This window comes from Agelaius tricolor, unplaced genomic scaffold (genome assembly GCF_023055355.1).
Source record: "Agelaius tricolor isolate 1412-34295 unplaced genomic scaffold, bAgeTri1.0.p SCAF_55, whole genome shotgun sequence".
NCBI classification, from domain to species: Eukaryota; Metazoa; Chordata; class Aves; order Passeriformes; family Icteridae; genus Agelaius; species Agelaius tricolor.
The window spans coordinates 440,259-501,206 of NW_027269315.1; the positions used below are offsets into that span (position 1 = coordinate 440,259).

At 50.6% G+C, this 60,948-nt stretch overlaps 2 long non-coding RNA genes across 2 annotated transcripts; one reads left to right on the plus strand and one right to left on the minus strand.

The window, feature by feature from the left end:
• Nucleotides 1–30,529: 30,529 nt before the first annotated feature.
• On the minus strand, nucleotides 30,530–34,036 carry LOC139604708 (uncharacterized). Its single transcript, XR_011684071.1, has 3 exons — nucleotides 33,921–34,036; nucleotides 31,994–32,128; nucleotides 30,530–30,560 (listed from the first exon to the last, which is right to left on the minus strand). It is a non-coding gene; the product is annotated as an uncharacterized lncRNA (long non-coding RNA).
• A 6,511-nt stretch (nucleotides 34,037–40,547) lies between these two features.
• Nucleotides 40,548–45,600, plus strand: LOC139604740 (uncharacterized). Its single transcript, XR_011684083.1, has 2 exons — nucleotides 40,548–41,474; nucleotides 43,458–45,600. It is a non-coding gene; the product is annotated as an uncharacterized lncRNA (long non-coding RNA).
• Nucleotides 45,601–60,948: the final 15,348 nt, after the last annotated feature.

Below are 60,948 nucleotides of genomic sequence, written 5' to 3' on the forward strand. Positions count from 1 at the left end.
AATGTGTTGTTCCATGTATGTCTTCTAGCATTTTCTTGGCAAGGGGTTTATTCAACATTTGCCTCCCATCTGCTAATCTCCACTTCCATTCATTATCTTTCTTGGCTCCTATTTTGAGAAGTTCTTCCTCTTCTGTTCCACTGAATACAGGGACTTTTTGCATTTCTCTCATGGATGTTAATACTATTATTAGTTTTTCTGTCTCTGATTCAGTTGCTGTTTTAGCTTCTAAATCAGCTAAATTGTTCCCTTTTACCTCCTGAGTCACCCCTTTTTGATGTCCTTTAACATACACCACTGCTACTTCCTCTGGTAATTGTAATGTTTCTAACACCTCTAAAATGAGTTTTTCATTAATCAGTCCCTTTCCCTTTGAATTGAATACCCCCCTCTCTTCCCAAATTTTTCCAAAGGTATGCGCTACTCCGAAAGCGTATTTATAGTCTATATATATTGTTCCCCTTTTCTGTGCCAAAATTTCCAGAGCTCGTTTTAGGGCATACAACTCACACCTTGGGCTGACCAGCTGGAAGGTAACTTTCTTTTTTCTATGGCCACCAACCCTTCATGCACTGTAGCGTCCCCTGATACCCTGTGCCCCTTTATTACCCATGAAGATCCATCGATGTACAATCATTTTCCACCTTGGAGTGCTTGATCTGTTAGGTCCTTCATTACTTTAGTTTGATAGTTTATAACTTCTAGGCAATTATGTATAAATTCCTCATCTGGTTCTCCATACAAGAACTGGGCAGGGTTGAGTTCATTACTCACAATCAGCTCTAAATCATTAGCTATCAAGATGGCTTCAACATTCAACATACAGGAATCAGTGAGACATTTCTCAGTCTTTTGGCTTAGGATACTTCTAAAATGAGTGTGGGGTATATATTTTCAATTTTCCTCTAAGGGTTAATGTCTTGGTTTGAAAAGACAGGTGTCCACTAAGGAAGGCAGGAGGCTCCCTTGAAATGGAAAATGTAAATCCCCTCCCTCTGAATTATTATAATTTTGAAATTAAGAGGCTCTCAGGAAAAGATATTGGAATACGAATAACAGTTCTTTACTAGGAAAACTAAAAATACAAATGAAATAGTACAAACAACAAAAAAAACCTACTGAGTCAGAATACTTGTTGGTCTTGGTAGCGGTCCGATTGAATGGTGGCTGCAGTGCCCCTGCAGTGACAGGTGGGGTTCTCTTGGAGTAGGGATCCTGTAGAAAGGTGTAGTTTTCCTCTGAAGGTCCAGTGGTGGTGTAGATGGGCCTGGTCTTCCTCTGGGAATCCAGTGGAGAAGAAAGCTGCTCCTCTGGGCATCCAGTGGGGCTGAAAGCTGCTCCTCTGAGAATCCAGTGGAAAAGCTGTACTGATGTCCCAAAATCTCACATTATATCTCAGTAGGAATGCTTGGCTCCTCACTCTGGGCAGAGCATCTCACAATGAGATTATGTAATTTTTATCAGTCATACAGTGAGACTCAATGGCCAATTAACAGAAGATACCTCCCCAGAGGGGGATTGATTGAGGCAAAGATAAAGAAAACTGCCCAATTAGCAGAAGATAACTGCCCCATCTCTAACAGATAGGAATTGAAAACACACCCAGCTACATCTTTCAATTTAAGGCATTTACAAAAGTTGCCATTTGAAATTCTGAGTTTGGCTGCCCTAGTTTTTTTTTTCTACATGCTCTCGCAGCCCCCTTAAAAACTACCTGAGAGACCTGACCCTCCTTCCAAAGATGATACATCCTCTTTTTATTCTTAAGTTCCTCCAAAACCTCCTTGCCCATCCAGGCTGGGCATTTGCCTCATTGACTTGTCTTTTGGCACAAAGAGACAGTCTGTTCTTGTGCCCTCAAGATCATTGTTTTGAAGCATGCCCATCCTTCCTGAACTCCTTTGTTTTTAAGGGCTGCTTCCCAAGGAACTCTCTGAATAAGTCTCCTAAACAGGCCAAAGTCTGTCCTCTGGAAGTCCAATGTAAAAGTCTTATTCATGTTCCTCCTGACTTCACCAAATACGGAGAACTCTATGATTTCATGATCACAAGTGGCCTCCAACCATCACATCTCCCCCCAGCCCATCTCTACTTGCAAACAACAAGATCTAACACAGTCCCTCCCCTGATGGGCTTACCCATCTACTGCCACAAAAAGTTGTCCTCCACAAACTCTAAAAATTTCCTGGACTGCCTTTTTTCAGCTGTTTTAACTTCCCAGCAAATGTCTGGCATGTTGAAGTCACCAACAAGAACAAGAGCTGATGATCCAGAAACATTCTCTAGCTGTTTATAGAATGAGTTGTCCACCACTTCTTCCTGGTTGGGTGGACAATAACAGACTCCCAGTAGGATGTCAGCCTTGTTGGTCTTCCCTCTAATTCTCACCCACAGGCATTCAGCATTCATCATCATTAGTTTCAATACCTATGGTGTCCAAAGCCTCCCTAATATAAAGGGCCACCCCTCCACCTCTTCTCCCTTTTCTGTCTCCCCTGAAGAGCTTGTAGCCATCCAGTGCAGTGCTCCAGCCATGTGAGTCATCCCACCATGTTTCCCTGATGCCAATTACATCATAGATCTGCTGTTGGACCATAGCCTCCAGCTCTTCTTGTTTGTTACCCATGCTGCATGCACTGGTATACATGCACCCCGACTGGGCTACTGATTTCACCCCTAACTCAGGCTTACCACCCTTGGGCCTGATTCCAGACAGCCCAGCTGATTCCCTACCCCCTTCAGACCTAGTTTAAAGCTCTCTCAACGAGTTCTGCCAGTTCATGATCTAAAAACCTGCTGCCCTTATGTCCTGGTTTGAAAAGGAAGAGAGTTTTTTGGGATGCTGTGGTCAAACCAATAGGTGCTCAGATTTGAATATTGGCACCTGGTGTGGCCACTGAGGACATGGATACGCCTCTGACAACACAGGGGGTTAAAAGCAGAGAATTCCCAGGGGGAAGCTCTTTTGGGTTCCTTCTGTGAAAGAGGTCAGAGCTGCCCTGCCTGGCTGCGGGCTGGCAGGGGAGGGGAAGCCATGCAGCCGGGTGAGGTAGGCCGGGCCTTGGACAGAGAGGGGAGGTGAAGGCCCCTGCAGGATGGAAGGGTGGAGGAACATTGGAGAGTCATCAGGCAGCCAGCCCCCCACAGAGAAAGAGAGAAAGAGAGTGAGCCTGTGCCTGTGCTTGTGCCAGCTTGAAATTCGGTATCACATGCGGGCAGCACGGCCAGCCATAAAGGAGAAGGGGGGTGCAGCGAGAAGGTGCCCGGCAGGGCAGCGTGGGAGTTCTGGGCAGGCAGAGACTGAGATTTTTAACCCTTTTCTTGGATAATGGAAACCTTACAAATGCTGATCCTCCTGGAGTTGAATGAGAAGAGAGATAGAGATGAGATAAGAGGAAATGGGCCATGAGCGAAGTTGAGAAGAATCTTAGGAGGGAGGAGGTGATGGAGTGGCCTTTGGCTGGACTTTTCTTGTATAGCTATGGACAGAACCCTCTTGTGACACAGAGACTGCATCTAGGGGGAGGCAATGGCTTGGAGCCAAGAGAGTGCAGTGATGTTATGTGAAGGAGTGTGTGAACAGAGACAAAAGGTGAGGAGGGTGGTGGCTGTGCTCTCCGTCTTCAGGGAAGAAGAAGATCTCTGTTCTTGAGACCCCTCGGCCCCACAGGGTGAATGTGGGGGGGACAGGTGTCCCAAAAGTGAGAGTCTGTGCTTTTTTTGGAACTGGGCAAAGCATCCTTAAAAGGGGAACCCTAGAAGCAGCTCTGGTCCATGTGCAGTGATGAGAGCACTGGGCATGGAAGGAAGAGGTCATGATGGCAAACGTCCTCCAGGCAGTGCCACGTGTGACATGGAAACACACAAGGTCTCAACTGTGTTTCCAGGGGAAGCCTGTGGCACAAGAGGGACTCCTCACTCCTTGATGAACTGAGAATTGATTATCTAAAGGGTTGTGATAGACTGAGAGTTGGTGATCTAAGGGGTGGTAACTGAATTGAGAGTCCAAGGTTTTGTCTTACTGTGATGTATTGGGAATTTGGTGGGGGGAGGAGGAATGTTTGGAAGCTTTTTATCCTGAGTTCTGTGGGTTTCTTTTAGATATTGTAAGTTAATAAAATTGTTTTTTCCCTTTTATTCCTAAGCTGGAGCCTGCTTTGCTCTATTCCTGGTCACATCTCACAGCAGACACCAGGGAGAATGTATTTTCATGGGGGCACTGGCATTGCACCAGCGTCAAACCGTGACACCTTTGTAGCAGATGATTGGCCCGTCTATAACTCAGAGCTCCTCTGTGCCACAGGTAAGAGACCCAACCTGGCAGATACTTGGGACAGGTGGACAAAAATGCTGCCCAATGCTCTAGAGGAACCCCAAGAATTGGACCTGTTGGGGTCCTCCAAGGCCACATACTGTGTCAAATTTTACTTTAGATGCCTGAAAAACGATTGGCCAGAAATTGACTGGACCAAAAACACATACCAAAAAGACATATCAGCAATTAACAAAGCCTATAACTATCCCTATGGATAACTATCAACTATAGTGAAAAGCAATAAATGCAACGCCTTATTACCTATGAAATTTTAACATGGTCTGATTTCTTTAACAAGAAGGCTGACAAATGTGCCATATAAAATGATGCCAGATAGAGTCACAAAAAGCTGTTGGGTTGTTCAGCAATATGCTAAATTGAACCTTATTATATTTATTTTCCAGTAACCCGGCACTTTAAAAAGTCTTACTGAATTTCTGTTTCCATGGAATTTGCAGTTACCATGGGTTTTTCTCATAACTTATTTACTTATAATTCTAATATGCTTGTTACAACTTGAATCCCTCCAGTGCACCATCATGCTGTTATTTCATTTATGACTTATTCACCTTTAAGTAGTCTTTTTGTGTTAATAACCTTGGACAAAATTACATCATGCCATTATCTATAACTTTTAAGGATGTTCATTTTAATTCTTTTAAATTGAAGCCCAATATTGTAATGCTCAGTTACCTTCTGTTAAATTAAATAAGGCAAAGGTTTTTTTGTTAAATTTTGGTAGATTTAATTTCTGTTAAGTTTCAATATTACTAAGTTTGCACAATGATCTATTCCAGTTTTTATGGATTCAGTTATGTTTGGTATTAATAGTAATTAACTTTGAGTTCTCTCAAGTGCACTTTTTGTTCTACTAAGGTGATAATGACATTAATTTGAAATCCTTTTAAGGCTGAGTTTAAGTTCCTCTTGTTAAGCTCTAGCACTGTCCAAATAAATTTCTGTCAGGTTTGAGTGTTATTTAATCTGAGGTACCATAAATTTTACTAGTGAGCTGCTCAGTGTTTTCCTTTGATGCATTTATTCTGTCATAAATACATCAATCTTTGTATTACTGTTTTTATAGCCAGCTTTTCATATGCTTTACCATCTTTTGGTGTAATTATCTACAAGACACGTGTCATTTCAGGATCCTCCTTTTGTTCTCTAGCTGCTTATGTATCTCTCAGACCAGACTACCCCTCTAGCTGGGCTCTGCACTGTGGCTCTATGGTTTGACCCAGTGCCGTCGTCTCATCATTTTTAAGAATTTTTCAGAGTTCCAAGAAATGATATCTCAGCTTTGTGGGAAGCCTCCTCTAAACTGATGGTATTGTGACATCTACTCTAAGTAATCAGATGCAGCCCCAATTATTATTACAGAACCACTCCAACAGTTTGCTGGGTTTAAAGCATCTCTATGCTGAGGGAATTTTGGAGGAGACAGCTATTGCATGGTTCATTAGTCTGTCACCCCTAGACCTTTACTCCTAAGTGCTATTCTCAAGAGCCTTGTTTTAAATGACGTTTAGGGAATCTTCTCCCACTCAGAGTTTGGGTGGTGGCCAGGCCTTAGCTCTACCTGGACGGGAATTTGCCAACAGATCCAGATGTTTTCTGCATCAAAACAAGATTTGAGTTGCTTTGACTTGGCAATTTGACCCTCTAGACATGACAGTTGAACTCTTTTTAAAGGGAGCTTGGGAATTATTATCTGGAAATAATTCTCCAAGTCCCCACTGAATCGAGGCTTGTCAGCTGTTTGCAGACTCTGGGATGATGGTACATTATTGCAGAGATTGCTATTTACCTAATTCCACCAATGTTGTTAGCTTTGTCTGCTATTTGAAATATTCCTGATTGTTGTATCCAAATTATTCCTAATTGCTCTAAGTTTCTTGCCCACTGCATGTATTATTTTGCTATGATGTTTCTTCATACTCATAACAAAATACATGCATCTCATTCTTAAAAAACAATAAAGAAAAGGAAGGAATGCCTTAAGAACGTTCAAATAATACAATATGTACATGAGAAATTTGGACGACTAATCATTTTGAATAATGCAATATTTACATGAGAAATTTGGAAAAAAGATCATCACATCTAAATCCCAATTGAGTGTACCACAGTGAAGCCTAATTGATTCATTAACTTCAGGAGAAGATGTGCCTGTGTTTCATCATCAGCAGTTCAAAGCAGTCACCTGTTCATTCCATCAGATACTGATCAGCTCTGAAAACATGAGGCCCAGTGCAAAGAGAAATAACCTCATCACCTTGCAACTTTTGCTTAAAAGGTTTCCTTGCAGCCTTTGTGGCCAGAGCAGGAACAGGAGGAGGACTGCCAAGACATGGCTGTGTCTGGAAACTGACAGAGGCAATTTTTTGTGGACAGTTGGCTAGCTGAGAAAGGTCACGTCGACATCATACCGTTGGTTAAGTTAGAAGGAGACAAGTTTAGGATTTAGCAGTCAGTGTCCAATCACTGACAAGGGCATTGTGTCCTTGCTGCAACAACAGGATAGAGGAGAGGATCTTTTGCCAAAAATATGAGGATAGTTTCAGCAGAATAACCACAAGAATGTAGAAGTAGTAACAAAATAACCATAAGAGTATAGAAGTAGGCGTGGTTGACCGATAAGTAATTAACCAATAATGAGCTCAGCTTTGCAATATGTATAAGCTTTATTAACACCAATATAAATATGTGTGAACTATCAATAAGCTTCCTGAGACTTGCTGATCACGCATATTGTGTGCCGCATTTCTTCCGCCGATTCCGACAGGTTTCCTTGCAGCCTTTGTGGCCAGGGCAGGAACAGGAGGAGGACTGCCCAGACATGGCTGTGTCTGGAAACTGACAGAGGCAATTTGCCAACAAAAGCCTCCTGGCATCCTCATGGTACAGTGCTCCTATGAACCTTCTTCAGTTATTCCCTGTTCCAGCTCCCAGGAGGACATTCAGTGATGTCAAAGATCAACGTTTCCAGCTCATAGACTTTCTCATACTTCTCAACTCATTGGAAACAATGGTCATTTCTTTCCATTTCCCTAAGAGACATTGGACATTATTCTTTTGTTTTCTCATGCTGCAAAACCCTGTGTCAATGACTTGATAGAATTTGGTAAGTTTTGTTGATTGTAATTGGTCTTTTATCTATCTTATCCCATATCTAACAGATAACCAGTGATAACCTTGATGAGATAATGCCCTCACAAGAGTGAGCTGTTTCAACATCAGAACATAGGAGCCTTTTTTAAATTAACGAAAAGGGGGGAGAAGTCATGGACAGGTAGAAAAATGATAAAAGAAAGGCCCTATGAAATCAGGCCTTGTTCTGCCATGTTAACAGCTGGCCTGCCATCTCTTCTGAGTGCAGCTAAGCAGTTACAAGTTCCCATGTGAAGCTCTTGTGAGAATGAGACTTTGTGAACAATCTATTCTGAGGGTGAAAAACAAGTACACCTGCAACAACAAGGGATTTGTCCCATGAGAATCAGTGAAGAGATAAACAATACAATAGAGAGATTTGATGCACAAGTAAAATCTATTTTATTAACCAATAATAGAATAACTGATAAGAAATCTATGAACTAACTAAAGTTGCACACAAGGTCTTTCAAACTGTGTAAAATGAGTTGTGTGAATAAAGAATAAAGAGTTCTCCAGCTCAGCTGGGTCCTCTGGGATTTCAGTTCCCCCCTTCTTTGAGGCTTTGGGTTCCTCCTTCTTTGGGGCTTTGGGTTCCCTCTTCTTTGGGGCTTTGGCTTCCTTCTTCTCTGAGATTTTGGCTTCATTCTTCTCTGGGACTTTGCTTTCCTTCCTCTCTGGGGCTTTCATGTCCTTCTTCTCTGATGCTTTGGTTTTCTTCCTTTCTGATGCTTTGCTTTCCTTCTTCTCTGAGATTATGGTTTCCTTCTTCTCTGAGATTTTGCTTTCCTTCCTCTCTGATGCTTTGGTTTCCTTCTTGTCTGGGGCCTTGGTTTCTTTCTTCTCTGGGATTTTGGTTTCCTTCTTCCCTGGGATTTTGGTTTTCCCCTTCTCTAGTTTTGGAGGTTGCTTCCCCACAGAGACACCCTTCTTTTCCTTCTTCTGCCTCTCTTCATCCTTCCGCCTCTCTTCCTCCTCTAAGGCTTTTGCCTCCTCCTCAAGCTTCTTACCTGACTGCTTCAGCTCCCTTCTGCAGACAAAATAGAACAAAACAGAAAACATGGCTGAGAGTCACCACCAGAAACTTGGGCTCCCTAGTCCTGGATGGCCCTGCACTTCATTCCTTGACCCTGATGCCATTTCCGTGAATTCTCCTCAACCCACAGAGGTTGGGAACATCCCAAGTGAGGCCATTGGTGGAAGGGGACCTCCAGGACCAGCCAAACCTAAGCTTTACCATCATAAGCTCTTGACTGTGCAAGCTCCCTCTTAAGGCACAGCCAGACCCCTCCAGCCCCTGCCAAAGGCTGATCCACCAGCTCTCTGTGCTGGTGCCCTTTGTCTCTTGGCTTCCCAGTTTAGAGCAGAGCACAGATTGCTGACATCTGCTCATCTCTCCTACAATTCTTACTCAGCTCATTCAGCCCCCTTCCTCCTGGGCATAGCTGAAGCATGATTTTAAAGAGTTCAGATTTCAGCTGAGGGTTAGAAGCAATTCCCATTGGTCAGGATGTAAGTTAGATAGGCAGACCATAGGTTAATGATTATGAGATGCTTAAGCTGGAGCTGATTGTTCTATTGTTTACCATTAGGAGCTTCTTTCTAGAAGGAAGTGGAGGAAGTGAACTGTTATAAGAACATCTTGAAATCAGGAGAACAATGCTTAGCACCTGGGCTTGATGTCAATCAGTCACTAAGCAGGGGACCTTGGATCGTGTCAGAGGGTCACAGAGACCTGATGAAGACATTCCTGACTTCATCCCTTAAGACCACGGACCCAATTCGAGACCATCGACCCAATTCAAGGGAAGAATTGCACAGGTGTGAAGGACCAATGACCTCATTTGAATACAGAGCAGGGATGGGAGGGGTTGTGTAGATGTATTGTATGTAAGATCTTGGGCAATAAAGAGAGGGCAAAGAACCTTGGGCAGCGCGGTCACGCCTTTTAGGGACGGCTCTGGTGCCTCCCGCCAGTGTTAATAAACACACCACTGTCTAACTTTAATTAGTTAGAGAGTCTCGGTCTGTGACCTTCGGTTTTAACAACTCCTAGCCTGCTCCTTCATGAGAACAATCCTATCAGTCAGAAAGCAAAGGCTGCAGGAACTCTTCTCCTGCAAGGCAGGCTCTTGTCAGGCAGATTTCCTGCTGGAACCCAGCTGTGACCAAGCAAACCAGTGCTGGCTGCCATGGAAACCATTGGAAGCAGCCTCGTCCCTCTCCTCCCCATGCAACCAACTTCAGCCTGGCCTGAAGAAGTCCTGATACACAGGCTGGCTTGAAGCACCTCCACTCCCAGCTCCACCCTTGGCCTGTGTGTCCTGAGCTGGGCTGCCTTGCTGGAGCTGAGCTTCTCCTGTGCTTGCCCACGGCTGCAGCTGCAGGGGAGCCTAAAGGACATGAGCTTTTCTGGCTGCTGTCCCACCATAAGGAGAACCCTGGCAGATCAGCATTGCAAGGACTTCATCTGGGGCAGGAGCAGGACCCAAAGCCAGGGTTTGCTCTGTGCCCCACACCTGCCCATACCACAATGCCACTGTTTTGGTGAAGAAGGGAGATGATGAAGAAGATGCCACTCCACACCATGGACTTCAAGACACCTCTAGAGGCAGTGCCAAGGCAAGCCCAGAGCCCAGCTCCCTGCAGGCAGCAGCTAAGCCAGGAGGGCTCAGCACTCAAATAGAGAAGATGTTCTTTCTCAACAGAAGAAGGTGCTTCCTCTCTTGGCAGGCAGAGAGCTCAGAGTGGCCATCCCTGTGTTGCTGCTGGCCTTTGCTATGCAGCACCTCTGAGCTCAGAGTCCTTGGAGCAGGGGAGCCCTGCAGGGACAATAACCCATGGCAGAGCAGGAACCCATGGAAGGCTGACTCACCTCTCCCTGAGAGGGGCCTGAGAGCCACAGTTGATCCACCGGGGGCTCAGGGAGGAGCTGACACGTGAGGCCTCCCCGGGCACCAGCCCCTCGTAGCTGGGGCCTCCCTCCACGTGGCACAGCTCCGGGACATTGCAGGTGCTGCTGAGGTGGCCAGAGAAGGTGGAGAAGACCTGCTGGCTCTCTCCTGGCTGCAGCACACCTGACAGTGGCAGGATACTGAAAGCCTGGGTGGAAGACAGGAGAGATTGAGGTGCTGAGCGTGGAAATGGATGCAGAAGAGCATCTTGGAGCAAAGGGCAGCTGTAGCCAGAGGGGCCTATTCCACAAACACTGCCAGAATCACCCTCACCGCATCCTGCATCCATGCCACTGACCAGTGCAGGGACCATGGGGAAAATCTTCTCCCATCCTCACGGGTCAATGCATTAATTAGTACATTACATGAAAGTGAACTGGGATGTCTCCTGGCAGTAGAAATTCTCTCTGATGCACAACTTGCCTTTAAAAAGTTTCAAAGCTTCCTGCTTTTAGAAAAGGAGGAGACTCAGAGTGAGAGCTCTTGGAGCTGAGGGAAGGAGCCCAGCCCAGCTCATCTGACTCCTGAGGCTCTTGCCCTCTCTCTCTGATTGAAATGCTGCCTTCTCAAGGTGCTACAGCAAAAACTCCTGCAAAAACTTCCTGTGGAGCACCTGAGGAGTTCCAGGGGGAGCAGTGCCCTCCACAGGTGCTGCACAGTGTCCTTGGGCAGCCCTACAACGTGTCCTGCACGGCCTCTCCAACAAGCAGCTGCTTCAGCAGCCCTTTGTGATGGGCCTGCAGGGATGGGAGGCCCCTCTGTGGCCAATGCTGAGGGCCCCCAGTGGCACTGGCAGCTCCAGCCCTGCTTGCCACGCTGACAATGGGCAAGTGAGACAGATTCCCTCTTGCCTTCTCCGCTCCCAGGGGAGTGTGTGCCACGTCCAGGGAGCACCTGAATCCCTCCAAGCCTCGTGGCAGGTGAGGGTTTGCAGGAGTTGGTGCTGGCACCTGAAAAACAAGCCATTTTCTGTGCTGGGAGGAAGAGACAGCCACTTTGCAAAGTCTCCCTTTGTAAGACAGCTCCAGGGCCAGCAGTGCAACAGCAGCTCTGGGTGAAAGCAGAGCCCTGCAAACAGGGAGTCTGGCTGCCTTGGGAAGAGGCTCCATGGAGATCAGGACCATCCCAGCTTGCTCTGGGAGGGAAGCTGGAGATCTGACCAGGATGATGCAGATAAAAGCCTCATCTTACATTGGGAAGGAAACAAGGCAAAAAAATCCCACACTCAACACAGGCCTGTAGGATCTGAGTCAGCTTCTCCAAGGAAAACTCTCCTGTTTCTCCCTCCCCCTCAGCCCATGTCCAGCCACTGGCCCTGCTGCCCAGCCCACTGTCAGGGCACAGCCCAGCAGGGCAGCAAAAAGGGAGCTCAGCATGAGCAGGACTTGGTGCTGGCAGGCTGGGGAGGCAACACAAGCACTGGATGTACAAGAAAATCTACCTCTGCTCCTGAAGAGTGGGTAAAAGCCTGCACTTCTTTCAGGGCTCTGGCTGTATCCTCCTGTCCAATCCTGAAGTGCCTCCATCGAGTTGCTGAGGAATCCAAACTGGTTTTCTTCTCCTTCGGTGGCTGGGGTTTGAATTTAGGTGGGTAGAGCTCATCTCTGGAAAATAAGATAACTATGAACAGGGACCTGCAGTGGGAGGGAGGACACCTGCACGAGCAGCTCCTGGCCAGGATGCAGCCCCTGGGTGGGTGCTGGCACGTTGAACTGAGAAATGGCTTGATCCAGCCCTTCCCAATCCAGGCTGGAGCAGGTCTGTTCTAAAGGCAGCCCAGCGATGACACTGAGCTGCTGCAGCAGCTGCAACTGCTTGCATTGAGCAACTACAGAGGACAGGCATGAACACCTGGTGGGGATGCAGAAAGCACAGTGGGAGAGGGAAAGACAGAGAAGGCAGCAAAAAGGTGAGATTTGAGGCACTGAGGGGCAGACCCAGCCAGTGCCCAGCCAGCACAGCCCCCCCAGTGCCCAAGGCCAGAAACTCTGCAGCTCCACCAGGGATTTATCAGGAATGTTCCCCTGACACTGCTGGGGGGTTGGTTGACATTTTCCAACACTCCCAGGCAACCCAGGTCGCATTCCCAATCCATCCATCCATCCATACATACACAGGCTGTGGTGCTGGGATCCTGCCAAGCTCTGCCAGCCTTGGGCTTGGGGAGATTTCTGCCAGCTGTCCTGAGCTCCGTAGTTGTGCTCTCTGTTCCAGGAAGCAAGCAAGAAAGATTTAAAAAAAACCCCACAACAAACCACAACAGGGAAACCTAAAAAACCTTCAACAGCTCAACCCTGCTCAAGTTATTTCTTGAGGGACAGCTACCACTCTCCAGCTGAAATGCTGGGGTTTTGGGGAAAAAGAAAATTACATGTTCACCTCCAAATCGAAAAGGATTAAGGTAAGAGAACCTTTCAAACTAAAAATTATTGGCCCAAAGCTGTTACCTTTGCAAGAAATCTCTAGTTAAGACTAGGCTGACAGTTAAACAACTGGTTCTTCTGGTGGGGAGAAACCCTCCTCTTTAAGGGAAGCAGAGCAGCCTGATAGTTGAAAGCAACTGTTTTGTCAAACTTCAGGCTCCCTGGCACAGCCTGCATTGCCTGTCCTTCCTGTTCACTGATTTACAGGCAGTGCCGCAATGGCCCAGGTTCCGATGTTTGGTGCCATCCAGGGAATTTGGCATTTCCATTTCCATATGTTTTAATATAAGTTTCAATCCTTGCAACCACCCTTCAAATGCCAGCTTTCCTTTCTTTTACAGAAAGCTCAAGGTTCCCAGAAGTCTTCTGACGTCCTCTTTTGTGCTCAGAGAGATGACATTTTGAAACAGATGTTTCCAAAGTTAACAGCATTTGAAAGAAGAATGAACTGAAATGCCCCTGGATTCCAGCTTAGCCGAACTCCATTCTGTGTCAGACACTGAGATTGCCACCTCTAAGGCAGGAGCTGTTTGTGCCACCCATCCCTCCTGTCCTTCTCCCCAGCAGCCTGGGCCTGTTTTCCCCGGCAGAATCCCTGTCCCTGTGCACCCTGCCAGGAGCAGTTGCACACAGGCACACATCTCCCCTTGCCCTCACCAGTGGGTTTCTCTCATCCCCGAACACGCCGATGACAACGTTGGTGCGATGAGTGCCCAGGGCCTGCACTTCCACCACAACTGGGATCTCTGCTGTGCTCTGGGGCTGCACAATCCCACAGGGCTTGGGGCTGGAGTAGAGCACAGCAGAGTCCTCCTTGCGTTTCTGGAAAGGACAGAATGAAATGCAGCTTCAGAGGCACCTCTGGAGAAACTTTAGACTCCTTAACATCCACCGCAACAGCAACTTACACACACATTTAAAACTCCCCAGCACAAAGGTAAAAGGCACAAACAAGATGCAAGAATTGTAGGCTTAGCACTCCCAGGGGATCCTGCAAGGAGGCTGCCAGCACAGGCACTGGTGTCTGTGGATGCAGCAGCTTTTCACAACCCTCTAAGATCTCCCACATGAAAACACCCTGAAGACCAGAACATCAGCTGTTTCCTCAGGAGCTTCAACTGCCTCCTAAAGTTTACAGTCAGGTAGGATCCTGCTCTCAGCAGATCTTTAAGACTGAATAGAAACCAGCAAGGTCTTGTCCAAACCCTTTTTCCCCTTAATAATCTCCTCAGTAATATTTGACAGAAGGAGGTGGATGTGATGCCAAACCTGGGGAATGAGCCCGTAGCAGCCAGGAAGGTGGCTGGGATTCCTAATGATGATCTTCCTCTCATATGGCACCTTCAGGTGGCACTCATCGTACAGCAGGACTGGGGAGGACACTTGGAGCTCAGGAACGAGACATCTGGGCAAAGAGATGACCCCAGGGCAATCAGAGATACTGAGAGAATGGAGAACGTTTCCCCCCAAAGATTGTGCAATGGAGCAGAACACATTGGTCACTGTCAAATGCACACTGAACAGCCCTACAGGGATAAATTGCCTTCTACCTCTTCCCACTCCAACATGTCTTGTCAAGGAGGGGCAAACCCTGAGAGGCAGCACCCAGAGGCTGCCAAGTGCCCCAGGCAGAGCACTTTGTGCCACAGCTGCCTCAGCCCCTCCTTTACCCAAGAAGGCTTGCAAGGACTCCTGGAACAGTCCCAGTGAGCCACGAGCTCTGGGGGAGCCTTCCCAACAAGGATCAGGGCTCCCTAAGGCTCAAGGAATACACAACTCTAGTGTCTCAGTAAAAATGACTCCCTTCTCCCATGGTGCTGTTGCCCTGCCTGAGAACTCAGCTCTTTGCCCCAGCCCTGGAGGGCACGAGACAGCAGCTGCCCCACAGAGGGGCTGATCAGCCCCTGCCAGGCCCTGCAGCTCCCTGGCTCCTTCACTGCACAGCTCCAGGCACTGCCTGGCCCCAGCTCCACCTGCTTTACAGAATGGCAGCCCAGGCACTGCCTGGATGGCTCTGCCTGGGACAGGGAACAGCACCAGGGAGCTGCATCCCTCTTGGCATCACACTGACACCCACAGCAGCACAGCAGCATGGAATTCTGCTGCAGCAACAACGACTTTTGGTCTCAACTCTGACAACATTAAAGCTCAAATTGGGAAGCAGAGGGAAGGAGAAAAACTGGAGCTGACCTGCCACATCAAGGGCTGCTTTCCCCTCATAAGACCTTGCCCTAACCACTCTTGCTGGGAGCCACTTCCCCCCTGCCATGTGCCCTCATGGACAGAGCCAGACCCTGACTCTCAGCAGGCTGCTTGGTGTGGCCCAAACCAGTGCACAGTGCTCACAACCAGCACAACTCCACCTCTTGCAGAAGAAGGAGAGGAGGCCCTCGGGAAATTTGTTCCACCTCAAGCACCAAAAACCAGGCCAAGAAATGATATCATTCCTGGTGCCCTTAGCAGAGGGCCCAGGACCGTGCTGGCTGTGAGCAGGGGTGCTTTTCACCACAGGCTGCTGCCCAAGCACTGCTGTTCTCATGTCCAGCTGGCACAACATGAGGGCATCCAGCAGCACTTCTCCTTGGCAGCTTCAGCCAGCAAAGCCTGGGCAAGGCAGTGCTTGGAGGGGCCAGGCAAGGGCTGGTACCTGGCTGTGATGATCAGGGTTGCCACTCCCTTGCCAATACCCTCCAGGTCCACCAGCATTCTCCTGTAGAACTCCATCACCGTGTTGGAGCACAGGGTCACCTGGTGGAAGAGAAGAACAGTCAATTCTTCCTTACAAAAGCTCATTACCCACATGTGATATCCTCCACTTCCTGAGGGAGGATTTGGCCTTAATTCTTCTGCTGCTCCGTGTGTAGAGCACAGTCTCAGAGTAACAAAAGCCTTCTGGCAATGCCAGATTTGTTAAACACCCCTTGCTATCAGGGCACAGGTCAGCTACATTAAAACATTAGACTAAAGCTCTATGCACCACTGCATTCAAATTAAGGGGCCAATTTTTCATCTGACTACAAAGACATCCATGCAGAGGAAATCTGCCTTGAACACAATGAGTTCAGCTTCACAGCAGGAAGCTGAGGGCAAAGTGTGGCCCAGCAGGTGCTGGGCAGTTCATGGCTGCAGAGTTTTTTGTCCCCACTGGAGATTCCTGCAGTGAACGCAAATCATTCTGCTCCCCCGGAGGAGGGAAATGAAACCAACAAGAAAAGCTAACTGCTTTATCCAATGACATCTCTCTAACAGCCACCTTCTGCCCTCATCCTTCCGCTGCCCACTTGCAATCAAATAACTCACTCTCAAAAACACAAGAATGGCCTCAGGCCTTGACCATAAGTAATGTGACCTCAGCATATGAATTTGGAAACCAAACAGTGCTCCTTGAGGAACATCCTGAGTAAGCCAGCTAGCAGAGGCCTCCCAGCAGTGCAGATCTCTCACTGCCAGGATGCTCAAAGCTGGCACCAGAGCTAAAGCCCTCCCACACTGCAGTGCAGCTTCAGCCCTGGTGCTGCAGCGTCTGTGGCTGGGCTCTGGCCGTACCTCGATATCCTGGTGTCCGTGGGGGAGGATGGTGCCTTGGCTGGGATTCATGGTGAACTCCCTGGGCTCCACATAGAAATGGATTCCCTTCCTCCAGGCCGGGTCAGTGTCCCTGCGGATCTGATCCACGCTGTCCACAGCCGGCTGCGTGCCATCGTCCGACATGCGGAGCTGGAACGTCAGGGGCACCGGGGAGCTGTTGGTGAGGCGGCAGCGCCGCGTGTAGGGAAAGCCTGGGGAAGGACACAAATATCCATTCAGGCACCCATTATGGCATGATCCTGGGGGGAATAGCCTGGCAGGATGAAAGTGAGATTGGAGTTGAGCTCTTTATTATCTGAACTACAGCTCACCGAGAAGCTGCGTGAGGAATGAATGGTCACTGAGTTACCTTTGACACAGATTCCAGACTGCAGCCTTGAAAATGCCCACTCCTAGCCCTGCTGAACACTGCAAGCTTCTCTCTTTGGGATGGGGAGGAGCTCCCTCACCTGCCCCAAACCAGCACCAGTTATCTCTCAGTGATGAGTGTGCACCCAGACCCAGCATTTACTCTGAGAATTCAAGCTGTCAAATTCCCTGGTCAGCCTGCCAACACTCCCACCATTTTCAAGATATATAAACAGTGAGTTGTCATTGAGAAGAAGCTACAGCAAAAGAAAGTGAGGATGGAATCAGGAACTAGAACGTGATGCAAAGCACCCTATGCAGCTTGTCTCTGCAGGATCCTTAAGGCATCTCTTGGTTTGGGCCAAACAGACTGAGCACGTGACAGCTCAGAGCCCACTCAACTGGGGGCACACCAAGCCTTGCTTTGAGATTAGCAATTAGGAACCAGGTCCCACCTCACCCAACAAACAGGGACATCACAGCCATGCTGCTCACTGTGATTGCTGCCTGCAAGGGTTTTCTCCACTTTAGCTCTGAGATTTGCTTTCCATCCTGCAAAGCCAGAGATACAGCCACTCATGGTGGGGATGTCCTGCAGAGCCCGCAGAGCAGCCACAGCCTGCTCTGCAGTGCACATCTGGCTGGGCTGGCAGCTCTGTGGGGAGGAGACTTCTCCCCAGGCCTGCTCACCAAGAGTCACTGGAACACAGATGGGGAGAAAAAACAACTGCAGCTGCAGCCCAGAGCTTCTTTGTGCCCATCCAAGTGACCACTGCCAGCTCCAGCAGGGACTCCAGCAGGGAGGCAAGAGAGGCACAAAAAGGACAAACCCAGATGTCAAAACCTCAAATGAAACTGAGGCTAGCACATGCAGACAACAGTCAACAGTTACAAAGAAGCAAAGATACAACAGCTGCCTTCAGCTGAAGAGACCTTAGGAATGAAATGGCATTCAGCAGGATCAATCTCCTGCTTCAGAACCATATTTCCATCTGTTGCTTTTCTTGTTTCATTTCTTCAAAAGGCAACTTGACAAGTGCCTCCGTGGTGATGCAGGCTGGGGCAGAAGCAGCTCAGGAAAGGCAATGAGTTTCCATCAGAAGTTCATGAACTTCATTGTTCTGGGTTTAGGCTTGGCAGTGAATGTTGCTCTTGGTCTGGGAAGTGGGATAGGGGTTTTGGGGGGTTTGGCCCTGGGCTGGGCTTTTCTGTTGGGGGTTTTGGGAGTTGTGGCGTGATGCCGTGGGCGGCTGTGCAGTGGGAGCTGAGGCTGGGCAGGGAGCGGAGCTTCCCTTCCTCCCGCTGGGGATCGCAGCTCGGCCGCTGCTGCTGCGGGAGGTTGTGTGCTTGGCCCGGGACTGCCCTGGCTGCAGCTCAGCGCTGCCATCGACCCTGCCTGCCTGCCCCGCTCCTGCCTGCTGCTGCTGGGCACTGCCCACATCCCCCTGCCCTTTGGGGGTCTGCAAAAGGAGCATTTCCTCTTTCCCTTCCCTTCCCGCACCAGCTGGGAGGGGATCCCTGCCCTGCCAGAGCCCACAGCTCCTCCTGCTGTGACCACAACTCCACCAAAGGGGAAAAACGGGACTTGGCCCCTGGCAAACGTCTGTTCTTGCCTTCTTGTCTGTGCTCTCCTGAGATAGTCTAGGAAAGAACTGTTATTCCTTTTCCCATAGTTTTGCCTGGGAGCCCTGTCATTTCAAAGGGATAATAATTTGGAGGGAGGGGCTCATCTTTCCATTGCAGGAAGATTCCCACCTTCCTTGGCAGACATCTGTCTTTTCAAGCAGCACAGAGACACCAGAAAATACTGACTTTCTATTCCTTGCTTCCATTGGATCTCACAATGGCAAAATGCCCCCTGAGGCAGCAGCAGCAGCAGCCCTGCAGTTGACAGCCTGAAGAGGCTGCTGGGGCAGACCAGGAGTGAGGGATGCTTTTCTGTTGGAAGGCACAGATCCCTGACGCTGTGTCCCAGCCCAGGCAACACTCACCAAAGGAGATGTCCCCGAAGTCGAGCTCAGGGAGGTCAAAGTGTAAACTCGGTGCAGTGACGCTGCCCCTGGAGGCCGAGGACAGAGCAGGAAAGGGCTCGGTTAAAGGGATTGCAAAGGTCCGGCTGTCGTGGCTCAGGGCACAAAACCTGGGCTCAGGGCACCCTGGGTTTCCAACCAACACAGCACCGTGTGCTCAGCACAGGGCCCTGTGCACAGGGGGCAGCTCACGCCAAGTGGCAGCAGCCAACAGCCCCTGATGGGCTTTGGGCACAAGGCAGGCAGGAGAAGCCCCCGGGTTGCTGGGGGTCCCATGAAGGACCCTGAACACACACCCAGACAGGGCTCCATGCCTCAGTTTCCCCATCTGCAATGGGATGGACATCAAGGTGTCCCCACAAACTTCTGTAAGCAGCCCTTCCAGCCACAGGTGCCCTGCTTTGCTCCTTCTTAGCTGGAACTGCTGTTCCCATGGAGGAGCTTTCTCAGGAGAGTTTGACCCACACAATCATTACAGAGTTCTGAGACACAAATCCAGGGCATTCCCAAACATCCTCTGGAAAGAGCAGCAACAGTTCTACCCAGGGGACAGATGAATCCTAGAGGAAAGGACCAGCTTGTCAGCAGTGCCCCAGCAGGCACAGCCAAGAGCAAGAGCTTCAACAAGCAAACAAGGCTGTCCTGAATCTAGCACAGCACCTCACCTGTCCTTGAACTCAGCAGACACACTCCAAAAGTCACCAACATCCACTGAAATCAGCACCTGAAGCTGCACAACACTCACCAGTTGATTTCATGGCTGATGCCAATCAATGCCCACTCTGCCTTTTGGTTCCAAATCAAGGAGCAGTGACCTGGGCCTTGTGTTGTATTCACAGGACTGCCCCTGGCTCTGCTCTGCACATCTCAACAAGAGACACCTGCCCTTGCTCCAGGAGAAAGCTGCTTATGCAGAAACACCCCATGACCACTTTGGGGGCAGGACAGAGGAGAATAAATTCTTTGATGGTGAAAGGTTCCCTCTTGATTTCTAAAAGAAAAAAGCAGCACTCTTCCTCCAAAAACAAAGCCAGCATCATTATTTCTCCACTATGGGCACACCTACTCACCACTTTTCTCTTGCTAAGGAATAACTTCCTTGTTCTTCTTTATCCATCTCCCTTATCTTATTGCTATCATCCAGTGCAGATTGCTTTCATTTCTTTACTGCCTTGAGCCAGTGCCTCCCAAGGGCAGCAGCCCAGCTCCAAAGCTGCAGAGCAGCCAGCATCAGCTCTCCTGCTTCCACTGCATTATCCCAGCAGCACATGGCTCAGGCTGGCAGGGACAAGGCCTCACGCTGCTGTGGTGCTGAGGACTGAGCTCTGCCTCCCCTATGATCAGCCCTTCTCCCTTTGGCTGGGCCAGGATTGTCTCTTGCCATGGCACCAGCCCACGGGATGATGCCCCAGTCCTTGGCACAGTTCCTGCTGCACAGTTCCTGACTCCCACATCAGCCCTTTGCTGGCTGTGCAAAGGAGGCACCAGAGCACTCTGTGCACAGGAGCTGGGAGCATGGTTTGTGCCCCACAGCATGGCCATGAGAGCTGAGGTGAGGCTGCTGCTGCCCATCTGGCATGGATTATTTACACAAGGTTTTACAAACACTGTTGCTGCTGCAGAATCACCCAGGCTGGCCCATCTGCAAAGCCCTGGGGGCCTTGCTGGGTGTTCAGCTGGGACATCCCAGAGCAGCTGCTGCCCAAAGCTGATCCATCCCACTGCCTGCCATGGCCCAAGGCACAGGGAGATCCCTGCAGGGAGGAGTCATTCCAGCTGCCAGGCACCACCCAGGGCAGGAGGCATCCTCACACTAAAGCAATGCCAGCAGCAGAGCAGATATTCAGACCTTTTTTTCTCTGCTCCACCCCAAAAGGAGGTAGGTGGGGGATGTCCCAGAGACAGCCACAGATGTGCCCACCCAGCTGCCAGGGTCCTTACTTGATGGTCAGGATGGCAGGCCTAGGAGATCCAGCCACACTGAACTGGAACTCTTCCTCAAAGCTCCCCAGCACAGTGGCACTGAAGGAGATCTGGACACTCTGGCTCCCACCTGCTGCAATGATGCCCTCCTCGGGTGCAAACTTGAAGCACAAGCCCACCTTGGTGCCTGAAGGGATGCAGGTGAAGGGAGCATCAAGAGCTCCTTGGTTCATCAGTTTCACCTGCAGCAGCAAGAAAGCAAAGTGGAAATACATGTGGAACCTTCCCTTCTTGTGAGTTCTTGGCTAATGATGCAATGAACACCCAGCAAAGGCAGAAGATGCTTTGTGCTGCTGAATGGCAGAAGTCAAAAGATACAACAGGACAAGTTCTGCCTTTGGGTTTTCATGCAGAGCAGTGGCAACTCCACAGAACTGCAGTCACCCTGGGCTTATCCCATGGACACAGAGCAGTGCACCTCTGCTCAGCAGCACCCAGCTCACTGGGAGCTGGCCCTGAGAGCAACGTGGGCTGATTGCAGCTGCAGAGTGAATCACCCCAGAGCTGCTGCTGCCCCACTGAGCACAGCTCCAACAGCACCTTCTACTCATTCACCTTTTCCCATACCATCAAAACAATACATTGAGAGTGAGGCATCAGCATCAAAATGTACAGACAGCACCATCTCTTGGTAAGAAAACTCAGGATGTCTTTCTCTTCCCCAGCCAAGCTTTTGAAAGTGTCTGCCATGATGCAGTGCCTCATTTTCTACCTCTTTCAGTTGCTCTCTCATGAAGTTTTTGCAAACTTGACACTATTGGGGGGAGGCAAATAGGTAGAAAAATCCTTTGCTTTATTCCCAGGAACACTTTTCTCTTTCTAGAGCCAGAGATGCAGCAAGGCTGAAGTGTGGTGAGGGACTGCTCAGCAAGGGAGAGAACAAGGCTTTCCTGTCACTTGCAGCAATAAGCAGGAGACACTTGACTGGGAGCTGTTGCAGTGGGCTGAAGCTCAAAGGCAGCCAGTTTGTTGCAGCTGCTTCTGCAGAGCCCAGTGCAAAGGTGCCTTGTGTCTGGCACTGCCACAAAAGCCTCTGAACATGCAGCTTTTGGAGCCAGTGCTGGGTTCATGGGCCAAGGGCTAGTTTTGCAGGAAGCCTCCAGGCTGATCCCTAAGGAAGGCTGCCCAAAAGCAGGGACTGGGGCTTCAGGAACAACAGACACATGTTTCTGACCCCCCAGGTTTGAGCAGTACATCAAATATTCCCTGCTCACAAGTGCCCAGGTTGGCAGCAATTCCACAGCTCCACCAGGCTTGCTGCTGCCAAAGGAGCCATCAGGATCCATCCCAAGCCCTGCTGCTCACCTCACAGACATGGGGGGTGTTGACAAAAACGTTCCCAAGGTTCAGAGTCTGAGAGCTGAGTTCAACCAAGGGTCCTTGGCCTTCCCCTCTGAGCTGCAGGGGCAGCCTGCTCTCACGGCCTGGGGAGAGATGTCCATTGCAGTACAATCATTGCCTCTGTTCCACAGGATTTTCCAGGCTGCCTCAGTGCTAGTCCCTGACTCTGAGCTGGATGCAACCAGCTCCTGATGCTGCAGGAGAAGATATGCATCCTTCTCTTCCCTCAGGAGTAATCCCTTGGGGCTGACTTCTAATTTCTAACCCATTCCTCGGTCTAGTTTCCAATTTGAGCCACTCGTTTGCTGAGTTTAAAACATCTCTGGTGTCCTGTAGTGACAGGCCAAGGAGTAATGGGTAGAAATTGAAAGAAAGGAAATTTAGGTTAGATATTAGGGAAGAAATTTTTACTGTGAGGGTGGTGAGGCACTGGAGCAGGTTCCCCAGGGAAGGTGTAGAGGTTCCAGCCCTGCAAGTGTTCCAAGCCAGGCTGGATGTGGCTTGGAGCTACCTGCTCCTGGGGGAGGTGTCCCTGCCCATGGCAGGGGCCTTGGCACCAGATGATCTTTAAGGTCCATTTCATCCTTAACACACTGTGATTCTGTGGTTTCCTTCCCATGCACCTAGAGGAGCTTTGAAATCCATTCAGTGCAGTCACAAAGCTCATACAGAATTTGGCAATTACCAAATTCCCTAGCCCAGGAGCACAGGACTTTGTTGCCCAAGTGCTCCCCTTCTGACACTCAGCACTGTGTTCTATTTGCACAGACTGAGAGCTGTAAGGTGGCAACTCCCACACAGGGAGAGAAGCAGCTGCTGGCCAAGGGGGCTCCCTCTACAAACAGCCTGGGCTCAGGGGGGCTCAGCCACCTCTGCTCTGCTGCTGTCTGGGCACTGGGAGGTGATCCAGGCTCAGGGAGCCCATTTCTAACTCAGCTCCTTCCACCTGATGATGGATCCATGGCAAATGGACCCATCCTGGAGGCCAGGGGCCAGCAGGGCCTTAGTGCTTGTTCACTAAAGCTATTCTGCTCTGGAGCTCTCTGGCCTTTGAGGGAATGCTGGCAAAGCCATGCCATGAAAACCTCTCCCTGCACTGCCTGGGCTGTTCTGGGATCAGTCAGGCAGACACAGCACTCTGCGCCCTGGCCTGGCACGGGAGACTCCCTGGAAGCTGCAGGGCCAGGGGGGATGTGCCAGCACTGCCCTGATGACCAGGGACTCTTCCCAGCACTTCCATGGGAGCCCAGTGGGCTCAGGCTTGCACCATGGCTTCACTGAGGGGGAGAGAAGCAGGGCAGAGGAGCTGCACCTGAGACATGGCAGTAAGCCACACTTCCATACTCCAGTGCTTCCAGGGGCTTGAAGGTCACCTTGATTTCAGCTGAACAATTCGGTCCAATTTCTCCCTCCTACAGCAGAAAGAGACAGCAAAACATTGCTCTGCAAACTTCACATTGCTTGTTTTCACCACACTCCTGTAAGCCTTTGTTTAGAGCATCAATGATGAGTGAACAACACAAGGAGCCAAGGAAACACTCCAAACCCAGCTCAGCACAGCTCTCAATGCTCAGCTGATCAGCTCCCACTCTCCACAATATTCCTGCTGCTCTGACACAAGCTCTTGGGCACATCATGCTGCTGTCAGCTACAGTGGGATGCAACTGCCACTGTGCACTGCTGGCTCTCAGTGGAGTACTCCCATAGGAGTAAGCAAGAAGAGAACATGATCCCCTTCCTTGAAATGCAAATATTAGTTCAGCTGTTTTGAAAGAAAGCAGAGGTTGGGATTATTCGGGGCTTTACTCCAAGATGAGAAGGGATTTTGCACTGTGCAGACACCAGGCATTCATCATCTCTCCCAGTGCCAGTACTCAGAATCAGGGCTCTGCTGGATGGGAGCACGTGACAATTTGCTTGCATCACCAGAAAAGGAAAAGGTTTTCTGTCCCTGTGTGCAGGAGAACTCCAAAGGCCCATTTCAACCTTGCACCCTTGTGTCCAGGCTCACAGATGACACTGGAAGGCAGACTCAGAAATAGTGCAAGGCGTGCTCACAGGAGGGGATTGGCATTTCTGTCATTAACCTTGGGCTGAATTTGGCCTCCTTTTGCCAGGGAACCATTGCAAGCTTCAGGTCAGTGTGTGAGCTGGCAGTGCTCCAACAGCCTCTGCTGAGCCCCACGTGTGGGGGGAGCCCCTGCCTACAAGAACTGCTCCCTGTGACCCTGCAAGGACATGCACGTGGGGCCTTGAGCTCCAGCCTGGCAGCAGAGCTGGGCTTTGTCAGGCTCCCAGCCCTGCCTTGAGCCTGCAGGGCACAAATGCTTTGAGCAAGGAGCTCTGCAGCTGCTCCAGAAACTCCATGTCCTCCCTGCCAGCACATGGGGCCAGCTGAGGATCTGCCCAGTGACCACAGCCGGGGGAAGGGGTGGGTGTAGGGAGTAGGGTGGGTGGGAGGAGAAGGAGGAGGAGGAGGAGGAGGAGGAGGAGAAGGAGGAAGAGAATGTTCTCAGCTATCACTCACCATTGGCTCAATGACAAAAATGTCATGGGAGAACAGCATGGGGTCTTCTCGCACCTTTGCCATCTTCTCCTGGACCATGCTGCTCAGGAGGGCACTGTGATCTCCACTAAAGCCCTTCACCTTCTCTGTTTCTTTCTCCTCTGGGAAGTTTTCCTGGGACACCTCTTTCTGCAGCTGCAGCAAACACTGCCTGCAGCCCCAGGGAGAGACAAGGCCAGCAGATGGTTTCATGAGCCACAGATTTGCAGAGAGAAGTGGGAGAGCAGGAGAGCAAAGCACCTGGGGAGGAGCAGCAGCAGCAGCTCCCCAGCAAAGGCTGAGCCCAAGCCACGAGGGTCCCACGTGGATCAGAGGATAACTTGCTGTTCACTGGCACAGCAGGGAGTTTTACTCCACACTTGCAAGCTCAGCAGAGGTTTCCAAAGCCAGCAGCCCTCCAGAGAAGCTCCTGCCTCAAAGCCTCTGCCACAGCTGAGGGAGAATCCAGCGGCCACTGCAGCTGGCTTTTCCTTCCACTGAGCTGCTCGGGGGAGGCACAGAAAGATCACAGAGCACCCACTGCAGCACTTCCCTGGCAAGGGGAGAGCAAGCTGGCTTGCAGCTACGTGTTACCAGCATCACTCTTTGTTTCTTCCATTTTGGACCTGCCCCGTTCCCTGCCTTTCACAAGAGCATCCCAGAGCACTTCCAAAGGAAATTGATGAATTCAGGCACCCAATCCCTTCAGTGACATTCAAGGTTTTATATGCAATATGCATGAAAACAGAGCCTCTGAGAGGCAAAGGGACTTTGTTGTGCAGGAGGGAGACAGCAAACTCCTGGAGAGACCTTTTCATGAGCCAGAGCTTTTTGGCTCCCATCCCAGTGCATGGCAGTAGAATGTCCTGAGAGGGAAATTCTATCTGCACTATCTTCTCTCATAAAAAATCCTCTCTGCTCTGAGAGCTCAAAAGCTTCTCTGACAGCAGGACAGGGGGAGACAACCAGCCCCCATGGGCAAGGAGCTTTTAAAGGAACTAAGGGGAAAAAAGAGGGTGTATCACCTTTGGAAAGAGGGACTGGCAACTCAGGAAACGTTTAGGGATGTTGCCAGGTCATGTAGAAAGAAGATTAGAGAGACAAGAGCCCAATTAGAACCTGAGGAAATCCAGTCATCACAATCAACCTTTCCTTCCCAAAATGCCGTCCCTGGTTGGACTATCAATGAACTGGAATGCTGAGTGCTGAGCTCCTGAAGCCCAGGGACACACACCCCAGTGCCAGGCATGGGTTACTTGGCCTAAACCATTCCAAAGCACCAACACCCCCTGAGGCCACACGTCAGTTTCAGTCTTGGGCCTGTATCTCACTGAAATGCATCTTTCAAACCAACCTCCTCTTCTCTTCATTCTCTTCTTCCTCACTAGGAAAAGCCTTCCACTGGAAGTGGGCTGTGATGTTACTCCTGTTTTCAATGAACAGGGTTCTGTGACTTGACATGGTGATGAAAGTCTTGTCAACCTCCACGGAATCTGTGCTCAACCCAATGTTGACATCTACAGCTTCTCCATGGAGCTTTGTGTGGATTCTTTCTTCACCTGGAACAAAGCAAAGGGGAGTCTTTGCTCAGCTCACTGTCTGATGGAAGCTAAGGAAGGAACGGAGCAAACCACAGGGCACAGAAGAAAGTATCACAGTTTTGAGCTGAATGAGCAGTTCTGTGGATCAGTTCATTTATCACATCCTCACAGTTCTGTGTGTAGAGCGTGGGGATGTCCTGGGCAGCTCCTTAAACACCTTATTTCTGAGGGTGTTTGTAGAGATTTGGCCCCCAGGTGACAGGATGGGCAGGGAGATTGGTCCATGTGCTCCGGTGACCCACTCAGATCACCGGGATTTCTGCATCCAAGTCCTTCAGGTGACAGGGCTGAGGAGCCCTGTTCAGCCCTGCCTTGCCCAGGGTCTCCCCGGGCATCCCAGGAGACTCCTGTCTCTCCTGATGCCTTGGATCCCTTCTTGCTGACCAGCAAATATGCCTGGGGGCAGGTGGGCAGCAAAAGGAGGCCCAGAGGAACAAGTGAAGTGACAGCCCAGAGCAGGAGGGGACACAGGTGAGGAAACACAACCAGCCTGGCTCTGCAATGTGACAAACCATTACAAAATGAGCACCAAAAAATCATCATCATCATCATCATCTTCCTGTCCAAACCCACAGCCACATCAGTCTTGAAATATTTTATATTGTTCTGATCTGAAAAACCAAGCTGGAGCATTGCAGATCAAATAAGAAAGGGACAAAGGAAAAATTAGTGAGTACAGAGCAGTTTCTACATTAAGACTGAATGGGATTCCTCAGTCTAGAAATCAAATGGGAGATAGATGTGAGACGTTTGCAACAGCTTGAACGGCCTGGGAAATGGGGACAGGGAAAAATTTGGTTGGATTTGTCACAACAAAGGAACTTGAGGGCCTGAAAATGTTGTTATGCAGAAACTACATCTATGTGGAAGGGCCACATAGAAAAAGGGTCTGTGACAAGCCAGTGGAGAAGCAGCATATGGGACAGAGGTGTGCAAGAAATCCATTGCATTGGAGAGAGTCTGATGGAGACCTCACCTACAGCACTGCCCAGGAATCAAATAAAACTTCACCCAGGCATAGCCACATGGTAGTGGAGAATCAGGGATCCTCCTTCCTCCACTCAGCAACTCCAGCAAAACAGGAGTCCAAAATCTTTGCCTTTGTTAGAGGGGATCCACTTTCTCAAGCCCCTGAACACCAAGGAGTTCTCAGTTTGCTTTGGGGTAAAGCTGAACAGGGGAGGGAATGCAGGGGATGGGACAGCAGGGAGCCATGTGGAGAACTGTCCTGTGCCCTGCAGGGCCCAGCACTCACCTGAGCTGCAGCACACGGCCAGGGAGCCGCAATGGGCACCGCTGGCCAGCGGGTGAAATGCCACTGTCACCTGCACGGTGTCACCAGCGCCCAGAGCTCCTGTGGCTGGCACCACGGAGAAAGGACTGCAACACAAAGAGAGGCATCAGGCCTGGGGGACACCTGGCCATGAGATTCCTGCTGCACTGCAGCTCCCTGCAGCTCCCTGCAGCTCCCTTGGGCAAGCAGGGAGCAAACCAAGCACAGCCAGCAGAAGACAGCCAGAACAGACAGGGTCAGAAACAGCCACTGAGCCACTGCTGAGGAGATCCAGCCCTCACAAGATCCTGGGGGTAAAATGACAGCTCCCCCATACTCTGCATCCAGCTCTCTGCAATCAGGCTCAAGGGTCCCACTGCCAGCAATCCCATCAGAGAATGGTTGGTGAAAAGCACAGAGAGGGTTCAGAGCTATCTGCATGCACAACTTGACACTGACTGCCTCAGGAATTTCTCTTTTCCTGCTGCCTATAAACCTCATCTCAGGAGATGCAAATGTTAGGGCACTCCCTCTTCTGGGAGATTACAGCCTAGGAATCAGACAGGGAGAAGGAACTTTTCTCTGAATACCAAGGAATAGTTACTGTTGAATTTGCAGTGTGGTTCTTTGGTTTCTTTGCCCTTGAAAACATCCTGATTTAGCCTAAAATGGACACATTTTATCAGCATTTCAATGGAAGCTGCTCTAAGAAAAGGAGCAATCAAAACTCTGAAGGAGTGCAAATGCAGATTAGAGCAATAGAGTGAGATGGAAACAAGACCCAAAAGGAGGATGCCATTTACAGTCTGAAGGGTCCAATCCCAGCTAAATGAAGCACCAGGAGCAGGAGCACATCAAGGAAGCAGAACAGGAGGTTTCTGTGTGTTTACCAGCAATGCAGTCTGGGACTCTGGGCTGTCATGCAGGCTGGTAATTGTTTGCTTGGCCCAGCAGAGAAACTCTGTGCAATGTGTTGGAAATAATGATGCAGATGTGTTGGTGCACTTTGGATTTACCAGGAGCAATCAGGATTGGTCACCAGGTAAACAGCTTCGCCTGACAAACACAAGACTCTGTGCTTTGATGCTCAGGGAGAGCTCAGGGGAAATGTGCTTGTGCCCAGCAGCTGCTGGGCTTTGTGCTCTTCTACAGCCCCAGGGAGGAAACAAAAGTTGCTGGCCTTGGTGCTTTGCTGCTGGTCAATGTGTCACTTCAAAGTGTCTTCTGGGGAATTTGGTGATGAATGCATCACACACAAAAACAAAGAGAACATCTGGCAAGCTGAACTTTGCTCATGTCAGTAGTGACAGCTGATGAATTGCTTCAGGTTTTGCTCATTCAGGACCTCTTGCTGCAGTGATGGGCTGAGCTGTTCCCATTCCCACTGGTGAGAACATCACTGGTGGCTGATGGAGAAGCCTTGGGACAGCAATGTTCATGTGCTGGACGTGAGACTTTGGAGGGAGGGGAGGAAAGACAAGGCCCCAGCAGCCCCAGAGCCAGATCAGTGCACGTGCTCCTGCATCTGCCCCGGGGCTGATGCCAGCACTGCTGCAGCTCTGCTGGGGCTCGGGGGGATCAGGGCCTGCTGGGGGCAAGGCACAGCATTCTTCTCTTAGTCTTTTGCCAGAAATTTCAGAATTCAAAATCAGAACAGAGAAGCTGCCACTTAGGGGAATCCCTGGCCAGGCTTCAGCACTACCTTCCATTCCATTCCATTCCATTCCATTCCATTCCATTCCATTCCATTCCATTCCCACTTCAGCCCCATGTTACATGCTCCCATGCTCCTGCCCTCAGTTGGCAGGATGGGAATAACATTCTAGGGGTGACTTCAGGGCTTGCCTGAGAAAGAAGGTGTCTTCTTCTTTTCAAATTATCAGGAGAAGAGGATCCAGCCAAGTTCAGGACTCAGTTGTCAGGACTGAAAAACTGAATGCAAATCAGCCCCTGCATCTCCTACATCCCTGGGCTGTACCCATCAGACTCCTCTGTTCCTGCTGTAGCAGTCATCTCTCACACAGACCTGGCTCCCCAAGACCCAAGGACACAAGCTCTACAGCTAAACTTAACTCCTCTCAATTTCAGCCAACATCACTAAGCTGTTCCCTCAGCCCACAGATAGAAGAGCTGTGAAGGACACATCCCTGACACTGTAAGAACCAAATGAAAACCACTGCCAAGAGATGGGGCTGGCAAGCTAAATGTTGGTCTTTTCTCTGTTCATTGTGAGCTGCTCCTTAAGACACTTCTCATCCTGTTAGATCCATCCTCTCAATGAATCACTACTGCACCTGACAGGCAGAAAAGATAAGGGATGAAGGGGGTTTTAATAGGTTGTTTTCTTCTGCTTTTTAACTAGGTCCATTGACATGTTTGTTTCCTTGTATGGCATCTAAAGACAGGCCCAGATCTCCCAATGGCACCTTGCAATCCCCAGACACTGCTCTTGCTTTGAGCAGTGTGTGTGCTCAGATGATTTCCAGAGGTCCCCTCCAGGACCACTGCAAAGCCACGTGCCTCCCAGAGAATGGCTCTGTTTGGCTGACAGTGCTGAGGAAGCATTTCAGAAGCTGCTGGTGCTCAGCAGGGTGCAAGCCAGCTACCAACATGTTCCAGCAGCCTCCAGGAAATCTGGGACAGAGAAAGCTCCAAGGCCGCTGAAAGCAAGAGCAGATGCCATCCATGCTGCTCACTTCCAGCCAGGCTGCAGGGCAGCAGCTGCAATGCTTTGGTTCCTTTTGCTGCTCTTCCCCAACCCTGCTCTCTCCCAAAGGTGTTTTGCACAGGGACAGATGAGCTGCCTCACCTCTGGGTGCTCAGCTGGTACCGAGCTGCCCGGGCACCGACATTGCGCACCAGCAGAGTCTGCCGGGTGCTGACCTTGACTGGACACTTGGAGAAGTCCAGCTGGGCAGGGAAGTCCAGCACAGCTCGGGCACCGATGGCCCGAATTGGCACAACTGTCCTTTCCCTGGCAGTGATGCAGACCAGCTCGTGGCAATAATCCTGCAGGAAAAGAAACTGCCTCAGCACAGGGCATTTAGTGCCATCCCCATGGCAGAAGAAAAACCATTTCTATAACCCTTCAAGGGCATCAATTTACCTACTGCACCCTAAAATGAACACTAAGTTCTACTAATATGTCACATTTTAAAGGCACCGGAGCACTTTGCAAAACCCATCTCTGTGGCATTCAGCTCTTGTGTCACTTGGGTCATACCCATACCCTAGGCCACCATAATTTTTACTCTAAACTTTAATGATGTTAAAGAATTCCTAAGGGCCTTCTAAGGAGCATGGAGCAAGGGAGATCAGGACATTTATCTTTAGGTTTCTATATTCCCACTGTCTGAGAATAGGACAAAGTGTTTAACTGCCTCTAAGCAGCAAAAAGAAGATGAGAAAACAGCTGCACCCAGAGTCCTGCACCTCTGGCCTGGTGCAGAAACATCAGTTGGCTCAGAACTCCCCTCTAACTTTGCCTGTCCAGCCAAGTCAGGAGAAGAACAGTGCCAAGAGGCAGCAGGATGCTGTTGGAAAGGGCCTCTCTTTGTTTCCCTGCAAGGCTTCCTCCATTCCATGCCATGTCCTAAACCTTTCTGTATGAACAAGCCTCCAGATCAGAACATGAACCCTCCAGATGCCAGCACCGAGATCAGACTTGCCAGGGCCTCAGCACTGCTGTTCAAACCTGCCCACAAAAGCACCTTTGGCACGGAATGGGTGCCAGCTGACAGAGCAAGCACAGTGACAGGCATGAAGACAGAGCCCCACCAGTGTCACTCCCACGGGCTCTGGGCTCACAGCTCTGCCTGCAGCTTGTACCTGCCCTGAAGCAGCTCCTGCAGGCAGGTGTCCAAGTCCCCTGCAGCTCAGCAACCTCCTGCTGACCAAGGGCACCCAGAACCCAGTGTGCCTGTGCCAGGCCGGGCTCACAGGCACAGCACATCCTCTGCCCTGGGCCTGCAGCTGTGCCATGGTCACCTGTGCTCTGGGACAGCACAGCTGCAAGGCTGCAGAACAGAGGGAGTGAAAAAGCACCGTCTTTGCTCCAGCCCAGGGGCAGGCAGGGAAGCTGTTGCCAGTCAGCAAGGAGGAAAGCTCTCTGACCTCTTTGTTCCTCTACTGTTTTCTATCATAATGAAACCCCTTCCACTGGACCTAGAGATGGCCCAACATCTATCAACAGCCCTCTGTCATTTTCATCCTGTTCCCTGTGCATCTTCCCCTGGCAATGCTCAGGGATGTGCAGGGAGGGCAAGCAGAGCCTGTCAGGCCTGGCTGCAGTGCCTGCCAGCAGTGCCAAGGTGTGACTGGCTGCTGCAGGCTGCCTGCCCAGGGCCTGGAGCCCAGCTCACAGCATGCAATGGGCTGGAGCAGAGTGCAGGGAAAACAATGGCTGTGGAGATCATTGTGTGCTTTGGCTCCTCCAGCCTCACCTTGTTCTCGTCGGGGCTGAAGCAGATGCGCACAGGGGCAGAGGCGCCTGCTGGCACCATATGGTACACATCCCTGGGGCACGCCAGCTGGAAATAAGGGCAGCTCTCCATGCACACCTTCACCAGCCGAGGCATCTGCAGCAAAGACACCAAACGATGATTTTGCCACTTGTGGAAATGGGACCAGAGGAGACCTGTCCGTGCCCTGCTGACATCCCTCTCTGGCCCCTTTCCCAAAGCACTTTCAGCTGTGCAGGCACAGGCACATCATTCACAAGGCTGAACTTGAATCCCTTCTGTCTGGCTCCAGCATTTTGGCCAGGGCCAGCAGGGCAGTGCCTGCTGGGAAGGAAGGGCCAAGCAGGTCAGCACCAGCAGGATGGAGACAGAGCACCTGAACCAAGTCATCTGCATATTCAACAAGGCCAAAAAACGTGCTGGCTTCTGCCTGCACACAGCCATGAAGTTGTCATGGTCCAGAGGGGGAATGTGCTACCTAAAAGCAAACCAGCACATTATCCTGGGGGAAGGAAGAAATTCCCTTCTAGCAGATCAGGTTTGGGTAGGGACCTTGTGGGGATACAGTCAGGCAGGCAGAGCAGCAAGAGAGGAGACCAAACACTGTGGCCTTATTAGGAATAAAAGCAAACCTGAAAAGCAAAGGAAGGAAGGAACACAGCAAGACCATCCCTAAAACACAGAGATGGCAAAGAGAATTCAAATGGGCAGTAAAGCAGCAAGGAAGAATCATAAAACCGTGAGAGCAACCAGCTTGCCAAAAGTGACAGAAACACTGACAGGCTGTGCCTATGGACTCTGGGCTTCAAAGGCATTTTCTGCCTGGAGAAACATGACCAGCACTGAGTGACAGTGTGGTTCCAGTATTAAAGCCAATCTTGGCTCTCCAGGGCTTCCTGCTGCCTGTGCAGGCAAGCTGGGCTGCTGGGCATTCCTGCCTGCAGCCAGCAGGCCAGGTGCTGCCCTCTGGGATTCAGAGACACAGCACACATGCATTTTCTAGCACACTGATATCATCAACCCCTGAGCACCAAAATGCTCTCCAAAAGTCTAAACCAGATGATTTGGGCTCCCTCCCGTCTCCTCCCACCAGCCCACTCTTGGCACAAGCCTCACTTGAAAAAATGTTTCCCTGACTGAAATTCAAGTGGTCTCAAGTTTTCCTCTTTACAGTGGAACACAACTGCTGACATTTTTCAACTTTTTCCCTCTCAGCTCTCTTGGGAAACTGCAAAACAATCCCAATTTCTTCAAGTGAAGGTGGAAACCTCCAGGAACACATGGTTTTGGATGTGCTGTGGTTCTCCAAAGGGAAAGCAGAGCACCGTGTTGCTTTTGGAAAAGCTGAGCAGAGCTGGATGAAGCTGAGCAGGAGCCTCAAGTGGCACCTAAAGGCCTCTCACTGCTTCTGCTCCATCAGTCTCATTGCAGGGCTCTTTCAGAACACGGTTCCTGCAGTGCCAATGCCATTAATGAGAAGTGATTCCAGCATAAAGTGCAGAAGGCTCAGCCCCTGAGCTCTGACTCTGAGCTGCACAAAGGGAGCCAAACTGGCTGAGAGAGGCAGAGATTCCTACCAGGAGCCAAGATTAACCAAGGAGACACAGGATGTGCTACAGACTCAAGGCAAGGCATGAGAGCAGGTAAGAACTGTACAGCCCTCAACATTCCTATCAATCCAGAGCTTGCAAGAGAAGGAAACTCCTTTGGGATAGACACCATCAGCGCATGGCCAAAATCAGGGGACAGTTTCCAGCACAGGAAGATTTCCACCATCTCGCAGAACAAGGTGCTGAGACATTTTCCTCTGCATGTGCTGCAGCAGATAACTTGCTTTGCTGTACACTGGGGGAATGACAGCACTCTCCTCTTCCAGCACAGTGTTAAAGCTCTGGGTGCCAGCACTTACCTTGTCCTTATTCATGAGAGACAGCACCATTTCAGAGACCTCCCCAGCGACGAAGTTCTGAAATACCAGCTCTGGTGGGGAAACCCCAAACCAGCTCTGTTTCGGGGCAGCTGACAGCAGCTGGAGAGGACAGAGAACAGGGAGAGCTTCAGCTGCTCGGAGGAAGGTTCATGCAGGAGAATCTTCCACTGATCCCCAGTGAAGTACAGACTCTGGGGGAGCATGTCTGCCCAGCCCACACTGGGCAAACAGTGGCTCACCCACCTCTGCTCTGAGCTGATCCAGAGCTGCTGGGCCACACAGAGCTGGCTCAAGCCAAGCTGCTCTTTTGGCATGGATTTCTCCAGGTTTCCTTCTCCACAATGCCAGGCAGCACTTTCCTAAAACACAGCCCTGTGCCCATGTGGTCACAGAGCTCTGGGGCACTGACTGAGCACTCCTGGAGTAAGTAAAACCCATGAATTTACAGGAGACTCCATGGGAAACAATTTTGGGATGTCCTTTACTCTGAGACAAGGAAACCAAGGCCCACACAACTGCAAATATATTTTTTGCTCTAGAACTTAGACATCAGTAAGAAGAGCACAGGACCAGAGGAGGTGTGAGAGATGAGCTGACATTTGGCTGAAGCCAAAAGGTTATGAAGCAAAAGAATGGAATTTGGTGGTTCTGTGTGTCGCTTGTGGTTTGGATTTGTTCATGTTGAGTGTCACAATGAGAGGGACGGGGTTGAAGACCTGACCAAAAGGAAGGAGGACGAGAGGGGAGGGGACAGAAAAGTTGGTGGTCAGTAGAGAATGGAAGCTCCTGAGTACCCATCCAATGGCAAAGGGCACAGGGGCCACCCCAGCCGGGTACAAAGGGGATACAAAGATTGCCATTTTCTCGGAGGGTGTGTGTGTGTGCTTGGCTCTCGGGGAGGGAGACATGCCCAGCTCAGCTGAATCCTTACTAAGAAACACTTTTCTTTTGCTCAAAAGTTCGTGTGTTTCAAACAGAGGGAAAGGCAAAAATAAAAAGACAAATGAGCTGCAAAGAAAAAGACAAGTGAAGTGAATGCTGAATGAGGATAAGGTTCAGTTATTTTCTCATCAACTTGGGTAAAAGTAGAGTTGCTATCTCCTTTTTCCATGAGCTTTAAATGGGTGCTTTCTTGTCATTATTGCTATCTTATTTAATGCCATTGTAGAGGCACGTCTGGAATGACACAACAACAGCAAATGCTTCTGGAGCAGAGACATTGCTTGGAGAAAACTCTGCCCTGCTTTGTCTGCCTTCTCCAGCCACACTGCTGTCACTGCAGAGATGCAAGCAGGTCTCCTCTGTGACTTCACAGCAGACACATTCTGCTGAAGGGAGTGGCTGCAGCACACTGTCCCTTAGGTGTGCCCTTCCCTGAGGTGTTCCCAAGGCCCCTGTCCAGGACAATCCTTAACCTGGATTGTGTTCCATGTCTCTTGGGGCCAATTTCCTGCTCAACAGCCCACTTCAATCACCTACCCCTTTGGACTGTGCTTTCTACTGAGCCAGTCCTGCCAGAAAAGCAGCTTTAAACACACCTCTAAGTAGGCATTGATCCAGATAAAGAACATCCATTCCCCTCTGCCCAGGGCCAGTCCCCTGTACATCTGGCAGCCTGCAAAATCTAACACCCCATCAGCAGTAATGCAATTTGTTTTGTTAAATCTGAAGTAATTCCTGCAGATCCTTGGCCTTCAAAGGCCAACGTTGCCACTCTGGAAGGAATCCTGTGACCCCAAGCATTTGATGGTGACCACACCAAAGCAAGAGGTGCCTCCTTCAGCAGGAGAATGGCAAATGGCAGTCTGTGCCTTTGTGTCCCCAGCCTTCCCCCTGCTAGCAATGGCAGCTACACTCCAGCACACCCCAGCAGCTTCAGCAGAGGTTATTTGTGTTGCTTAGTGCAGATCAGGACTCCCAGTCCACCACTCCCAGCAGTTTGCAATGACAGCAGGACCTGGACACTGAGGTCTTTTGCTGGAGGCAAGCCTGTCACAAGCACACACCCTCTTCAAACTTCCTCTTAAACAGAAAGGAAAAGAGTAGGAAAAGGCTACCTTTGGACCAGTCTCACTCCTGTCTAGAAATGGGCCAATTCTGGGCAGAATACTCCCTCCAGTGCCAGCCTCCTTCTTCCTGCTGAGAAACTTCTCCCTCAAGAACTTAGAGGGAAGCAGCTGAAAGGCAAAAATACACCAGCTAGAGCCTCAGAGATGCGCTTGTTCAGAAAGGCTTTTCTTGAACAAGTGGCACTGGTGAATAACTTGTGATCACATCCACTAGGACAGCCCTGGAAGCCCTGGAAGTTTCCTGCTGAAATACTTAGCATCAGTCAATTAATAATACAGAGTGCAATACACATACTCCAGCCACAAGGCTCTGTCCCATGAGCTTCTCCGTGACTGGATGGGACATGGTTGGGGATTTCTGCTCTTTGGGCATTTGTTTCCTCTTATGTCTCATTGGATTGAGGCAGTGACCTTTCCAGAGAATGGGGAGGAGCTCTCAGAGCTGCCTGAACTCCATCCCTGCACAACACTCAGAACTCACAGCAAGGAGATATCGCTGCTGGCTGAGTCCAAGAGATGCAAGAAAACAAAGTTGTACCTAGAGTGAGGTGCACAGGAATGTGTCCAGGTTTTAGTTCTCCCTGTTAATTGTTTTCTCTGTCTGGGCTGACAGAGCCCTCCACAGAAGAAAACAGAGGGATCTCCTTGACAGAGCCTCAGCAGTGGGGCATCTTCAGTCAAGTGAGCTGCAGACAGCAAGGGACCTTTGTGGCCCTGGCCCCAGTGCTGCCTGCAGGGCTGGACCTGTGCCCACACAGGAGCTGGGAGAGAACAGCTGCTTTGGAAGCTCTTCCAGCTGGGACCAGCCGTGACTCTCAAGGCTTTGGGCAGAGTTTGAGCCTCCCCCCCACATGCCCAGGTGCCCAAGGGCAGGATGGTCAGAGCAGCACAGGTGAGTGCCCAGCCTGACAGAAGGAATTCCTGTGGCAAAGGGAAAGGGACAGAACACATGCTCAGGGCTTCAGCTGTACATTGGTTTCACTTGGCTCCGCTGGCACAGCCAGGCAAGGCACAACTGAAGCATCCCACAGTGTTCCCTACTGCACCAGGACAGCCCCAGCAACAGGAGCACGGCACAAAGGGCTGGGGAGGGGCTCTGCAGCTTCACAGCACTGCTGGACAACAGGGCCAGGGAGAGCAGGGACACCAGGGCAGTGCCAGCCTGAACACAGCCCCAGTGGGTACTTACAGTAAAAGACTTCAGTCCTTCCCTGGACAAAAGACGAGGTGTTGGTGTCTTCTTTGGCAATCCTGACGCCATTTCCAAGGGAGGATGTCGCAGATGAGCGACAATGCCTCAACAAAACTGGAAGGAGCAACAATGGAACTCTGAAAATCCAGCACCCAATTCATGGCAGATTCTAGGGGTATACTGGTGCTAAAAATGTTATATTATTTGAAAGTAGCTAAGTGCTTGTTTGGTGTAAGTAGCTAGTATAGTTAGGCCTCTAGTTGGACTTTATTTGAACTCAATGGCTACCTTGTGCAATTCAAAGATGGATATACTGAAACCTGGAGCTCAAAAGCTGAACATTAATAAGAGCTGGAACAGACAAAGCTGTAGTTTAAATATTACTTAAAAATAGCTAGAGTGGGCCTCCTCTTCTTTAGGCTAAAGCACCCCTGCTCTCTCAGCTGTTCCTCACAGCTGAGAGACTCGTGAGAGACTGGAATGTTATGGCTAATGGCTTAAATATCATTATAAAGGACTTTCTGCCCATTGGGACAAAACTGTATAAAGAAGCTGCAACCACCAAAGCCCAGCCTTCCCTGAAAATGCCTCCTGACTGGAACTTGGCACTGTGAGTTAAGCTGCCTAAGGGAACTTGAGACAAGATCAAGGTGACACTATTGTCCCATTAGCTCAGGGCTGGGGAGAAGTAAACAAGGCTGAGGAGAAAAACCTATCCACAACAAAGCCAAACCCAGCAGCTGTCCTGAAAATCAGCCCAGTCTGGGTTCAGGCTGGGGAAGTCACAGCCACAGACTCTTCTGCTGAGGCCAGGTTTGCACACAAACCTCCCATCAAAGACCTCCACAGTGCCTCCAGACCCATTCCTGAGGGCTTGCACCAGACAACTGCAGGGCATGCAAAGTAACTCAACAAACCTGAAAATCCAGAACCCAACTCATGGCAGACTCGAAGGATATACGGGTGCTAAAGATTTTATATTATTTGAAAGTAGCAAGAGACAGAGTCAAACTTGCCCCACCCCAGGGAGGTACCTGGGCAGTCCCACCTTGCCCAAATCTGCATGACTCCATTGGAGTCTTACGTTTTGGGAGACCTCACCACAGAGAAGACCACAAGAGGATTTAATGGTATGCTGATGGGATTCATGGAATGGTGATATTTTCTACTAAATCTGTCTCTGTCACTCTCTTTCTCCCCCCTCCCCTTCCCAACCCCCATCACCCTCCCGCTTTTTCTTTTCTTTCTCTCTCTTTCTTCCTCACATTTACTGTTACATAAAATCCAGACCATTGACTTTGGCATGTGGTCTCACTTGCACCTCAATACAGAGGCATCTCCCTAATAATTTTGATAACCAAGTGATAAAAACCCACTGAAACTTGAACAGAACTCATTCACCTTTAAGCAGTTTAAGCAATTACTATAGGGAAAAATGTATAGACTAGTATATTTAGAAAATGTTGCATTTCTTCAGTGAAAAAAAAGCACAATCAGTAGACCATTTATTGTTCATCCTCTCAGGTGTACTGAACTACTGTGCCAGAAGACTGGCATGATCACATCCTCTATTGCCCTTTGGCATTCTCTTTCAGAGCACAGATGAAACAAAACCAAAAAGTTCAACTTTAGTTGGTCTTTACCTTCAAATGAAATTCAGGACTCCCTAGCAGAGACCGATGCTCTGCACGCTGAGAAACTTTTCGCAGAGGCCAATGCTCTGCACCTTTAGGAATTCTCTGCGCAGACCAATGCTCCGCCAACAATTCCCTTGGCAAATCGCCCGCTGCAGCCGCCTGCAGGAGCCCAGGCTGCGCACACCCAGCCAGGGCCGCGCTCTCAGGCGGCTGAGGCCGCGCCGCTGTCACAGACGCTGAGGGCCCGGGCGCGGTTACCGGGCAACCGCGGCACCGAGTGCGGGGCCGGGCCGGGCCGGGCCGGGCCGGGCCGAGGGGATTTCCAAAGGAGATTGTCACTCGAGCGACTGACTTCAGTTTGGTGCTTCCCAAGAGCCTTTCTGTAAGTAAGGAAAGGTTAAAATGTGGTGATAAAGGCACCTATGTCAGGTCTATTCATTGCTCTTTGTAGCACTACTATTCTACCCTGGCTGGAACAGCAGGAGGGGCTGAGGGAGCTGGGAAGGGGGCTCAGCCTGGAGAAAAGGAGCCTCAGGGGGGACCTTCTGGCTCTGCACAACTCCCTGACAGGAGGGGACAAGAGGCTGCTTCAAGTTCAGGCCCCGCCGGAGCCGCGTGCTTCCCCCTCTCCTCCTCCGCTCCGCCTCTTCCTCCCTCCCTCCTCCTCCTCCCCCGCTCCCGGAGCCCTCGCAGCCCGCGGGAGGGGCGGGGATGGAGCCGGGACAGGTCGGAACGCAGAGAGGGCTGGGTGGGGGGATGTCAGGAGTGGGAGTGACTGGGCTGTACTGGGATCGTCCTGGGAGCAGCTCCTGGGTGACCGAGTTCTCCTGGAATCATCCTGGGATCACACTGGGAGTGAGGAGGAGCAGCGCGATGGCTCCAGCGCTGGGGCTGGGGGCGCTCCTGGGGGCCAGGGGGGAGTGGGACCCCCGGCACCGGGACCCTGAAACCGCCACTGCCGGCACCGGGACCCCCCTGCTCCCCTTATCCTGCTCGGGGACCCCCCCCTGGATCCCCCATTCCGGACATCAGGAGCCCCTGCTCCCCTTTTCCTGGCCATCCCATGACTCCCAGGCTCCAGACATGGCGTAGGCTTGACTCCGGGACACCCTGGAACGCCTTGGTCCCCCATTCCTGCCTTTCCCAGCCCCCAGCCCCACCTTTGTGCAAAACCAGAGACTACTTGAACTCCCCCTTCCCGAACATCCCGGGTGTCCCCACCCTGGTACCCTCCTTTTTTGGGAAATCCTGGACTCCCCTTTCCTGGGCTCAAGGACCCCCTAGAACTCCCTTTTACTTCTCCATATCCCTGCCCTCCCCATTTCTGCGAACCTGAGACCCCCCTTGCACCCCCATTCCTGAGAACCCAGATGCCCTTTTACCCCTTTGCTTGGCACTGAGACCTCCCCTGCACCCCCTTATCTGGCACCAACTCAACCTTTTCCCAGCCCTCCACCTCTCCCAGCCCCCAGCCCCACCGTTTTCCCTGACCTGGGACCCCTGGGCCCCCATTCCTGCCTTTCCCAGCCTCCAGCCCCTCCATTCCTCACACTGAGGAGCCCTGGCATCCTCTTTCCTGGGCACAGGATTCCCTGGACACCCCATCCCAGCTCTCCCAGTCCCTGCACCCCCTTTCCTTGACTCTGAGCCCCTGAACATCCTTCCCAGCTCTGCCAGCTCTTCATGTTTGAGATGAAGGACTACATTTTGTTCATCATGAAAAAGAGACCAGTGTGTTACAAGAGTTGTCTGCTGACTATTTCTGTACTACTTCATGAGATATGAGCTACAAGGATACCAGGGAAGGGGTTGCAGGAGCCCACACATAGTCCCACCCAGCAAATGGTACAAACAGATAACTCACAGAAATAACGACCAGGGAAAGGCTGGGGAAAGGGCAGGGGCAGATTAACACCCAGCAGGGAAACCTTTCCCGCTGACAAATGGAACAAGCAGATAACTCACAGAGATAACGACCAGGGAAAAGCTGGGGAAGGGGCAGGGGCAGATAAACAGTCTGCAAGGCAGGATATTTGCTTGCTGAAACTTGATAGGGCACATATTGCGTTAATCATAAGATTTTGGTAATTTTCCACGGAGAAGTCACCAAATAAAGACATAGGGTGAAGAAGACACAGCTGAGGAAGACTCCGCAGCCTTTTATCACTGACCACCAGGAGACAGAAGGATGACCCTCTAGCAACAACCAGCGCAGGCGCAGAGTACTCCGAGATGACATGGACTCCTGAAGGATGGAGAGGATAAAAGGACTGAATCAGAAACTAGTTGGTGCGGCAGTAGGTGGAGCGGAGACTCCCCTGTCGCCCAGCGCTGAGCCTTTGCTTACGTAGTATAACAGCTTCAATAATTAATAAATTCTTTGATTGGAAATTGCTCATTTTGAGTCAATTTTATAACAATTTGGTGCCGTGACTCGGATGAGAGTTTGGATCGGGTAGGATCTACCCAGAGTGGGGGGCGCCTCATCCAGTGCTTTCTGGGTGGCCCCTCTGGGAGAACCTCCGCCACTCTCACCGACGACCCTAAAATATATACTAGTAAGCAAACGGGACAAATTATACCGGTGAACCCCTTAATAATCTGTGCACGGAGTCCGGACGAAGACGCAGGACGCGTAAGTATAAAAGGGAATCTGTTCGGGCGGGGTTGGGATCCCGGAGTGTGGCGGTGGACAAGTGTGAATGAGAGGAGGGCCGGCAGCCGGACTCTCCAAGTGAGTGTGGACCCTTGAGTAGTGCGGTTCCCGCAGACCCGCGAGGGCTCGGGCCACGAAAAAGGGGAAGTGAAAGGAATTTGAGAGTGAAAGAAGGCACTCTGGATGAATGGGGCAGGGGAAAAGCAAGACCCCAACCCAAGTCAAACTCCCCCCCATTCCAAGGGACAGTCCCCTAGGATTTATGCTTAGTAATTGGAAGCATTACCCGGGGACCGAGACTAAGGATAGGGCCAGAATGATACATTATTGTATGGAAGTATGGGGTGGGAAAGAGATTTCCAAAAAAAAAAAAAAACAAAAAACGTTTTTTGGCCCGTGTTTGGATCATCTGAAGACTGGGTTCGACAGGACTTGAACCTATGGGTAAATTCTAAAGAGCCCTTCTCGCAAGAGGAGAGTGATTATGCCAAAATATGGGTAGCAAGACCCGAAGTGTATGTTTTCCAATTAAGAGAAGGGAAAGGGGATCCGGACAAAAAGGGGAAGAGGGACAATCATTTGGGCTACTTAATTATAGCACCGCCCCCATATGTCCCACCGCTAGCACCCAATGCCCCACCACCTCCACAACCACCTGCACCAAACAATGATGAAGAGGGTAACCAAGGGGAGGTTAACCAAACCGGTTACCAAGGCCCGATTACAAGGAGCCACAGTAGGATGGAGACGGGGCTATTCCCTCTACGGGAGATGCCTATGGGTGGACCACAGGCGGGTATAGGATTTATTACTGTCCCCTTGAGTTCGGCAGATGTACGAGACTTTAAGAAGGACATGGGACATTTATTAGAGGACCCTTTTGGGGTAGCTGAGAGGGTCGACCAGTTCTTAGGACCAAACATCTATACCTGGGAAGAAATGCAGTCCATTTTGGGCATTCTGTTCTCTACTGAAGAACGGAATATGATAAGAAGGGAAGGAATGCGTATTTGGGACACGCAGCACGTCCAAGGCCCGGCTGCGGACACTAAATGGCCCCTACAGAACCGCCATTGGGACCACCAAAATGCGGCACATAGATTACTGACTAAGATACATCAAAAAAAAAAAAAAAAAAAAAAAAAAAAAAAAAAAACAAACAAAAAACCACATTGGGGATCACAGGGACTGGTAGATTATTTTGCTGCAAAGTATGTGAGTGTGGGAATCTGGGACATTGCCAAACAAGTAACCAGAGGATGCCTAATTTGCTTACAAGTAAATAGGAAAAAAAAAAAAAAAAAAATTTTTTTGAGAAAATTACCGGAGGGAGGCCGACCGCTAGCGAAAAGGCCTTTCTCCCACATTCAGATAGATTTCACCGAGCTCCCCAAAGTAGGGAGAACCAAATATTTATTGGTCTTGGTGGACCACCTAACACATTTTGTGGAAGCCTTCCCAACCGTAAGAGAAACAGCCAAAGTAGTTACGAAAATATTGATGGAAGAGATAATCCCGAGATATGGGGTCCCAGAAGTCATTGACTCAGATAGAGGGCCGCATTTTATTTCCCAAGTTACCCAAAACTTAGCAACAGCTCTGGGCATACGGTGGGAACAACATGCCCCCTGGCATCCCCAGAGCTCTGGACAAGTTGAACGAATGAATGGGGAAATCAAAAAGCAATTGACCAAACTGGTAGCAGAAACCAATTTGACCTGGGTTAAATGTATTCCTCTAGCGTTGCTAAATATAAGAACAAGACCTAGAGCTGATTTAGGGGTATCACCCTTTGAAATGATGTATGGGATGCCGTATAACCTAGAAAATCCTAACGAACATCCTGTCATTAATGACACATGTACACAAAAATATTTGGTGGAATTGACAAAGTACAGAAAGGCATTATGGGAAAAAGGTATGTTAGCACAACGGCCTCCTTTAGATTTTATCTTACACCAGGTACAGCCAGGAGATTGGGTGCTCGTGAAAAGCTGGAAAGAAAACCCCTTGACTCCAAGGTGGGAAGGACCGTTCCAAGTACTCCTCACCACAGAAGCAGCCATACGAACCGCTGAAAAAGGATGGACTCATGCTAGTGGCATAAAAGGACCGGTAAAACCCCCTCACAGCTGGGAGGTTTGCAGTCTCCCGGGAGAAACCAAATTAAAGCTGAAACAAACTGATAAATGATTTGGATAGTAATCTGGGTTGGAGATAACCATTATCTCCAAACCCAGCTAATAGGGAATCGGGAGGCTCTTGGATATTGCAAACTCTTAGAGGACGAGTTAAGAAAGCCCTACTTTAAGTCCCCGAGATTAGAACATAAAGGGCACCCATGGAAGGGGGAAAAAGCACAAAACAAAGATATAAGGTTAAAGTGTAACTGGTTAGATTGTGACTGTCACCCCCTTGTATGCTTTTCCTGTAAATTGTGTCACGAACCTTGGTGGTCTCATTGTCGGAGTGGTAGAACACCTAGGGGAATTTGTACGCCGTGCTATGAGAAAGAGAGGAGACTAACGTCTATCATTCTTAGTAGCAGAGTTGCTACGGGGGAGGTAAAGCTTGGATCTGACGAGTGGTGGGAAACCTTTTCCAAAGGGGTAAATCCTGATCGGTTCTGCTACCACCCTAACGAACCGATCCCCTTTCTCCTGGACATCCTGGAAGTGGTGTGTCAGAAGAAAGCCCCCAATTTGCGGCGTGACCTCTCATTAATAAAAGCTAATAACTGGGCCGCCAGTGCTGAAAAGTGGAAACGGGAGGTTTATCCGGCTCCTGAAGAATACCTCTGCTGCCGAGAAGATGGTAAACCCCGAGGCTCGCAGCAACCGAGTCGTCGGGCGAGGCAGAGAGGTAATAACCAGTGGAGTCCGTCGGAAGCCTTGACCCCCCATATGGGATGTCCAGGAAATGTTGGCCGTCCTGCCCCAGGATTGGTAACCCACCACTGGGGAAACCAAAGGTAAAATTTAACCTGAGCTCCGACAATGACAGCCCCAAATTACAAGCCTTAATTCTTTTCTGGTGCATTGTAACAAGTTCAGGGGCAGAAGGGTATTCACATCAACCCTTCAAATGGTCACTGATTAGATGGGAAGACCAGTATGTTATCCAGACCAAAATCACGTCTGGCGCACCCAGCTTTTTATGTACTTTGTGTGATTTAATACCTGTAAATCCATGTTTAAATCAGTTTGGATATTATTTTTGTCCAAGCTCAAACCCGGGAAAAGGGTATTGTAACTATCCAGGACACGTTTACTGTGCTTATTGGGACTGTGTATCAGTAAGCTCCTTTGGGGGGAACGAGGACGGGTTTATCAGAACTGGATGGGGTCCATACGGGTGTACACAGCCCACTTCCACATATACCCAGAAAGAAGGAGGGTTAGATGGAACATGCAATATGATTTACATTAATGTGACAAAACCACATGACCAAGTCTGGTTATTAGGGAAAATGTGGGGAGCCCGATTATGGGAACCAGGGACAGACAGAGGGGGGCACTTTATAATCCAAAAGACAACCGTGCCACACGACCCCGAACCAATTGGACCAAACCAGGCGATAGCTGGAGAACTAACGCTAGGAGAAAATAATGGAAATGAATCAGAAACAGCCCCAACCACTAGTCTTCCAGAAATGTATAAGCAAAACTTTACTAATTCGACCCGAGGACCTGAAAACCCGGGAGAAGGGGACTTGTGGAAAATATTACAGGCCACTTTCCTAGTCCTGAATGAGACCCATCCAAATCTAACTGAGGAATGTTGGCTGTGTTACACCGTAAACCCCCCGTTCTATGAAGCCATAGGGGTAACAGCAAAAAGCAGACGAGTAAATGGGACCAACCCAGCTAGGTGCCTATGGAAAAAAGAAGGAGAAGAATCGAGAGGGATAACCTTGGCACGGGTAACGGGGAGAGGAAGATGTATAGGACGAGTACCAGTGGAAAAACGACATCTATGTCAGGTTATGGGGAATTTGAGTGGCCCTAAGAAACCTGCCAGCTGGATACTGCCAGCAGCAAATACTAAATGGGTCTGTAACACTCTCGGAGTCACCCCATGTATAAATATAGACCGATTTAATGAATCCAGTGACTTTTGTATTCAAGTATTGATAGTACCCAGAGTCCTTTACCGCCCCGTAGAGTACGTTTATGAACAATATCAAAATATAGGACCCCACATAGTGAAATGGGAAATATTCACAACCTTCACTGTAGCAATGTTACTAGGAATAGGTGCAGCCGGGACAGGAACAGGAATAGCCTCACTAATACAGCAACACCGAGGATTCCAAGAACTAAGAGCCTCTGTAGATGAAGACCTCAGGAGGATCGAAACCTCCATCAAAGACCTCACAGAATCATTAGATTCCCTAGCAGAGGTAGCCTTACAAAATCGAAGGGGGTTAAATCTATTATTCCTGCAACAAGGAGGACTATGTGCTGCTTTAAGAGAAGAATGCTGCACATATGTAAACAAGAGCGGAATTATACGGGACTCAATGGCAAAACTAAGGGAGGGGCTAGAAAGAAGACAAAGAGAAAGGGAAAAACACCAAAGCTGGTATGAATCTTGGTTTAACTATTCTCCTTGGCTTACAACTTTATTATCAACGATAGCGGGTCCACTACTTCTCTTACTATTGGGACTCACGTTTGGCCCTTGTATTTTTAATAAATTGATTAGCATTGTAAAAGGCAGATTAGAAGCTGCTCACCTAATGCTCATACGAGCAAAATACGAAACCTTGAAGATGGATGATCCAGAAGAATCTCTGGAGCTCAGCAAAAGGGAATTAGAGAGTTTTGACGAACAAAATTGAGTATCAAAACAAAGGGGGGATTGAGATGAAGGACTACATTTTGTTCGTCACGAAAAAGAGACCAGTGTGTTACAAGAGTTGTCTGCTGACTATTTCTGTACTACTTCATGAGATATGAGCTACAAGGATACCAGGGAAGGGGTTGCAGGAGCCCACACATAGTCCCACCCAGCAAATGGTACAAACAGATAACTCACAGAAATAACGACCAGGGAAAGGCTGGGGAAAGGGCAAGGGGCAGATTAACACCCAGCAGGGAAACCTTTCCCGCTGACAAATGGAACAAGCAGATAACTCACAGAGATAACGACCAGGGAAAAGCTGGGGAAGGGGCAGGGGCAGATAAACAGTCTGCAAGGCAGGATATTTGCTTGCTGAAACTTGATAGGGCACATATTGCGTTAATCATAAGATTTTGGTAATTTTCCACGGAGAAGTCACCAAATAAAGACATAGGGTGAAGAAGACACAGCTGAGGAAGACTCCGCAGCCTTTTATCACCGACCACCAGGAGACAGAAGGATGACCCTCTAGCAACAACCAGCGCAGGCGCAGAGTACTCCGAGATACCATGGACTCCTGAAGGATGGAGAGGATAAAAGGACTGAATCAGAAACTAGTTGGTGCGGCAGTAGGTGGAGCGGAGACTCCCCTGTCGCCCAGCGCTGAGCCTTTGCTTACGTAGTATAACAGCTTCAATAATTAATAAATTCTTTGATTGGAAATTGCTCGTTTTGAGTCAATTTTATAACAATGTTCCCCCTTTCCCTGGCCTGTTGACACTCCTGGATCCCCAAACTCTCACTTCCAGCGCCCCAGCTCCCACAAATCTCCATGTCCCCCCAGTTCTGCACTCCCTGCAGTGCCTGGAAGTGGCACTGTCAGAGCCTGGCCCGGGGATCCCCCAGTCCTTGATTGTGGGGGACATGGACGGGACCCCCTGGGAGCACTGGGGCAGCGAGTGGGGCTGGATGGAGCCGCAGAGAGCGGGGATGGGGGAAAGAGCTGAGCTGGGATATTGGGGTAGCCAGAACTGGGATATTGGGATAGCCGGGGCTGGGATATTGGGATAGCCAGAGCTGGGATATTGGGATAGCCAGAGCTGGGACACTGGGATAGCCAGAGCTGGGATATTGGGATAGCCAGATCTGGAATATTGGGATATCCAGCCCCGGCTCAAGGACAGGACCCGGCCCGTGGCCAACAGTGCCCTGGAGACGGGGCCGGTACAAACAGAGCGGGGGAGTGGGGGGAGCTGGGGGCTGGGCTTGGATCTGTGGGAATGGAGGACTCTGAGGGGCTGGGATGGGAATCCAGGGAGCTCCATAGAGCTCCCTGGGGCTGGGACACGACTCCATGGGTCCGTTCTCTCCTCGTTCCCAGGTCTCCACACGCTGCAGGTGGTTTCCAGCTGTGACCTCCTGCCAACAGAGTGTCCATGGGATCCCATGGGTACGGCTATGAGGGCTGGGATTTCATCTCCTTCCAGCTGGGATCCAGGAGCTTTGCAGGGTCGTACAGTGCCACCTGGATCACCCAGAGGTGCTGGGAATCCAAAGGGATCATGGTGGAGGAGATCAAGCATTTCCTGGGACACACTTGTGTGGAAGGGCTCCTAAAATACATCAGATATGGTCGAGAGGCTCTGGAGAACAAAGATGGGCATGGGAGGGGAAGGGCAATTCTTATGGGAATGGGGTATTCAGGAATGGGGGACTTGGGAATGCAGGAATTGCCATGGAATTTCCATGGCCAGATCTCACTCTCATCCCAGTCAGGTGAGAATTCCATGGATGGATCTCCCCCCTAACCCACAGCCATGGGAATTCCATGGGGAAATGATTTGAATTTATGACCAATCCAATGCCAGCAGTGCAATGAGAAGTAATCCCTGCTGGGGTTCCATGGGATATCAATCCCAATCTTTTGCCCAAGCCGGCTCTGCTGTGCCCGTGGGAGCACCAGGGGAGTGCCCTGTCCCTGCCTTGAGCCCAGCACGAGCCTTTCCTTGGCTGTTCTGTGCCCTGCCTGGGGCAGGAGGGCATGGCCGGAGTGGCTTTGGTGGCCCCAGGCACCCGGCTGGGCTGCAGCCACTGCAGGGGCTCCTGGGGAATGTTCCAGAGCAAAGCTTAAAGCAAACAACAGTTCCTGGAGGGGATTCTGTCCCTGGGCCTGTGCTGGGACCCCAAGGGCAACAGCCCAAAGTGCTGGAGCTCAGTGTCCCTTGGCCAGGCCGTGTTCCCTGGCTGTGCCCTGTCCCTCAGCTGTGCCCTGTCCCTGTCCCCTGTCCCTCGGCTGTCCCCCGTCCCTCAGCTCTGTGGGGCCAGGGGTGGCAGCAGGACCCAGGGCAGCCCTTGGGGAGAACAACCCTGAGCCCCAGCTGAGCCAGTTCCCCCAGTTCCCCCCAGGTCACTCCCAGCATGGGCCCTGTGGCTCCCAGTCACCCTCAGGATGGTCCCAGTCACTTCCAGTTATACTCAGTATGTTCCCAGTATCATCCTGGTCACTCCCAGTATGATCCCAGTATGATCCCAGCACAGTCCCAGGTGTTCCCATTCACCCCTACTATAGTTCCAGGCACTGCCAGTATGGTTCCAGTCCTTCCCAGTAGGATTCCAGTATGAACCCAGTCACTCTCAGTATGGTGTCATTTGCCCCCAGTATGGTCCCAGTCACTCCAAGTCACCCAGTATGATTCCAGTCACTCCCAGATCCCCCCAGTATTATTCCAGTAACTTCTTTTATGGTTCCTCTGTGATCCCAGTCACTCCCAGTCTCTCCCAGTATATCCCAATTGCTCCCAGTAGCTTCCAGCATGATTCCAGTTGCTCATAGCCACTCCCAGTCACCTCCAGCACAATTCCAGTCACTTCCTGTATATTCCAGTTGCCCCAGCATGGTCTCAGTTGCCCTCAGTCTGCTCCCAGTCACTTCCAGTGTGATCCCAGAATGACCCCAGTCACACTCACTCAGTGTGGTTCCAGTTGCTCCCAGTGTGTTCCCATTTGTCCCAGCATGGTCCCATTTCCTCCCAGTGTGATCCCAGTTTCCTCTAGCACAGACCCAATCCCTCCCAGTATGATCCTACTCTGATGCCATGATGATCCCAGTTGCTCCCAGCATGGTTACAGTTGCTCCCAGTCTGATCCCAGTTGCTCTCAGTGGCCCCTAGCATAGATCCATTGACCCAAGAATGATCCCAGTATGAGTCCACTCTGATCCCAGTCTCCCCCAGTATGGTCCCAGTCAATCCCAGATGCCCCCAGTGTAGACTCAGTCACTGCAAGTTCCTCCAGGCGCCCATGGCTGAGATTGGGTTCCACCTCCAAAATTCCCCGTATCCAAAGACTGCTCCAAAACAAAATCTGCCATTCCTGACAAGTCTGGCTGGCCTTGGCCTGGTGAGGCTCTCACCTGCCTCCCAAACACTGGGGCTCTGTGCTTTCATTCCTATGGAAAAGAACTGTCCTTCTTGTCCAGGTGCCCATGGCCAAATTTGTGTTCGACCTCCAACATTGCCTGTTGTGACAGACTGGAGGAGATTGTTGGCTCAAAACTTTTCATATGGGGGAGGATGAAGGGGCAGGTCAAGCCTTGCCCTGCCCTATAAGCCCTGCCCTGCCCTGGAACCCCAATCCCCCCAGAGCCTCTATCCCAGCCCAGCAGTGGCTGCCAGTCCCTGGCACAGCACAGGCAATGCTCCACAGCCACCTCTGCAGCCCCCAGCCCAGCTCCTGAGGGACCAAATGAGCCCAAGTCCCACCTGGGGGAAGGGCCCAGGGAGACAAAGGGGTATTGAAGGCTGACCACAAGGCAAGCACACATCTTGACCCTGGATCCTCTTGGAATTTCCATCTGAACAGTGCTGGAATCCAGGAGTTGGTAGCTGTGTGTGTGCTTCTCTAAATCTTATTTGTCTTCCTCTCTCTGTGTGTCTACTTCTTCTATTTTTGTCCTCTTGCAAATTTTGAGTAACTTGAAATTGAACAGGCTTAGAGTTTGTGAAGTTGAATGGGCCAAGTTAATGCTTTGAGAAGTGTTTTTTTGTTGATTGAATGTCCTATTAAACCTTTTGCTAAAGTTTTTCTGATTTTCTAAAGTTACCAGTAAAGGCTGGTTTGTTGTTTTGACCTCATGAGAATCTCTTGTTGGTATTACTCCAGTACATCCAACTCAGAGTACACAAACAGCTGTAATTCCTTTTAAATGTCTCACTGAGGGAGTTGTTTGGGGGGTGGGAGTCAGGGCTTGTCTGTCCTGTCCCCACGGTCTCTGGGCAGGGATGGCCTCAGTGGGGGCTGCTGACATCCTCACAACTTGGAGGCTGCTGCTGAATTTCACTGCTCCAGAGGCTTGTTCAGCCTTCAGCTCTTCAGTGCAGCAATTCAGTGTCCCAGGGCTCATTAACATTGAGAACACCTGAACAAGCCAAGCCTCTGGGAATCATTTGATTTTAATTTTCAAATCATTTGTGGTTACATCGATCTCAGTAGTGTATTCAAAGTGAATACATGATATTTAAAAAGACAGTGAGAAAAGAATTTTTAGGTCCTGTTTAGTTTTGTTTTCCTGTTAATTAATTGATATGTGCAATCTCCAATTGACACTGAATCCAAGTACCTCCTCATGCAGTTTGAATAGATATGAAAATCAAGACCCTTCCTGGCTGACAATCAATCAGACTCTGTCCCTACCCCCAGCCCACCATTTTCCCCATCCAAGCCCTGGCACTCAGAGCAGCCTTGTGCAAATATGAGCTCCCTCCAGCCCAGGCTGCACCTGCAGCTTTCAGCTCCTTGGCTCCAACTCCCACCTGCTTTCCTTGGAGAAGGAGCTGCCCGAGACACAGAGGGATGTTCATTTCTTGTCAGCCAACAAAGCCAAGGGAAGGCACAGCTCCATCAAATGCCAAAGTCATTCCTCTGCTGGATATTAAATCCACTTTCCACAGTCTCAGAGCAATGGAAAACACCTTCTGTGCCCAGCACAGATCCCAAGGTCCCCCCAAACCCTCCCTGCCCCGATTCTGCCCAGATTTGCTCTTTGCACACACGAGTCACACGCTGAAGTCAGGAGCTCCCTTCGTGCCCAGAGGGAAGAAAAGAGAGAAAGGGGATGAAGAGCTCTCCTGTGCAGAGCCAAGGTCCAAGTGCAGCCCCTGCAATGGGAACCACAACTCATCAGGTTTGTGTCCTTTGGGCTCAGGGCCTGGTGACACTCAGAGGCACAGAAAGGTTTCTTGCCAACAAACACAAGCTCAACATTTGAACAGTTTAATAACCATCACAGCTCTTCCCTCAGCTCTCTGTGATGTCGCAGCAGCTTCTGACATGTCCCCCATCCTCAAGGGATTTCTTACAGGAACAGTTTTAGACAGAGACATATGCAAAGGTAATTCTGTGATACATATAAACACAATTAGGATGTTTATATGTAATGTGGAGTTGTATATGTAATATGTGAAGTTCAAATATATACCGCTAAGGTGGTATATATTTGAACTTCAGAAAGATTGGCAACTAGCTGAAGCTCAAAGCATGAAACTGTCGTGAACGGCGGAAGAAATGCCTCACACAATATGCATGAATAGCAAATCCCAAAGTTTATTAAAAGCTCACACATATTTATATTGGTGTTAATGAAGCTTATACATATTGCAAAAGCTGAGCTCATTATTGGTTAAAGCACACTTAGATCAACCACACCTACTTCCATGCTCTAATGATTATTTTGTTTCTATGTTTACATTCTTATAGCTTCTCTACCTAGGCTATCTTCATTTTCTGGCAGGCAATTTTCTCCCCCATCTTCCTCTTTCAGCGAAGGTCACTATGACCTTTGTCAGTGATTGGACACTGGTTGCTTAATCCCCAGCTTGTTTCCCCTATCCTTATCCAACGGTGTCACATCGAAGTGGCCTTTCTCAGCTAGCCAATTATCCAAAAAGCACTCCACATGAAACCAGTCATTTGAGAGGCACTTGAATGACCAGAGAGCACCTGGATGAGAAAATCTGGGAGTGCTGGAAAGGACATAGATCCAGTTGCTCTAAATGAAGAGATGTTCTTAGACATGGACATTTAAACAGGAGAGCTGGAAACACCTGAAGGAAGTGGGGTCACTAAATATTAGAGTGAATGTCAGTGGCAAAGGTAGAGGGGAAGATCAGTATTTCTTCTCCTGCCATCAGTAGAAGAATCAAGTAGATCCAGGAAATTCCTGTTCCTGCTGGGAAAAGTTTGCTGTTTCTTAAAAGTACTCAAGTGACCCAGATAATAAAGATTTGCTTCTATATTATAAAACTAACAGGTATTAACACCTGTGCCCCTTTCCAGGAAGACATTAGCTGTGTGCCCATGAACAGGCAGTGCCATTTGTGCCCTGAGGTGCCCAGCTGGGATTGGATCTCTCCCAGAGCACCTGAGGGAGAGCAGAGCACCTTGCAAGCTGCAGGTCCCTGACAGCACCACAGGGCTCCTGTCCCATCAACATCTGCTCTGCTCCAGTCTGAAACAGGGCCCAGCACGGTGCTGGGATCATCAGAGAGCTGAGGTGTGTGCTGGAATTCAATGGCCTCCCCATCCCGCAGCAGCCCTGCATTTCCCTGCTGCAGCCTTGGTCTCCAGCCCAGCCATGGAGGCTCTTTGGGCTCTGGAGTGTTGCTGCAGCCCCCAAGGGCAGCTGAGCTCTGCCTTTGGCACAGTCAGGCCTGGCCAGTGCAGGCCATGCTCAGCAATTGCTTGTGTGTGCCTGGCCTTGCTGTCAGCCCCGGCAGCGGCTGCGTGGCCCCTTTGTGGCCCTGTGCTGGCCCAGCCATGGTGGCCCAGCCCCTGTGCAGTCCCAGCCCAGGCCAGGAGCATTGCGGCTGGGAACGGCCCCTGTGCCGTGGTGCCCACAGCAGCCTTGGGGCTCTGTGCCCCATGGCCTCCCTGCTGGGCAGCCTCTGCCAGCTCCTGCAGAGCCCGTGGCACCTGTGGGGCTGCACAGACAGCCCTGCCCCGGGCTCTGCCGGCCTCTGGGCCAGCAGAGAGGCTGGCCAGGGCTGGCCATGGCCAGGAACAGGCCCTGAGCCCCACAGGAGGATGGAGCTGGGCCACAGCCAAACTCAGCCCAGGCCAAAGCTGGGCTCAGCAGCCAGGGCTGCCAACGCATGGGCACAGAGGCTGGTGCTGACAAATGTCCTGGGCCCCCTCCCTGCTCTGTCCGTGCCACCAAGGGCACAGAGCAGCCTCCTGTCTGGGCCACTTGCCTGTTTGCAATGCCTTGCACAGGCGCTGGCCCTGCCCCTGCCCCACAAGGCCTGGCCTGAGTCCTGCCCCTGCACACTCAGCCAGGCTGAGATGGACACTGATGGTTTCTGGGCCAGGCTCTCTGAGCCCAGCCCAGCTCCCTGCACGCTCTGCCAGCTGCCCTGAGCTCTGGGCAGCACCAAGGGCCTCTCTGAGCCCAGCCTAGCCCAGCCCAGCCCAGCCCAGCCGGCTCTGGCCCCACAGCTCTGCTCAGGCCAGGCTGCTCTGGGCACTGGCCCCACGGCCTCAGCCCCTGCCAAGGCCACAGCAGCAGCTGCAGCTGCCACAGGACTCAGCCCCAGCCATGGGGGAAGGTGCTTGGCCAAGGCCAAAGGAGGCTCCCTGGCTGCCCTGCTCCCCTCGACCTGAGGTGCTGAGAGCTCTGCAGCCCCTGCTGCCATCCCATCTGCCCAGGGCAGCACAAGAGCCCCGGCCTTGGGGCCCTCAAGAGCTGCTCCTGCTCCAGGCCCAGGGTCCATCCCAAAGCTGGGGCAGCCACAAAGCTGTGCCCATTTCTGTTCATTGCTGCTCTCATGGGCATGGATCCTCAGCCACTTGGAGGCTGCTAATGAATTTTATTACTCCAGAGGCCTCTTTCTTGAGCTCTTCAGTTGAGGAATTCAGTGAAAAAGGCTGATAAACATTTGCTCAAAACACCTGAACAAGAACAGCCCGGAGGAATAATGAACGATTTCAATTCTTCTGTGGTTAATTAGACAAATTTCAGAAGTGTATTCAAAGTGAATATGCTATATTGAAAATAATGCGGAGAGAATTGTTTTGCCTGTTTAAGTTTTCTTTTCCTTTTATAGATTGGTATCAGCAATGTCCAATAGATATTGGCCCCCAGCACCTCCTCATGCACTCTGAACAGATATGAAAATCAAGACCCTTCATGGCTGACAATCAATCACACTTTGTCCCTATCCCCTCCCCACCATTTCCTTCACCCAACCCCTGGCACTCAGAGCAGTTGAGGAATGGAGTCACATCTAGGGGTGTCCCCAGGGCTCAGGATTGGGGACAGATCAATTCAATCTCTTTATTGCTGATCTGGACGAGGCCATCAAGGGCACCCTCAGTCAGTTCCCAGGTGAGCCCAAGCTGGGTGGGAGTGTGGCTGTGCTGGAGGGCAGGAAGCTCTGCAGAGGGATCTGGCCAGGCTGGAGCCATGGGCCCAGGACAATGGGATGAGGTTCACCAAGGCCAAGGGCTGGGTCCTGCCCTGGGCTCACAACCACCCCAAATCCCTGGCCCTGTCCTGCCCCTGATCCCCACAGCCTGTCCTGTTTCCTTCATCCCTGCATTGCCAGGGACTTTCTGGGACAAGGGAGTTCTGCTCTGGGGATGGAGGGAGGTGCAAGTGCCACCACTGGAGTGGGAACCACAACTCATCAGGTTTGTGTCCTTTGGGGGTCAGGAACTGGTGGGACTCAGAGGCACAGAAAGTTTCTCTTCATGGCCAACAGACCATAGTTGAACAGGACACAATTTAATAACAATCATGCTTCTCCCTGAGCTATGTGCAATGACCCAGCAACGTCTGATGAGTCCACCATCCACAAGTGATTTCCATATAAAATTCATTTTAGACAAACGTGATCCTGTAATAGATATAAACACAATTAAGTTCTTGTATCAGGATGCTCATCCTGGAGTGGGGACAAAACAGCTCCAACAATTCCTGATTTGCAAAGCTGTCAGTGGTGGATGGAGAAGGGAAGTCAGGCTGCTCTTGGTGTTGAGGAAATGCTGAAACCAGCCTGACTCATTTCATCTCCTCCTGTCCTGGCTGATCTGCCCTCTTTCCCCTTCCACCCGTTGGCTTTTGTCTCCCACCAGGCCCCCAGTGAAGAGCCTGGCTCTGTGTTCTCCATCCCCTCCTCGCTGGAAGTGCCAGGCTGGGATGAGGAGCCCCTCAGCCTTCCCTGCTCTGGGCTGCACAAGCCCAGCTCCCTCAGCCTCTGCTCACAGTCCAAGGGCTCCAGCCCCACCTTGGAGGCCCTTCCCTAGCCCTGCTCCAGCTGCCAGACATCTTTCCTGCCCTGGGCAACCTAACCCAGGCCACAGTGACCTGGATAATCCCCGTCCTTGATGTCCTGGTGACACAGCCCTGGCCCCTTGTCCCCATGTCAGGCTCTGGGGTGGATCTTGTGGAACATCCTTTGGTGGAGGCTGTGGCTCCAGGTGGGCCAGGGGGATCCCAGGGGACAGGGGCTCCACTAGGCATGAACAGCATTGGACTTGTTGGGAGAAACTGTGAGGGGGAGCTGGGGTGGAGTGACCAACCCAGTGACCTGACACAGCCCTGCTGGGATGTCACACAGCCCCTCTGGGATGTCACAGCCTGCTCTGTGATGTCACAGCCCATTCTCTGATGTCATCATCTGCGCTATGATGTCAGAATTCTGCCGTGTGGTGTCACAGATATGGCCTATGATGTCATAGCTTCCCCATGACCTCACATACCCCACTCTGTGATGTCATATCGCACTCTGTGACCTCATGTTACCAGATGGTCAATTGCCTACACCAGGTGAGCTGACACCTGGAGCTTGTTCTCCAAAACCCCAGGCCTATGGAAACCACACAATGCCCATTGTGTGAGAAGGGGAACTGGAAGTGCAGCAGCCTCAGTGTCCTGCCAGCTCAGCCAGGCCCACTGGAACATTGGGGTCCACAACCACCAGGGACCACCAGAGAGACCCCCAGGACAGAAGAACGCATAGGTAAAGGGGAGGGGAAATATGCTATTGATTTTGGGGAAATTATTATCATATGTATGTTTAGTCCAAGACAATCAATGAATATGTGAGAAAAATACAGAAAATAAACAGAAACTTTCCTGTACTCAGCCTGCATGGCTTTGGGAGGAGCTATCCCCCGTGCATCCCCCTGAATAAAGAATGCTGCTTCTTAATGCTACATTGGTGTTAAGGAGTTTTCTGTTTTACCGAATTTTTGCTAACACTCCCACTGACAAGGAAAGCTCTGTCTCCTGTTGTTCGCAAACAGAGGAGGGCTGGTGGCAGATGTGGGGCTTGGAGGCTGCCTGGGGCACAGTGACCATGAAATAATCAAGAGTTCAATCTTCTGTGAAAGAAGGACAGGCAGCAACAAAACTTCTACACTGGAACTAGGAAGGGCAGGCTTTGGCTATTTTAGGATGCAGATTTGGGGAGTACCGAATCAGGTACTGATTTTTTTAAGGGAAACACCCTTAAAAACAAAGGGTCCAGGAATAATGGACATGCTTCAAGATAGTAATCTTAAGGGGGAAGGAGCAGCCTGTCCCAGTATGGCAAAAGATGAGCTAGAGAGGAAAATGACTATCCTGGCTCCACATGGAGATTTTGTGAGAACTCGGAGGGAAAAAGGACCAGAAACTCAGGAAGTGTTTAAGGATGTCCTTAGGTTAAACATAAAGAAAATTATAGACGTCAAAGCTCAATTAGAAGTTAAGCTGGTGGTTTCTGTAAGGAAAAAAAAAAGAGTTTTTATAAAAATTTATAGCAAAAGGTAGGAGAAGAACATCTACTCATTGTTGGATGCAGTGGAGAATACAGTAAGAAAAGATAAGGAAAAGTCTGAGCTACTTAACACCTTGTTTGTCTCAATTTTCAGTATGAGGACAGGTTTTCCTCAGGACAAATGTTCTCCTGAGCTGGTAGATGGACACAGGGAGCAGAACATCCCCCTGGAATCCAGGAGGAAGCAGCTGCTGACCTGCTGAGCCACTCAGATGCTCACAGGTGTATGGGATCAGATGGGATCCATCCCAGGGGGATGAGGGAGCTGTGGATGAGCTCCCCAAGCTGCTCTCCATCATTCACCATCAGTCCTGGCTCAGCAGGGAGGTCCCAGAGGACTGGAGGTGCCAGTGTGAGCCAATCCCCAGGAAGGGCTGGAAGGAGGATCTGGGGAACTCCAGGCCTGTCAGCCTGACCTGGGTGCTTGGCAAGGTTATGGAACAGATCACCTTGAGTGCCATCACAGGGCACCCACAGGATGGCCCAGGGATCAGAGCCAGCCAGTGTGGATTACAATATCTGCACTGATGGTCTGGACGAGGGGATTGAGTCCATCATCAGCAATTTAGAAGATGACACCAAGCTGGGTGTGAGTGTGGACCTGCTGGAGGGTAGGAGGGCTCTGCACAGGGCCCTGGACAGGCTGGATCCAGGGCCCAAATCCAACAAGGTGAGGTTTAACAAGTCCAAATGCCGGGTGCTGCACTTTGGCCACAACAACCCCTGCAGCACTACAGGCTGGGGACCGAGTGGCTGGAGAGCAGCCAGGCAGAAAGGGACCTGCAGGGACTGATGGACAGCAGGCTGGACATGAGGCAGCAGTGTGCCCAGGTGGGCAAGAAGGCCAATGGCTCCTGGGCTGGATCAGGAATGGTGTGGCCAGCAGGAGCAGGGCAGGGATTCTTCCCCTGTGCTGGGTACTGGTTGGGCAGCACCTCCAGTGCTGTGTCCAGTTCTGGGCCCCCAATTTAGGAAGGACTTGGAAGGGCTGGAGCATGTCCAGAGAAGGGCAACAAGGCTGGGGAGGGGTCTGGAGCACAAGTCCTGTGAGGAGCGGCTGAGGGAGCTGGGGTTGTTTATCCTGGAGAAGAGGAGGCCCAGAGGAGACAAGGCAGTGTCCGGGCACAGGTTGGACTTGATGACCTCCAAGGCCTTTTCCAACCTTGCTGATTCTGGGATTCTCTGAAACCACCCTTGGAGCAGTTGCAGGATGAGCCCTGGGCCTCCTCTGCAGAAGGAGGGAACAGCCATGGGCAATTGGAAGAAATTTGTATCAGGAAAGAGAAAAGAAAGATGAAGCAAAGGAAATGCTGAGGGCAGTTTGGGGTGGCTGCCAGGCAGCCCTGGCTCTGAGCAAGAGCGTCTGCAGTGGCACAGGAAACTCCCAGCTGATGGGAACAAACTTTCTGGCTGACTGCAGAGGCCAGGACAAAGCTGAGTGGTTTCCCTGGTGTCCCCCAGCCCTTGCTGGCCCCAGGGGCTGATGGCATTTGTGCTCCCTCAGGTTCACGTCCCCACAGCAACAGCATGGGGGTGCTCCCGCCTGCTGTGTGCAATGCAAACAGGGGCTGCTGAGCCAGTGCTGCCGTGTCTGTGCCTGCAAGGATGGGGCACCTGTGCTGCTGCTGCTGGGCACAGCTGCTGAGCCAGCACTAATCTGCCCCCAGCTCTGCACACAGACATTGCTGCTGCAGCTCCAGAGAAGGAAACAAAAGGGCATCTCTGCAAAAACTTTGCTGAGACATCTGTTGCAATGCGATTTCCTATTTTACCTATCCCAACCTCCTCAGGGGTGTGCCAACCTTTCCCCCTTTTGCCATCCTGCCTAAGAGCTGTCCATCAATCTTAACATTCCAGCAGGGCGTCATGTGGTTGGCAGATGCTCCTCAGGTCTGGGCTCATTGGCCTGTCCAAGTGTCTGTATCCCGGGAGCCTTCCCCTCCTCCCACCTGGTTGGCCCTCACGTGTCCCTCCCCTCCCCTTGTCCCCGGGGCTGAAAAAGGACACAAGGCCATGCGGCTGGGTGTCTGTCTGTGAGCTGTTACCACATTCAGAGGTCTACCATGCTGCAAGAAAACTCTGGACTAAGTTTCTACGACAGAACCCGCTTCTTTTCTCTTCACTGCTGCTTGAACCTTTTCCACCAAAGATAAACTGAGTTCCTACTTTGCCTGGATTTGTTCTGAGTGCCCAGCTGCAGCATCCAGCCGGCCAAAGGTATTCTGGGGTGAAAAACGCCACAGCTGCAGCCTTTGGTCCAGCAGCGAGGGCTAGACGAAGCCAGGCAGGACACTCCCAGAAACATTCGGGGTCTAATATTCAATATATTGGCACCCAGACGTGTGGCTGCACGGACCTGCAGCCTCAGAAGGAATCTCAGAACCTTGGAAAAGTGTTACAGCAGCTTTGCTTCCACTGGAAAGAGCTGTGGTTGCACAGCTCTCCAGAGAGACTTTGGGACAAAACCCACAAAAAGCCTCGAGGAACGCATTGCGCCTCCGGAAAGCCACAGCTCCTTTCTGGTGAGCGAATTTTCTAGGGGAGAATAGGGGAGCCCCTCCTGCCCAAGGGGTCCTATTCAGTGAAGAGACCAGCCTGCCTGACTTTGCCAGCAACAGCTTCGATTTCGGTATTTCTGCTCCTCGGGGGGGTAGAAGCCCAGAAATCCGTTTTTGCCGTGAGACGAGGTTTTTTTTTGCTCTTTGCATTTTAGGCTGCGCAGCCCTGCGGAGCTAAGGTGGTTCCCTGTAAAGCTTTAACTCTGCGGCGTGTTTTAGCCGCTTTTAGAATTCGCGCCAGCTCGGAGGAGCAGCACAGGTCTGCCTGCCCCTCCCCCCGGCTCGGCAGCGCTGCATGCCCGGCTCTCGGTGCGGGGGAGGCTTTGTCTGTCTCTCCACACGCACGCGGAGCGGCCCCGGTTTCGGCTCGCCACGTGGCGCGTGGGGGGGGCTGCGTTCCAGGCGGGGTCCCCATTCCCTGCTGCTGCTGCCGCGGCAGTTTTAAAAGCAGTGTATACAGCTGCATTGCGAAAGCTTTCGTCTGTTATCGCCTTTTAACCGTGTTTTTTTTTTTTAAATCGGTAGCTGATTTTGGCTTTGTATTTGGTCGGCGGGACTTTGTTCTGTGCCATTTACATCTAAGATGGGCTCAAAATTAAGCACAGCACAAAAAGGAGTGTATTATCATATTTTTGGACTTTTAGTTAATGCAAATGTAAAGTTCTCTAAAGGAAAATTGAAACAGTTTATAAGGTGGCTTTTTCTGCACTTCCCACGAACTTCTCCTGAGGAAGTCCACAATATTCAATTTTGGGATAAAGTAGGGCATGAATTGATAACCTTGGGACAGTCTGGGAATACATCCTCAGCTAAATTTGTGTTCTGGAGCTTACAAATTCGGACCGCTTTGCTCAAACAAAGTGAATTGGAGAAAAAGCCAAATATTAAGCCATGTACCTCTGCTCTCCCTGTGTCCTCCCCTTCCAGCCCTAAAACTCTTACCCCAAAACTTGGTATTTTAAAGAGAGCAAATCCTGCTCATGCGCTGGGAAGTCAACTCCCAGAGCAGATTAAAATGCCTGAATCCCCTTGTCCACAAGGCCCTGGCCAGGTCTCGTGGAAAACTTCCCAAAACCCTGCTTCCCCCGCTCTAAATCCCAGAGCATGTGTTAGCTTTTCAGAGAGCAGCGATCCCCAAAATGCCCCCCAGTCCCTAGGGGGTACCCAAGATGGAGGATGCCAGGTGGCACCCTCCCAGACCTGGTCATCTTCTTCCCAAGATCCCCTTAAGCA